We start from the raw sequence: 70,426 nt of genomic DNA on the forward strand, positions 1-70,426 counted from the left end.
CCTAATCACTTGCTTACTTTGAGGAAAGTGTAGACTCCTTGTTCTGTGTCTCCATTCACATCCCCCCTCTGGAATAGCAGGAAGTTTGGAACGAATCCATTTCCTGGTCGGACATGCCTGGAACCCAAGGAAAGATAGATACGCTTATCACTGGTGTACTTCCCAAATGGCAATCTATTCCCTATATAGTGTGTTACTTTTGACCAGGCCCCATGAGGCTCTGGTCAAAAGTAGTGCACTATTTAGGGAATAGGGTGCCATTTGGGACACTGCCATTGCCTAGACATGCTTTTAAGCCACTTAACGGACATTTTGAATGGGTGCCTCACTCACTGAGCTATTGCCCTAGATAGATAGACTATGTGACACGAACACAAACCACAACACTGTTAAGCCTCTTATACAAACTCTGCTTTCGCCAGGGGTTACCAACCCAGGTTATAAAAACCCAAATATCCTGAAGGCAGATGCTGGTGAAACCAGGGTTTCTAGTCTGGTGTACATGGGGTTTAAGCTGGCCAGGAGTAGCGTCTAGGGTGGGCTAGAGGGACCAGATACCATAGGAATGTTGTATACGTTTCTCAGAGTGGGTTATACCTTAGGGATCTGTATATCGCTCCTTAGATGGCTTTTTTTTCCAAACTAAAAGAAGCTGTGTTGATTGACAGATTTGCCTTTATTGCTGTCTTGTTGCCTGCATTCAGGCATGCAGGACAATTGGATTAGTTTCAAGTTTCAGGTTTATTTCCCCTATGTAATAAAACATTGGTAATGTATATCGTATGTAATAAAACATTGGTAAAATATATCGTATACATTACACCACTATGTCTTTTGACCCCCTAAGGTCGATGTCTGCGCCCCAGCATAGATCTAATTAGCATAATACAAATTCCCCCATCACAATATGTCAGTGAAATGACGTATGTTTTTTCATGTTAACGGGTCTCTGAGACAAACAATACTTACTTTAGAGAGGCCAGAATCTCGTGATTGTCTCCTGGCTCCTGCTTTCCAAACTGATTGGAGGGGAACCCGAGAATGGTGAACCCATAATCCTTCATCTCCTTGTGTAGTGCATTCAACTCTGATTAGATCACACACACACACACACACACACACACACACACACACACACACACACACACACACACACACACACACACACACACACACACACACACACACAGATGGATTAAAGGTTGTATAATAACAACATAATAAACCCTTGGGTAAATTGAGGACAAAATCAGATTTCAAAACAACGTACATTAAGTAGGGATAGTTCTTCCTCTTCTCGCCACGAATGGACTAGCCTCTTTCTCTTTGTTGAAGAGTCCTTTACGGGCTTCATTCAATCAGATGCGCTTTAGCCGACAATTACATTGCGGGTTGTTTTGGCATGTCGGAGTTGGAACTGCGTTAGAGCTGTCAAATCCACAAACGGCTCCCGGTGTCACGTCCTGACCAGTATAAGGGGTTATTTGTTATTGTAGTTTGGTCAGGACGTGGCAGGGGGGTGTTTGTTTTATGTGGTTCGGGCTATGTATTTAGGTAGAGGGGTGTTTGGTTTATGTGTTCCGGGGTTTGTTGGTTTATGTTCTATGTTAGTTATTTCTATGTTCTAGTCCTTTTAGTTCTATGTTTAGGGTTTTGATGGACCTTCAATTGGAGGCAGCTTTTCCTCGTTGCCTCTGATTGAAGGTCCTATGTATAGGGGTGTTTTTGTATTGGGATTTGTGGGTAGTTGTTGCCTGTTTAGTGTATGTTCGCCTGACAGGTCTGTTAGTGTCGTTCGTTGCGTTTGTATACGTGCTTTGTTTATTATTTCCTTCTTTTTATATAATAAAGAAGATGTACATACACGTTCCCGCTGCACCTTGGTCCAATTCTTACGACAGCTTTGACACCCGGCATTATACCTAAAGCGAACATTGTCATTGGCTGCACGTATAGTCGCATTCACAGAAATCCCATGCAGCCTTTGTTTACAAGTCAACCCTGGAATGTGAGATGTAATCTACATCTCGATTAGGCTGATAGAAATTCTCATTATTTTGCTTCCTGATTTTTCTATTTGAGCGTTATTATTTCTACATAGCCTACACTTCCTCCTTCTGACTGCAAACTGGGGTGGGTGTGGCTTCCTGACAATGATCACAAGAACAGCTGCTCACTGATTTGACAGCTCCAATGCAGTTCCACCTCCGTCACTGCCGAAACATTAGTTATGTTGGTGTCGGCTAACGCCGGTTAACGCTTGATCTGACTGAATCTAGGCCTGTCAGTCAGTCAAGCCTGTTAGTCTATGTATGGACCTGCTCATTGTAAGAGGGATTTACAGTGAATCAGGTTGTGGGGTTTTGGGGATAAACTAAGTGTGGGTAAGGTTGGGCTGTATCCAGATGTTCATACCGTCTCAACGTTTCTGTACCATACCAGGGTATATCGAATGTGTACATAACCGGCGCTATAAAAAACAACAACAATTTAGGCAACAGGGATCTTGATCCAGGAGGGGGTTGAACGTCTCTGCTGTAACCAAGAAGCTTGATCTTGACATCTAGCCATCCCAGGCTGTGTCACAGCAGGCAGTGCACAATTGGCCCAGGGTCGTCTGTGTTAGGTAAGGGTTTGGCCGGACGGGATTTCCTTCTCCCATCGTGCTCTAGTGATTCCTTGTGGCGGGCCGTGCACCTGCAAGCTGACTTCGGTCATCAGTTGGTCGGTGTTTCCTCCAACACATTAGTGTGGCTGGCTTCCGGGTTAAGCGAGCAGTGTGTCAAGAAGCAAAGCGGCTTGGCAGTGTTGTGTTTCTGAGGACTTGTGGCTCTCGACCTTTGCCTCTCCTCTCCATAGGGTTGTTTCAGCGATGAGACAAGACTGTAACTACCAATTTGATATCACGAAATTGGGGAGAAATAAGGGGTAAAAGTACCAAAAATAATATATTAAAAATATATATATAATAATCATACCAACGGTATATCGCCCAAGCTTAAGCGTGGGGCTAGTGTAACAGTTTTGCTTCCGTCCCTCTCCTCGCCCCCACCTGGGCTTGAACCAGGGACCTTCTGCACACACTTCGACAACAGCCACCCTCGAAGCATCGTTACCCATCGCACCACAAAAGCCGCGGTCCTTAAGGGAAACAACTACTTCAAGGTCTCAGAGCGAGTAACGTCACCGATTGAAACGCTATTAGCGCGCACCCGCTAACTCGCTAGCCATTTCACATCAGTTACACTAGTCTACTGTTAGCTAACTCAACTGTTAGTCTACTGTTAGCTAATTCAACTGTTAGTCTACTGTTATACTGTTAGTCTTAAGCCAGACTGTCTTACCCAGGTACTGGAAGGTGAGTCCTCAGTAAGAGGCTACGTTGACGAAGAGGACGGTCTTCCCCATGTACTCACTGAGGGAGACTGAACGACTCCCATTCAGGGTCTTAGCATTGTAGTTATAGATGGTGCCATCTTTTGATGGGTCACACACCTGAAGATGAACACACACACACACACACACACACACACACACACACACACACACACACACACACACACACACACACACACACAGATGTTTAAACATTTATGAATATTCTCTGCTGTATATTTATGCATGTCCTTATTTGTGGTGCTATCAGCTGTAAGTCTCAGAAAATAGACCAAATGCATGTAGACCCAGTTTTCAATCTTCAACAAAAATCTAAACTAATCAATGACATTCAATAGTGATGTCTACCACTCTAGTCTTGTAGACCAAGAATGTAAGCACAATTATTCTACTTGTTTTACATAATAAATAATGTGTATTTATCTGTCTAGGGCTGTCCCCGCTTAAAATATATCTTGGTCAACCGAGAGTCGTCTGTTCTTTCAACCAATTGATTGGTCTAAATTTGTAAACGTGTATTTTTCCATATATAGACACACCCTATGTGTTTTTAACAAAATCAACTACATGCACTGAGCTTGTCTGATGCTTTAAGCCAGAGGTGTTAATCTCATTCCCAGGAGGGCCTAGTGTCTGCTGGTTTTAGTTTTTTCCTTTCAATTAAGACCTAGATGACTAGGTGAGGGGAGTTCCTTACTAATTAGTCACCTCAATTCATCAATCAACTACAAGGGAAAAGTGAAAACCTGCAGACACTTGGCCCTCTCCTCTAAGGAGTTGGACATTTAAGCACACTGTTTGATTAAATAATTAAGACACACAAATGACTCAAAAAGGGAGCAAGAGATCAAGATAACCAGAACAAAAAATATATATTCCCAACCCTCCTCCTCCCACCTGCCATTATGCTCCCGAAGGGGTCGGCAACCTTTTTCATGTGGAGTGTCAATTTACAATTTATCTTAACATTTCTACCGATCTGCGTTGCAATGAACTTATCAACTATTCTGGGCCCTCAGAGTTTCCCTGCCAGAGCGAGCTCTGGACAGATACAGCTGTAGGCTATTTGCGCAAGGGATAAGAAGAAATCAAGTATTTTAAGATGAAAATACAATGAATAAATTCACAAAACTCATAAAGTGAATGAAATAAACCAAAACTTGTTTCTCAAAAGGTGCAAAGTTATGACAAAAACACAAAACATCCACATCAAATTAAATATTTTTCTTGATCAAATAACCACTTTTTGTGCCGTATTCATTTACCATCCTTACGAACCACTTAATGTAAATGTACAATACAGTATTGTATATAGGCTGGTCATCTAGGTTTGTACCTGTAGACTTTCTATCAGCATGGAGAAAAACACAATACAGTAACTGAGTACATTGAGACATCAAGTGGTTTGTGATGTGATGACGTGGCTCAGTTAGTAGAGCACGGTGCTTGCAATGCTAGAGTTGTGAATTTGATTCCTATGGGGGCCTAGTTTGAAAATGTATGCACTCACTACTTTAAATCTCTCTGAATAAAATAAAATAAAATAAAATCTCTCATCTACTAAAAATAAATAACTAGAACATTTTAGTTTTTACATAGAAATGTGTTGTATTTGCAAAGAAACTAGAAAATATACAGTACCGTTCAAACGTTTGGGGTCACTTAGAAATGTCCTTGTTTTTCAAAGAAAAGCACATTTTTGTCCACTAAAATAACATCCAATTGATCAGAAATACAGTGTGGACATTGTTAATGTTGTAAATGACTATTGTAGCTGGAAACGACAGATTTTTTTATGGAATATCTATATAGGCGTACAGAGGCCCATTATCAGCAACCATCACTCCTGTGTTCCAATGGCACATTGTGTTAGCTAATCCAAGTTTATCATTTTAAAAGGCTAATTGATCATTAGAAAACCCTTTTTCAATTATGTTAGTACAGCTTGAAAACTGTTAAAACTGATTAAAGAAGCAATAAAACTGGCCTTCTTTAGACTAGTTGAGTATCTGGAGCTTCAGCATTTGTGGGTTCGATTAGAGGCGACTCCGGGATGCTGGCCTTCTAGGCAGAGTTGCAAAGAAAAAAACTATATTTCAGACTGGCCAATAAAAATAAAAGATTAACATGGGCAAAAGAACACAGACACTGGACAGAGGAACTCTGCCTAGAAGGCCAGCATCCCGGAGTAGCCTCTCCACTGTTGACGTTGAGACTGGTGTTTTGCGGGTACTATTTAATGAAGCTGCCAGTTGAGGACTTGTGAGGCGTCTGTTTCTCAAACTAGACACTCTAATGTACTTGTCCTCTTGCTCAGTTGTGCACCGGGGCCTCCCACTCCTCTTTCTATTCTGGTTAGAGCCAGTTTGCGCTGTTCTGTGAAGGGAGTAGTACACAGCGTTGTATGAGATCTTCAATTTCTTGGCAATTTCTCTCATGGAATAGCCTTCATTTCTAAGAACAAGAATAGACTGATGAATTTCAGAAGAAAGTTCTTTGTTTCTGGACATTTTGAACCTGTAATCGAACCCACAAATGCTGATGCTCCAGATACTCAACTAGTCTAAAGAAGGACAGTTTTATTGCTTCTTTAATCAGAACAACAGTTTTCAGCTGTGCTAACATAATTGCAAAAGGGTTTTCTAATGATTAATTAGCCTTTTATAATGATAAACTTGGATTAGCTAACACAACGTGCCATTGGAACACAGGAGTGATGGTTGCTGATAATGGACCTCTGTAAACCTATGTAGATAATCCATTAAAAATCTGCCGTTTCCAGCTACAATCGTCATTTAAAACATTAACAATGTCTACACTGTATTTCTGATCAATTTGATGTTATTTTAACGGACAAAAATTTGGCTTTTCTTTCAAAAACATGTACATTTCTAAGTGACCCCAAACTTTTGAACGGTACTGTATATCAAGCAAGTATTTTTATATTCCACAAGTATTATCAGATTTAACTGTTTTGTACTGATAATTATCAGATTCAAGTTACAAATGTTGGTAGTAAAATAACAGGCGCGTTTTGCGTAATGTTTCGCGTGACGCTCCAAGGATCGGTAAATATTTAGTTTTGTCCCCAGATTGATTATTTCTATTTGAACAACAAGCACTGGATTGTGAAATAAACAGAATAATAATTTACTCCACCGAAACGATAAAGAAAATATGTCACATGTAAAAGATTAGCCTGTGTCGCAATTTAGTTATCCCAACCATATTTTCAAAGGAAATGATAGTGTATCAATCGTAATATAACTAGGCAATATAATATATTCATCCATTTACAGCAGGAATTACCTGACTGAATGAGTTGCCTGCAGCCCAGTGCTGTAACAGCCCCAGTAGTAGTAGAGGTAAGACACACAGACTCTTCTGGATGCCCCGCATCGTGACAGTGAGAGGGACCTGTGTATGTCCGCTCCTTTTCCTTCCACTGGGATGTAGTCTATAATCTGTCCAGTATGATTTATCCCTCTCCACGCAATGACAACAAGCTGACGCACACTTCCTTCTCAGCCAATACAAATACAGAGCCCAGTCTCTTAATGTTTTTTTTTTTTCTCACTGGGCTTCGTGTTGTTATCACTTTTATAGTGCTGACGACTGCCTTTTGACAGAGTAGATAGACACCTAGACAGGTCAGTCACCACACACGGACAAATGGCAGAGTAGATATCAAGTCTGTCACCACACACTGACAAATGACTGCCTTTTGACACGAAATTGGGGAGAAAAGAGGGTGAAAGTACACCTTTTTATTTTATTTTTTATAAATAAATCTGATGTCTATCATTATCATTATCATGTTTGGTGTGGCAAAGATAACTGCAAAGTGCACACATGCACTTACAATATGATGCAATTGATTAATTCTACTAAATAAACTACCATGTGTTGGGATAAGTAGGCCTACCAGAATACAAAATGTCACTAATATTTAGCCACAACATGGCAAAACAAAAGAGAAATGATATTTAACTGCTGTTACCATGGTGAGCTGAGCCTCCAGCTGGCTACCCAGCAAACCTAAATTGGTTCAGTGAAAGTTCCCAGAACATTCGTTAGGTTGCTGCAAATGTTCTCATTAAACAAAAACTGTCCAGTTGTGTTGATTATAACAATGTTTCTATTAGGTTGCAACAACAAAAAATTATAATGTTGCGAGAACATTTAAAAAAAAATCTTTAAATTGTGGGAACATTGTACAAGTGATAGGTTCCCAAAAACACTAAAACAATCAAGTGGTGCTGACGTCAGGGTGTAGAAACCATTCCTTAGATGTTACAAGAATGTTGACAGAACAGCCTTTCTGAGTTCTATAAAATGTTCCCAGAACATTTCGATAGGTTGTCGGAACAGTGTGGGTACATTACAAGAGATGTGTTCCCAAAATACAAAATTAGCTTAGTTGTGATGACATTCATACAATGTTTAAGTTACTGTAGGTTGCACAGGACATTCCCTTAATGTTGTAAGGATGAAATGCTGTTTAAACAACGTTCATAGCATATTTGTTTTAGGTTTAACGAAATATACCATTGAGGTTCACGCAATATACATTTTACCTCGTCTTGGAGGTCCTCAGAGCATTTCAATAACATTTAGAAAATGTTATATTTAAGTTTGACCTAATATTACCACAACATTCTCAGTATGCAAATGTGTAGCTCCTTAAAGCAGATTGGAATACATCTCAGTTATGTTTCTCTCCAGATTTAATGGCAATTCACATTTGAGAACTGTATTATAGGTGATATAAAGACATATATTGACAATCTGCACATGTGGGGTTTTGAACCTGTATATAGTTTGGTTCCTAAACCAGGTCTTTAATATTCTGCACCACCAGGGAAGCTCTCTTATATCTTGTCTTTTCAGTATGGTCGCCATGGCAGTATGGTCAATCAGCAAAAATCCATCCTTTCTTTTTAGCCTTCTTAGGCATAACCCAGAGAAATACTGGTACCTGTTATTCACCGTCACTTCACCCACCCTCTTGATATGCTGCGTACTTCTGGGCCCATGTTTACAAGGTATCTAAGACTATGAGTGCTGATCTTGAATCACTTTAGGTCTCGAAAACAATTCTTCTCCGTATGTCAGGTTTTCAGCGGTGACATTCGCCCACGATTGGCTCCCATTGTCAACTGCAATTCCGACGTTGTGTTTAAAACGTTTTTAAACGTCAATAATCATTGAAACAAATGCTGATATCCACCTTATCTTTTCAAAAAATAATCTTTCAAATAAAAAATATATTTTTATTGAACCTTTATTTAACTGTATCAGTTTAGCACAGATCCAGAAGCTGTGTGCCTCCAGTAGAACTACACCTCCTCCCCAGTTAGCTTACACACCGGTGTTCAGAGGTGTTCAGAGCACCGGTGTTCAGGTGTTCAGAGCACCAGTGTTCAGAGGTGTTCAGAGCACCGGTGTTCAGGTGTTCAGAGCACCGGTGTTCAGAGGTGTTCAGAGCACCGGTGTTCAGAGGTGTTCAGAGCACCGATGTTCAGAGCACACTAGATAGATCATTAGCACAGGTAGTCTATGTCTTCCGTAACATGGAGATATGGCCGTGTGGAAACTCTAACCCTAACCCTGTAAAGATGTGCAGTAATTTACCCTTTTGTTTTTTGAAAATAATTTCTCGCTAATATGAAAGATACTTTCCTTGTTTTCCAAAATCGTACCGCAAGTGATGTGTTTTAAGGTTCATAAAGATCTGTTTCAAGGTTCATAAAGATCTGTTTTAAGGTTCATAAAGAGTATCAGGGATCTTAACAAAATTCCCCCGACCAGAAGATACTATCGTCAATAGGCGCTAAAGCAGTTAGCATCTATGAATGGGTTAGGATCACTTTTGCTTTTCGGATTTTTTTTAAAAAATCAGCCAGAGGGGACCATATCAAGCATCTCAAAGTAGGAAATATATCGGGTGCGTTTTTAATAGTTGAAAAGTATATTTCTACACAATGTTGAATTTTTTTTTTTTACAGTTAGTCAAAATTCGGAATTTCTGATTGGATTTATATATCTGGATAAAATAAAGACATCCTCTCTTTTAATAGAGTTTATCTGAGCCTCAATTTCATAATTTTTTTTTATATATGTTTTAAGGATATGTGGGTTTCAACCTGGAATCTGCAGCCAGATCATTAACCCTCTGCGCCAGGGCTGTGGCCTCGTGGGTTATTAATCAATTTCTGAGTTATTCAAATGTTCCTGGCCTCTTCTTTTGCTGTGTACTTGTAACACTGTATTTTATGATTGTCTTTCTTGAAAGTCTTATGAAATTCTGATTTAGAAATTTAGAAATAGTCAAATTGTTTTCTTATTAAGTTTGAAGGTTCTCAATCTATATTTAAGATACACATCAATACAGGTTATTTAAAGGAAGCTCTATCCAACTAAAATCACATTTCATAAGACTTTCAAAACGTGATGAAGAAAGGAGTACAGAGATAAGAGAGTGTAAAGGGATGAGGACCGCTCCAAAGCCAAGTGTACAGAGATAAGAGAGTGTAAAGGGATGAGAGGGAAAGGCACACTGACAGACAGATGAGAGAGAAAGAGAGAACGAGAGAGAGAGAGAGAAGCATTACCACTTCATAGTGCCTCCAGCCAATACTCTTGGGGAGTACGTATAGGCTGAGTGCGACAGACACAGGCTACTCAAACACACCGTTTCATTTATTTAAAGCTGCATCTCGCTCCGTCCTGTAACAATGTTCCACCCCTGTAAGAGAGAACTGCCTTCCCCTTGTCGAGTGAAACCTGAGGAAGGGATGTGGTATGATCATGGCGTACGATGGTTCGTATTTGTGTACTTTAAAATATATATATATACACTACCGGTCGAAGGTTTTACAACAAGGGTTTTTCTTTATTTTTACTATTTTCTACATTGTAGAATAATAGCGAAGACATCTAAACTACGAACTAACACATATGGAATCATATATAGTAGTAAACAAAAAGTGTTAAACAAATCAACATATATTTTATATTTGAGATTCTTCAAATAGCCACCCTTTTGCCTTGATGACAGCTTTGCACACTCTTGGCATTCTCTCAACCAGCTTCATGAGGTAGTCACCTGGAATGCATTTCAATTAACAGGTGTGCCTTCTTAAAAGTTAATTTGTGGAATTTCTTTCCTTCTTAATGCGTTTGAGCCAATCAGTTGTGTTGTGACAAGGTAGGGGGAGTATACTCCTTCGTTCTCTTCTCTCTCCCTCCCCCTTCTTTCACCTCCTCCACCTTCTCTCACCCTCCCACCCTCTCCCCTTTCTCTCACCCTCTCCGCTCACCCTCTCCATCCCTCTCTCCCTCTCCGTCCCTCTCCTTCACTCTCCCTCTTCTCTCTCTCTCCGTCCCTCTCTCTCCTTCCTTATTTCCCTCCCTTCACCTTTCATCTCTCTCCCTTTCCCTCCTCTTTACCCATCCCTCCTTCTCCCTCTCTCTCTCTTCTCTTCCCTCACTTCTCTCTCTCTCCCTGATTCTTTCCCTGCATCCCCCACCTCTCATCTCTCTCTATCCCACCTCTGTCTGAGTGTGTGTGTGTGTGTGTGTATGTGTAGTGTAGTGTAGTGTAGTGTAGTGTAGTGTCATTACGCACCCCCTGGGGTGGACGTTGATCGAAAGAGCGACCACGGAAACAATAGAACAGAGCTGACCCCTACAGGTTCGGTACCAGAGTTCCTTTAAACATAAACCCCGCCTCCACTGTACTACGTCATGTCTGACTACCAGGAAGTAAATCCAGATTACATTTTGTAAACCTCCCTGTCCTGAGAGATATCTTCGAATAAGGTAACAAAGGTTAGTATTTATTTATTTTGTAACTGATCAAAACTAACATTGCCACAATTGATGTATTTACTATTGAGCTAGAGAGTAAAAGAAAGAAGTAACGTTAACTGGCCCGCATAAACGTGAGTTTTCACAAAGCCAGTTGATGTAGTTAGCTGCTGACTGTAGCTGGCTAACTAACGTTATCTCGCTACCCTTATTTTAGCTACGCAGATAATCACACCGTGAGCACTGAAGATTAGGTTAGTTTAGCTAACTAGTCTTCGGGTTATATTTTCCGAGTCAGCTGCTAGTTTGTGAAGTTGTTTTGACATGCAGAGGGTTAAATTGAAGGGGATAAAGTCGCCTAGTTGGAGGGAAATCCCCGATGTAGAAAGTAAACAACACCGACAGTCTGATTAATAATGCTGTAATGCACAATTAGTTGGTATAAACAGCCTCAAACTAATGACTGCAAAATCTTTAAATATTTTACAACAAGCCTGAATGTTGAATAAAAATAGATTTAAACTTAAATCTACCGGTTGACGGTGTTGAAATGGTCGAAATTTGAGACAAACCCTGCGTTGTTAACCTGACTTATAGCGCTGGGTGTTTTTATTTATTTAACCTTCATTTAACTAGCTAAATCAGTTAATAACAAACTCTTATTCACAAGAATTTATCCTACCAAAATGCCTCCTGCGGGGACGGGGGCCTGGGGTTAAAATAAATAGGTCCAATATAAATATAGGACAAAACACACATCACAACAAGAGAGAGCTTGGTTTGTTTCCGTTTCTACGGTTGTTTAGATGAAGTAAAGCTACAGCTCTGTCTAGTGGTCACATCAGGGACAAACCCGAACTATTTTCCCTAACTGGAACCTCGTTCTCCTAACCTGCTACGAAAACAAACCATCTGTGCTGACAAATTATCTGTAAGGTCCCTCAGTCGAGCAGCAAATTTCAAACACAGATTGAACCACAAAAGTATTACCACACTGGTACTGAAGTTGAAATTTCTATTACCTGGCACATGCGCAAAACCACGTAAACGCCCGCTGACTTCATTAGACTGAGCAATAATAAAAACAACCCAGTTAGCATGTACTTCCTTCATGTGCACATGCCTTCAGTCATGAACAAACATGTGTGTATGCGATGCATGCATACTAACTGCAGCCAGCAGGTACAGAGCCTTCAGAAAGTATTCATACCCCTTTGACTTATTCCACATTTTGTTGTGTTACAGCCTGAATTCAAAATCGATTAAATCATATTGTTTTTCTTCTGTCGCCCATCTACACATAATGAAAATGTAAAAACATGTTTTTGGAAATGTATTGAAAATGAAATACAGAAATATCTAATTTACAAGTAAGTATATTAAGTATTCAAACCCCTGAGTCAATACGTGTTAGAATCAACTTTGGCAGTGATTACAGCTGTGAGTCTTTCTGGGTAAATCTCTAAGAGTTTAGCACATCTGGATTGTACAATATTTGGCCATTTATTATTTTCAAAATTCTTCAAGCTCGGTCAAATTGGTTGTTGATTATTGCTAGACAACCATTTAAGTCTTGCCATAGATTTTCAAGCCGATTTAAGTCAAAACTGTAACTCGACTACTCAGGAACATTCATTGACCGCTTGGTAAGAAACTCCAGTGTAGATTTGTCCATGTGTTTTTAGGTTATTGTCCTGCTGAAAGGTGAATTCATCTCCCAGTGTCTGTTGAAAAGCAGACTAAACCAGGTTTTCCTCTAGGATTTTACCTGTGCTTAGCTCCATGTTTATTTTTATCCTGAAAAAGCTCTGCAGTAACATGATAACATAACATGATACCCATAACATGATGCAGCCAGCACAATGCTTGAAAAGCGTGGTACTCAGTAATGTGTTGTATTGGATTTGCCCCAAACACAACACTTTGTATTCAGGACAAAAAGTTAATTGCTTTGCCACATATTTTGCAGTATTACTTTAGTGCTTTGTTGCAAACAGGAAGTATGTTTTGGAATATTTTTATTCTGTACAGGCTTCCTTCTTTTCACTCTGTCAATTAGGTTAGTATTGTGGCGTAACCTCAATGTTGTTGATCCATCCTCAGTTTTCTCCTATGACAGCCATTAAACTCTGTAATAGAGTGGTTTCCTTTCTCACCGGCAACTGAGTTAGGAAGGATGCCTGTATCTTTGTAGTACCTGGGTATATTGATACACCATCCAAAGTGTAATAATTTCACCATGCTCAAAGAAATAGTAAATGTCTGCTTTTTTCTAACCCATCTACCAATGGGTGCCCTTCTTTGTGAGGCATTAGACACCCTCCCTGGTCTTTGTGGTTCAATCTGGGTTTGAAATTCACTGCTGGACTGAGGGACCTTACAGAGATAACTGTATGTGTGTGGGGTACGAAGATGAGGTAGTCATTCAAAAATCATGTTAAACACTATTATTGCACACAGAGTCCACGCAACTTATTATGCGACTTGCTAAGCACATTTATACTCCTGAACTTATTTAGGCTTTCCATAACAAAGGGGTTAAATACTTATTACCTCAAGACATTTCAGCTTTAAAAATGTTAAATTAATTTGTAAACATTTCGAAAAATATAATTCCACGTTGACATTATGGGGTATTGTGCATAGGCCAGTGACAAAAAAAAATCCGGGCTGAAACACAACAGGATGTGGGAAAAGTCAATGTGAATACTTTCTGAAGGCGGTGTATATGAACTGGTCAGCACATGTACCAGGTGAATGAAACCTCAGTACCAGGTGATAGAAACCTCAGTACCAGGTGATAGAAACCTCAGTACCAGGTGATAGAAACCTCAGTACCAGGTGAATGAAACCTCAGTACCAGGTGAATGAAACCTCAGTACCAGGTGAATGAAACCTCAGTACCAGGTGAGTGAAACCTCAGTACCAGGTGAGTGAAACCTCAGTACCAGGTGATAGAAACCTCAGTACCAGGTGAGTGAAACCTCAGTACCAGGTGAGTGAAACCTCAGTACCAGGTGAATGAAACCTCAGTACCAGGTGAATGAAACCTCAGTACCAGGTGATAGAAACCTCAGTACCAGGTGATAGAAACCTCAGTACCAGGTGAATGAAATCTCAGTACCAGGTGATAGAAACCTCAGTACCAGGTGAATGAAACCTCAGTACCAGGTGAATGAAACCTCAGTACCAGGTGAATGAAACCTCAGTACCAGGTGATAGAAACCTCAGTACCAGGTGATAGAAACCTCAGTACCAGGTGATAGAAACCTCAGTACCAGGTGAATGAAACCTCAGTACCAGGTGAATGAAACCTCAGTACCAGGTGATAGAAACCTCAGTACCAGGTGATAGAAACCTCAGTACCAGCGCTTTAAAAGGTCGGATGAACGATATTTCCCTGTGGATATTTTCTCTCACATTTCGACCAGCTGAAAGACAAATCGCACAGAAAACAGGTAGAGAGAGAGAGTTAAAAAGAAATATTATTCAACATTTGGGCTTGTAAGGCACATTTGCACGATTTTGCAGTTATTAAGTTTCAAGCTGTATATAAATTAGATTTAATCAGACTAACTTGGGACTATTACTCAGCTAGCTAGCTATATGTTAACCTCCTCTACCACAGTCTTGTGTCTAGCTACGTATTGTTGTAGTTCAGCTACTTGTTAAGGCACTAACAGATGGGCAGCGAGGGTTTTCATACACTACACTGGGACAAGAAGCACGGTTTGTACAAATATGAGATTAGCGGATGTCTTGAGCAGCGTTGGTTTAAAAACAATGAGCATCGTTCATCTTGTAAACCAATCAAACCATGTTTTTAATGACAACAACCGGGACCGTTTGTCACTACACACGGTAGGCGGATTTCCTCGTGGTTCATTTTGCCATTTACCGCGGCCCGTCTGTAAAGCGCCTTCACTTTTTCTTGTGACAACTTGTTCTGTACACTGAGTTCCATGTATTGCATAACGACCTACTTTATAAATAAAGCTAGCCAAGAAGTCACAGTGTAGTCTACTGTAGGGTTTCTGTCTTTTCACAGCATGTTTTCTTTTGTTGTTGTCTCTCTTCACAGTTGTCTACTACCTCTACCACCTGTGACAGTGTTGAAGCAGAGGACCATGTTATTCAAACAACTCTAACTGAAGATAGTGTTTTAATCGCACTTTTTAAAAAATGGACACACTGAAATCCTCCCGTGTTTATTTAGAACGCTAATAAATGTGATCATATTGATCATTTTGTGATCATATTGATCATTTTGTGATCAATATATCATTTTATATACAAGGGGAAAGAACTCTCTCTTATTGCCAGTCAGTGAGTGACAGTATATACCCCATTCACCTTAATGGAAGTTCCAGTCACATCAATTCTACCCTCTAACTCCACCCTGCCTACACCTTTCCCTCTGCAACCGGCAGTGGCCCCATCAGTCCAGCTTGGATTCACCATCCTCTACACTACTCTCTACGGAAGTCTCTTCCTGGTCGTCTACGTTCAGCTCTGGCTCCTCTTTCTGTACCGACACAAGCGCTGGAGCTACCAGAGTGTGTTTCTGTTCCTCTGTCTTCTCTGGGCGGCTCTTCGCACCACTCTGTTCTCTTTCTACTTCCGTAATGCCCTGGAAGCCAATCGCCTGGCCACAGTGTTTTACTGGCTCCTCTACTGCTTCCCTGTTTGTCTGCAGTTCTTCACCCTCAGTCTCATTAACCTCTACTTCACTCAGGTAAGACACATGTATTGTATCTTAGATCACATGACATGCTCGCAGGACAAGTTTTTTTTTTATTTTCCCTGAGTTATGAAAGCATTAGTCTTGACACTCGTGACAGATTGTTAAATTGAGAAGCTGGCCAGTGCACGCAAGATTTGGTTTGAGGTTCTGAGACTATGAAAGTATTTGTTAAAGACTCATATGTGTTTACTTGAACTATTGTCTGGTTTCTATTCTCCTTTGTGTGTACAGGTATTACTCAAAGTGAGAGAGAAGTACAGCCCTGACGCTGAGCCCGGCAATGGACTGTGAGTTCCACTTCCCTCAAACTACTTGCTGCTGTTTGTGTCCTTTTTTTTGTTGTGTTTTTTTTGAAGTAGCTTTATTTAAATAATTTGCATTGACAAGTCTCTCTCTTGTCAGATGTTGGGCGCGGTGCTTCTACGCCTCCCTGAGCGGTGTGTTCCTGTGTGTTAACGTGGTGTGTGCTGCTCTCGGCTGGAACGGGGGCAGTGGAGGAGAAGGAGCTAAAACATGGAGTCTGGTTCTGATACGAGTGCTGGTCAACGACCTGCTTTTCATCTTTGAGGCTGTCTGTCTAGCTGCATTACTGCTTCTGTTAACCCGACGCTCCCCATCCACCAGCCCTTACCTGCACAGTAAGGTGAGTCCAGACTGTAGCCTTTACCTGCACAGTAAGGTGAGTCCAGACTGTAGCCTTTACCTGCACAGTAAGGTGAGTCCAGACTGTAGCCTTTACCTGCACAGTAAGGTGAGTCCAGACTGTAGATATCCACCAGCCCTTACCTGCACAGTAAGGTGAGTCCTGACTGTAGCCTTTACCTGCACAGTAAGGTGAGTCCAGACTGTAGGTATCCACCAGCCCTTACCTGCACAGTAAGGTGAGTCCAGACTGTATGTATCCACCAGCCCTTACCTGCACAGTAAGGTGAGTCCAGACTGTAGCCTTTACCTGCACAGTAAGGTGAGTCCAGACTGTAGCCTTTACCTGCACAGTAAGGTGAGTCCAGACTGTAGGTATCCACCAGCCCTTACCTGCACAGTAAGGTGAGTCCAGACTGTAGCCTTTACCTGCACAGTAAGGTGAGTCCAGACTGTATGTATCCACCAGCCCTTACCTGCACAGTAAGGTGAGTCCAGACTGTAGCCTTTACCTGCACAGTAAGGTGAGTCCAGACTGTAGGTATCCACCAGCCCTTACCTGCACAGTAAGGTGAGTCCTGACTGTAGGTATCCACCAGCCCTTACCTGCACAGTAAGGTGAGTCCTGACTGTAGGTATCCACCAGCCCTTACCTGCACAGTAAGGTGAGTCCTGACTGTAGCCTTTACCTGCACAGTAAGGTGAGTCCTGACTGTAGGTATCCACCAGCCCTTACCTGCACAGTAAGGTGAGTCCAGACTGTAGCCTTTACCTGCACAGTAAGGTGAGTCCTGACTGTAGGTATCCACCAGCCCTTACCTGCACAGTAAGGTGAGTCCTGACTGTAGGTATCCACCAGCCCTTACCTGCACAGTAAGGTGAGTCCAGACTGTAGCCTTTACCTGCACAGTAAGGTGAGTCCAGACTGTAGCCTTTACCTGCACAGTAAGGTGAGTCCAGACTGTAGCCTTTACCTGCACAGTAAGGTGAGTCCAGACTGTAGCCTTTACCTGTACAGTAAGGTGAGTCCTGACTGTAGCCTTTACCTGCACAGTAAGGTGAGTCCAGACTGTAGGTATCCACCAGCCCTTACCTGCACAGTAAGGTGAGTCCAGACTGTAGCCTTTACCTGCACAGTAAGGTGAGTCCAGACTGTATGTATCCACCAGCCCTTACCTGCACAGTAAGGTGAGTCCAGACTGTAGCCTTTACCTGCACAGTAAGGTGAGTCCAGACTGTAGCCTTTACCTGCACAGTAAGGTGAGTCCAGACTGTAGCCTTTACCTGCACAGTAAGGTGAGTCCAGACTGTATGTATCCACCAGCCCTTACCTGCACAGTAAGGTGAGTCCTGACTGTAGCCTTTACCTGCACAGTAAGGTGAGTCCAGACTGTATGTATCCACCAGCCCTTACCTGCACAGTAAGGTGAGTCCTGACTGTAGCCTTTACCTGCACAGTAAGGTGAGTCCAGACTGTATGTATCCACCAGCCCTTACCTGCACAGTAAGGTGAGTCCTGACTGTAGCCTTTACCTGCACAGTAAGGTGAGTCCAGACTGTAGCCTTTACCTGCACAGTAAGGTGAGTCCAGACTGTAGCCTTTACCTGCACAGTAAGGTGAGTCCAGACTGTAGCCTTTACCTGCACAGTAAGGTGAGTCCAGACTGTAGCCTTTACCTGCACAGTAAGGTGAGTCCAGACTGTAGCCTTTACCTGCACAGTAAGGTGAGTCCAGACTGTAGCCTTTACCTGCACAGTAAGGTGAGTCCAGACTGTAGCCTTTACCTGTACAGTAAGGTGAGTCCAGACTGTAGCCTTTACCTGCACAGTAAGGTGAGTCCAGACTGTAGATATCCACCAGCCCTTACCTGCACAGTAAGGTGAGTCCTGACTGTAGCCTTTACCTGCACAGTAAGGTGAGTCCAGACTGTAGGTATCCACCAGCCCTTACCTGCACAGTAAGGTGAGTCCAGACTGTAGCCTTTACCTGCACAGTAAGGTGAGTCCAGACTGTATGTATCCACCAGCCCTTACCTGCACAGTAAGGTGAGTCCAGACTGTAGCCTTTACCTGCACAGTAAGGTGAGTCCAGACTGTAGCCTTTACCTGCACAGTAAGGTGAGTCCAGACTGTAGCCTTTACCTGCACAGTAAGGTGAGTCCAGACTGTAGGTATCCACCAGCCCTTACCTGCACAGTAAGGTGAGTCCAGACTGTAGCCTTTACCTGCACAGTAAGGTGAGTCCAGACTGTATGTATCCACCAGCCCTTACCTGCACAGTAAGGTGAGTCCAGACTGTAGCCTTTACCTGCACAGTAAGGTGAGTCCAGACTGTATGTATCCACCAGCCCTTACCTGCACAGTAAGGTGAGTCCTGACTGTAGCCTTTACCTGCACAGTAAGGTGAGTCCAGACTGTATGTATCCACCAGCCCTTACCTGCACAGTAAGGTGAGTCCTGACTGTAGCCTTTACCTGCACAGTAAGGTGAGTCCAGACTGTAGCCTTTACCTGCACAGTAAGGTGAGTCCAGACTGTAGCCTTTACCTGCACAGTAAGGTGAGTCCAGACTGTAGGTATCCACCAGCCCTTACCTGCACAGTAAGGTGAGTCCAGACTGTAGCCTTTACCTGCACAGTAAGGTGAGTCCAGACTGTATGTATCCACCAGCCCTTACCTGCACAGTAAGGTGAGTCCAGACTGTAGCCTTTACCTGCACAGTAAGGTGAGTCCAGACTGTATGTATCCACCAGCCCTTACCTGCACAGTAAGGTGAGTCCAGACTGTAGCCCTTACCTGCACAGTAAGGTGAGTCCAGACTGTAGCCTTTACCTGCACAGTAAGGTGAGTCCTGACTGTAGGTATCCACCAGCCCTTACCTGCACAGTAAGGTGAGTCCTGACTGTAGGTATCCACCAGCCCTTACCTGCACAGTAAGGTGAGTCCAGACTGTAGCCTTTACCTGCACAGTAAGGTGAGTCCAGACTGTAGCCTTTACCTGCACAGTAAGGTGAGTCCAGACTGTAGCCTTTACCTGCACAGTAAGGTGAGTCCAGACTGTAGCCTTTACCTGCACAGTAAGGTGAGTCCTGACTGTAGGTATCCACCAGCCCTTACCTGCACAGTAAGGTGAGTCCTGACTGTAGCCTTTACCTGCACAGTAAGGTGAGTCCAGACTGTATGTATCCACCAGCCCTTACCTGCACAGTAAGGTGAGTCCTGACTGTAGCCTTTACCTGCACAGTAAGGTGAGTCCAGACTGTATGTATCCACCAGCCTTTACCTGCACAGTAAGGTGAGTCCAGACTGTAGCCTTTACCTGCACAGTAAGGTGAGTCCAGACTGTAGCCTTTACCTGTACAGTAAGGTGAGTCCTGACTGTAGATAATCAGCTATTCCTTAAAAGGGAATTCAACATGACAATGTTGTATTCTCTAGTCAGGAATATGGTTCTTTCCTAAAATAATTCATGCTTTTATGACATTCATTTTCCACTAACTGTAGCTGACCTAGCTATTCCTAACCTTATCCCCAAGCTAATTGGGAGGAAGTGTCTGGTGAATGAGATTTCCCAGTGTCCTAGATCAAATCCAGTGTTTCGGCTACACTCATTTAACTGTGGCGCTGTGCCACGGCAAAATCTCTGCAAACAAAATGAGTAATGAATTGAAAAATGGGACATCCTCATAGTAGAATATCTAGTTACAGTGATGGAGAAAGTTGTTATTGCTAATGACATACCTGATAGTGTGGACCATGCATGGTCTAATATGTTAAAATAATTTAACCAAAATGTTATTGGGTTTATTTCTGGAGGTGGAAATGTTTATATTTTAGATGGTATCAGCATCATTTTATTTGAAATCATTTTGGAGTTGACTTGAATGAGTCGTTCCAATTGAATCAGCACTACGTGGAGATTGGTATGCATCTTCTTCCCCCAGGGAACAACAGTGTGCCAGACTGCAGTACTAGGAGCAGGTGTAATACTGCTCTTCGCTAGTAGAGCATGCTACAACCTGGCTGTTCTCATACTGACCCAGAATCACAGAGTGGAGTCCTTTGACTTTGACTGGTACAATATCTCTGACCAGGTAAAGAGCTTCATTCATGTACACTGAACAAAAATATCAACGCAACATGCAACCATTTCAAAGATTTTACTGAGTTATATATATATATATATATCTGTAAGGAAATCAGTCAATTGATATGAATTCATAAGGCCCTAATCTATGGATTTCCTGTAACTGGGCAGTGGTGCAGCCCTGGGTGGGCCTGGGAGGGCATAGGCCCACCCACTGGGGAGCCTGGCAACAGCTCTGGTTGACATTCCTGCAGTCAGCATGCCAATTGAACACTCCTTCAAAACTTGAGACATCTGTGGCATTATGTTGTGACAAAACTGCACATTTTAGAGTGGCCTTTTATTGTCCACACACCTGTGTAATGAACAAGCTGTTTAATCAGCTGATTGAAATGCCACAGCTGTCAGGCAAAGGAGAAATGCTCGCTAATACGGACGTAAACAGATTTGTGCACAAAATTTGAGAGAAATAATATTTTTGTGCGTATGGAAAATTATTTCAGCTCATGAAACATGGGACCAACACTTTACATGTTGCGTTTTATATTTTTGTTCACTATAGTTAACATACAAAATGGTTGAATTGATTCAGCGACATTGGCAAGATGTCACTGGGAAAACTGTCTGTTTTTTAAGGGGATCTATTTGAGAAAGTCACAGAATCTCTCTCTAATGTTGATGCATTATCAGTAGCGATGTCGATTCGTCGTCCGTAGCGATGTCGATACGTCGTCGTCGTTGTCCATAGCGACGTCGATGCAAGCTGATTTTTAGATCAGTGACTCTGTGGAGTCCGTCTGCAATGTAGTCTCAACCTCAAACATGCACAATAACACAATGCTCGTCTTTCCTCAGGCTGACCTGCGTAGTGAACTGGGAGACAGAGGTTACTTGGCGTTCGGTGCAATTCTCTTCATATGGGAGCTGCTTCCCACCAGCCTCCTCATCCTCATCTTCAGAGTGCGCCAACCGCCTCAAGAAGATGTTAGTTTCTGTACTCTTTCCTGACCAGCCCTCTAGGGTCTCTCCCTACGTTACGTATCACTTCACCTATGTTTGATTTCCATTTCTGGATTTGTATGTGTAGTCCCAGTCTGAGGTGTTTCTTCCTTCTGTCGCAGGGCAGTAATATGCCCAACAGCAACAGAGTACCGCGGCCCTACTTCTTTGATGACCCAGCAGGGGAAGACGCTGACTCAGGTGTTCCTTGGGTCAACAGCTCACATCCACACCAAAGGTAATAAACTGTCTGTTGAACATTACCAGGGTTGGAGCAAAACCATGTGGAAATTGGAATGTCAGTCTACTTTCTGAATTCAAATGGTATTTATTGACCCTAACCCTGGACATTACCTAATTGTGTAATAATCAATTCACCTGTATGGTTATTTACATCAACAAATGATTACTGTTCACACTGTTGTCTCTTTTCACCAGCTGGTATGGATCCATCAAGGAGACGACACCTCTTGTCTTCGCCAGTAACCCTCTGGACCAGAACCAACACCACTCCTTTTACTCTACGCCACAGAACTAACTGATCCTCTGTCCCAAATGGCACCCTATTCCCTTTATAGTGCACTACTTTTAACCAGGGACCATGGGGCTCTAGTCAAATGCAGTGCACTATATAGGGTAGAGGATGCCATTTTGGACGTACCCTGATCCTGTCTGTCTGCAGTGAAATGCTGAAGCGCTCTCTCTCAGGTTGCTAAAAGGCGCTGCATGGTCGATCCGACATCTACGTTGGTCATGCAGCATTTACAGTGATTTGTACTTCCTGCACTTCGCTGAGCTTGTTGTCAAGGAAGTGAGTTTGTTTATACAGGACCTCCCGCCCTTACCTACCTAAACCAGTCATGTCAATGCGGGGTATCAAGCATAAATTGGCTTTGACCACTTCCAGCTGCAGACAGCAACACTTCATTCCAATTGACTTTTTGCACAAAATAAAACAACCTCGTCACTAAATAGAGCTAAGCACCTTTTTTTAATTCATCTCCAACAGAGCCTCTTTTTTAAATATTTTATTCCTATGATTGGTCACAATGTGTTTGTCCTCTGACCTGTGTATTCATTAGCTTGATTGCGCTATTTCATGTCAACTCATCAGTCAATGTCATGTCAACAGAGGTGGCAAGATGACCAACACTGACACTCAGGCTATATTCATTCCACTATAGAAAGTTTTTCAACTTTTCTGAAAGGACCAAATGTCATTTATTTTGTGAAGGTGTTTCCTACTTGCCGTCTACCTAAAAGGCACTGTATAATCTGCATGACCACTTCCGTAAGTAATGCAGACAAGACTAGTTTGTCATTTTATGCGATTGTACATTGAAGTAAACTAACTTATTTAATCAGATATCACCTGTCGTTTTAGCAGTTATGGACCGAATACCTCTTCCTTCTCACCTGCATCCATTTTATAAGGGAATTTTCTAGGTGCTTTGTAGAATATACTCAGATTGTGTAAATGTGTGATTATACTGAACAAAAAAAAGCACTGTTCTCATGTTTTATGAGCTGAAATAAAAGATCCCAGAAATGTTCCATACGAATGAAACGCTTATTTCTAAATTTGTGAGCATTTTTCTTTTGCCAAGATAATCCAGCATATCAAGCTGATTGCACCTTGTGCTGGGGACAATCAAGGGTCACTGTAAATGTGCAGTTTTGTCGCAATACAATGCCACAGATGTCTCAATTTGAGGGATCATGCAATAAAATTTGATTTAAATTGGCATGCTGACTTGGAATGTCCACCAGAGCTGTCAATTTTTATTTCTCTGCCATAAATTGCCTCTGTCATTTTATGGCTGCGCTCCTGCCCAGGCATGTGAAATCCATAGATTAGGACATTTCTAACTCCATAAGTAATTGTTGAATTTATATTTTGTTCAGTATAATGTGTCTCAACACATTAAACGTGAACAAAAATGAATTTCTTCTAGGTTGGTGCTCCTCCTTTCCTCAGTTTAGGGCTGGATTCACAAGAGGCGGTAGGTTTGCCACCGGCTTAGTAGTTTGTGTTGGTCTGTCTTTCCTAGATAGCAGAGATTAATATTCAGCTCCTGATAGTGAACCCGTCCATGTAGTACATCCCAACAAAGACATGACGTGAGCTCTGACATTTCATTTCAATGGTTTATTCTGCAGTATGTACAGATCATCCTAGTAAAACTTTACAGTATGTACAGGTTAACTCAACCCACTTTCCTATTAAGTTATAATACCCCCGCAGCAAAATCTTGAGAAATCTGAAATTACAAAAACAAAAAGTATAACCTCGTCCATCACTCAGGACACTATGGCTACACCCTATTCCCTAGATAGGTCTCTGGTTGAAAGTAGTGCACTATGCACTACATAGGGAATAGGGGGCCCATTTCAAACATCACTTCCTTTAACTCAAAAGGGTCAGACCCTCCCTGTAACACGGTCTGACAAGCAGGACAGTAAGGGGGATCCATTTTACAGTGACGAAGAAAAAGCAACCTCTCACAGTTGGATTGACTCCAGGGTAGGAGAAGTAGCAGTGACCTGAGATTTAAAACACTGTCCACTTTGTCACGGACCAAGAAGTCAGCTCTCAGGTCAGGTCTGTATTTGAAGAAGTCAGGTCAGGTCTGTATTTGAAGAAGTCAGGTCAGGTCTGTATTTGAAGAAGTCAGGTCAGGTCTGTATTTGAAGAAGTCAGGTCAGGTCTGTATTTGAAGAAGTCAGGTCAGGTCTGTATTTGAAGAAGTCAGGTCAGGTCTGTATTTGAAGAAGTCAGCTCTCAGGTCAGGTCTATTTAAAGAAATCAGGTCTGAGGTCTGGTCTGCATTTGAAGAAGTCCGGTCTCCAGTCTGGTCTGCATTTGAAGAAGTCCGGTCTGTGTGTTTGAATATCACTCCTCAGTATTGGGTGAAGAGTGGTGAAACAAAACACCTGCATATGGATCATAAGATGTCAGGCAGTTGAAAAAGAAAATCTTGCTTTTAATATGTTCCAAAAACGAAAAGGTTGTGGAACAACAGTTGTTCCTTCTTCCTCTCTCTCGGCTGTCTGAGTTTAAACAGCACAAAACACAGAGCCAGGAGGGGAAAAAGAGAAAAATAAAATACATCTCTTATTATTGATTGGTAATCAATAATGTATTGATTGATAAGTCAGTTCCCAGAATGCATCAGTAGGCGTGTATCAGTGGTCAGGAGGAGGGGGTGTGGTCTCGAGTTTGCGGAGACGACGGCGCCTCAGCTCTGAAGGGTTGGGCTCTCCGTCTTCGCCGACTTCCTCTCCATCCTCTTCATCCCGCTTGTCTTCCCTGTCGCCCAGCGTGGTAGAGTCTGGCTGGGAGAAACCTGAGGCCCCATTCACAGCTTCAAGTTCAGCGGCTGGAGAGTAAGAGATGAAAGGAGCGAAACAAAGGTGAGAAAATGTGTCTACAGTGTAAAACATACCGCTTCAAAATCCCACTAACAGCTAGTCCAGATTCATGTTCACTTCACAATATCAGTCAGTCAATAGGAGGACTTACCTGTACTGCTCGGAGAGTCGTTCTCCTGGTTCTCCTGGGTTTCTGCACTAGTGGAGGGAGGAGATGATCCACTGGCCTCGCCAGCAGCGCTGCTGGTTTCTGACTGAGGAGGACTGAGGAGCAAAGGAGTAGTATGATAATCACATGCTTAACAATAATGGAAATGTTGACCCACATAAAAATGAAAACCAGGCATCATTACGTAAGCGTGGCGACGGTAGTGAGGTAGTGGTGGATGTTGAGCATGGCAGCGTCCAGTAGAGTGTGGATGTTGTGGAGACAACGCAGTCTGGCCTCCAGGCCTCTACGGCCCTCCTGCTCCAGCTCGCTCAGCTCAGCCTCTGACATGGTGGACAGGGCCGGGGGAGGAGGGGGCATGGATGACACTGGGACAGAGTACACAGCGTAACAAGGTTATTCAAGATATCCAGCCTTAATACAGATTTGTGAACATCTTAGCCCTCCCTCGGCAACAGCCCTCCCTCGGCAACAGGGTAAATAAGAACAAAACTGTTGCTAAAAATGTTGAAAATGGTGGCCCATCTACAATAGTATTTTCATGATGGAGGCTTCCTTTATAAGTGAAGGAGTAAGTAGGAATGAATCCAGATCTTACCAAACGGTGGAGGTGGTGGCATAGTCAGCCATGGAGCTGAGGGGAACGGTGGGGGTGGGAAGGAGGGGAAGGGGAACCCAGGAATAGGGCCTCCTGGAGCAGGAGCAGCACCGACTGTACTGGCCCCAGTGGACTGACCGGTGCCTGATTCACACAAGGAAAAATGATGACTTTAAAATGTTCACAGAATGTTAGGACAGACACTTTAGGGCTGGTCTTCCAGGCCCAGAGGTAGTCCTGGACCAAAAAGCATGCTCAATTGAGAATCTCTATTGAACGGGCCATTTCGTCATCTAGGTCAGGGAAACCTCTAATTGGCTCGAATGTGGAGATTGGTCTACGTCTACCCTCCCATTCAGAAAAGATAAGACTGACAATTTGACAGATGCCTAAGTACCAGAGAGTAGAAATGAGACTCACCAGCGCCCTGAGTCTGAGCTGCCTCTGTAGCCCCAGGGGCGTCTGTGGCCCCTGGGGCGCCAGGAGCACCAGCAGGGGGGGCCGCTCCAGGGAAGGGGCCCCAGAAAGGAAACAGCCCTGGGGGGAAGTGGGGCATCATTCCAGGGCCAACTAGATGAGACAAGGGGACAGGAGGGAGAAGCATGTCAGTCAGCCACTTGGGAGTCAACCCAGTTTACAGCTAGTAACTTCATGAAACTAAACTCAGAAAAAAAAGAAACTTCCCTTTTTCAGGATCCTGTCTTTCAAAGATAATTCGTAAAAATACAAATAACTTCACAGATCTTCATTGTAAAGGGTTTAAACACTGTTTCCCATGCTTGTTCAATGAACCATAAACAATTAATGAACATGCACCTGTGGAACGGTCGTTAAGACACTAACAGCTTACAGACGGTAGGCAATTAAGGTCACAGTTATGAAAACTTAGGACACTAAAGAGGCCTTTCTACTGACTCTGAAAAACACCAAAAGAAAGATGCCCAGGGTCCCTGCTCATCTGCGTGAACGTTCCTTAGGCAAGCTGCAAGGAGGCATGAGGACTGCAGATGTGGCCAGGGTAATAAATTACAATGTCCGTACTGTGAGACGCCTAAGACTGCGCTACAGGGAGACAGGACGGACAGCCGATTGTCCTCGCAGTGGCAGACCACGTGTAACAACACCTGCACAGGATCGGTACATCCGAACATCACACCTGCGGGACAGGTACAAGATGGCAACAACTGCCCGGGTTACACCAGGAACGCACAATCCCTCCATCAGTGCTCAGACTGTCCGCAATAGGCTGAGAGGGCTTGTAGGCCTGTTGTAAGGCAGGTCCTCACCAGACATCAGCGGCAACAACGCCGCCTATGGGCACAAACCCACCGTCGCTGGACCAGACAGGACTGGTATAAGTGCTCTTCACTGATGAGTCGCGGTTTTGTCTCACCAGGGGTGATGGTTGGATTCACGTTTATCGTCGAAGGAATGAGCGTTACAGCAAGGCCTGTACTCCGGAGTGGAATCGATTTGGAGGTGGAGGGTCCGTCATGGTCTGGGGTGGTGTGTCACAGCATCATCGGACTGAGCTTGTTGTCATTGCAGGCAATCTCAACGCTGTGCGTTACAGGGAAGACATCCTCCTCCCTCATATGGTACCCTTCCTGCAGGCTCATCCTGACATGACGCTCCAGCATGACAATGCCACCAGCCATACTGTTCGTTCTGTGCGTGATTTCCTGCAAGACAGGAATGTCAGTGTTCTGCCATGGCCAGCGAAGAGCCCGGATCTCAATCCCATTGAGCACGTCTGGGACCTGTTGGATCGGAGGGTGAGGGCTAGGGCCATTCCCCTCAGAAATGTCCGGGAACTTGCAGGTGCCTTGGTGGAAGAGTGGGGCAACATCTCACAGCAAGAACTGGCAAATCTGAAGCAGTCCATGAAGAGGAGATGCACTGCAGTACTTAATGCAGCTGGTGGCCACACCAGATACTGACTGTTACTTTTGACCCCCCCTTTGTTCAGGGACACATTATTCCATTTGTTAGTCACATGTCTGTGGAACTTGTTCAGTTTGTCTCAGTTGTTGAATCTTGTTATGTTCATACAAATATCTACACATGTTAAGTTTGCCGAAAATAAAACGCAGTTGACAGTGAGAGGACGTTTCATTTTTTGCTGAGTTTATTACTAGGTTCCTATCAGATATATAGTAACTTCATGAAACTACTACTAGGTTACTATCAGATATCTAAATATTTAACCTGTTCCAGTATAACTATCAGTGCAGATGGAGCCATTGCGATATTTGATGTTAGATAATGGATGTGTTGTTCTGTGTGGTGCTACCCACCATTCCCAGGTGGACCAGGGACAGGGGCGTTGGCGGGTGCTGCTGGGGCAGGGGGCTGGGCAGGGGCTGGGGCGGGAGGCTGGTTGGGGTTCGAGGCCCGGAGGACATCCATACGACATGTAGGACACGTCTGCTGTCTCTGGAACCAGGAGCGAAGGCAACTGGGATACAAAATGAAGGAAAAGGTTAGTTAGCTACACAGAGTTGGTGACATAAACAGCAGAAAACCAACAGGACCAGCCAAAACAATAAAAATGGGACAAAAATGACAAGTCAAATATCAAAAATGTTGTTATCTTATTTTCTACTTTCTGATACCTTTCTGTCTAAAATAAGTGGAGCGTAGATGTATCCATAAAATACCTAGAGTGGAAGATATGGTTGCAAGGAAGTTTCTTGGCTCCAGTCACCATTTCTTCACGACAGATGATACACACGTTGTCTGAAGCCAGCAGATCTTCAGGAGTGGCATCTGGGTAACTGCAGAGATACACAGAGTTCATTAACCATGGACTAGTCCACTGATGTTTAGTCAATGTTTTTCCTCCTAAAATGATGAATATAGTAAGAGGAATGATTTTTTTCCCCCCATTGTGGATACCCAAAATAACAAAACAAAAAACAGATGCATTGCACACTCACAGTGTATTCATGTTGCGGATGGCTCGCCGCGACATTATTGCATCGGTTACTGCTTTCTTGAACTGCCTAAAGAACAGAGGACAGAATCCAGAAATTCAAGTGTTCTAATGGTTACATCTGCCTCTTATAACAATAAAATGATAGAAAACATAATCTGTTGGCCCGGTAACATATGGAGTCTTCAGAGAGCCCTGGATTCCAGGTCTAAGAACTTTAGAATGGTATCTTTATTCTAGGGTTTAGAGTAGCGGTGTTGCTCACCTCATAGCCAGGTACATGGGCCGGATGGCAAACAGGGGGAAGGTGTGAACCTTTATCATGATGGTCATGAACGCCATGTACAGGAGGACCTTGATGAAACCTTGGAGGGAAGAGTGGAGAGATTTGAATGTCTTATATATTTACTGATGTGGATAATATATATGACCAGTTTCCTGGACCCAAAACAAGCCTAGTCCTGGACTAAAACATGCTTAATGGACATGCTTTTCATTCTAAGAAATGTGGCTTAATGTGAATTAACGAAGTGGATCCAAGAAACTGAACATTTAAAGTTGCATCGCAAGTGTAGAGCATCTTTAGCGATAAAGGTATCATACCAGTGAAGAGCATCTTTAGCGATAAAGGTATCATACCAGTGAAGAGCATCTTTAGCGATAAAGGTATCATACCAGTGAAGAGCATCTTTAGCGATAAAGGTATCATACCAGTGAAGAGCATCTTTAGCGATAAAGGTATCATACCAGTGTAGAGCATCTTTAGCGATAAAGGTATCATACCAGTGTAGAGCATCTTTAGCGATAAAGGTATCATACCAGTGTAGAGCATCTTTAGCGATAAAGGTATCATACCAGTGTAGAGCATCTTTAGCGATAAAGGTATCATACCAGTGAAGAGCATCTTTAGCGATAAAGGTATCATACCAGTGAAGAGCATCTTTAGCGATAAAGGTATCATACCAGTGAAGAGCATCTTTAGCGATACAGGCATCATACCAGTGAAGAGCATCTTTAGCGATACAGGCATCATACCAGTGTAAAGAGTATATTTAGTGATACAGGCATCATACCAGTGTAAAGAGTATATTTAGTGATACAGGCATCATACCAGTGTAGAGCTCAGTGTAAAGAGTATATTTAGTGATAAAGGTATCATACCAGTGAAGAGCTCGGTGTAGAGCATGTAGACTGCTTTGTTGTCCCAGGGGTTGTCACTCTGGAGGTGAACAGTGTGGAGGGTGTACTTGATGAAGGTGGTGAGCACCATTGTCATCAGGATGGCATACTAAACAACAACAGTGTTATTATTCTGAGAAGTGTGCTGAAGTATAGCATATAGGAATAAAGTTTCACATGACAGATTCAGAAAATGACAATTTATAGTTTAACAAACCTCAAATCCAAAGACTAATTGGACAGAGGCACCTCGTGTGATGATACTGTGACAGGCATGGTTGACAAACAGGAAGTCCAGGATTCCTAGCAACACCATCAGAGCTGTGTGAGAGAGACACAATGATTTAGATAATCTGTCCATTCCTCCCAGTGATTTTGACTGAACACACTAGTACAGGCCTAGACGTTCTTGCCCAGATATGCCAGTTGCGTTATCAAGCTATGATGTTGATGTGTTGTTTTACTGGTGTGCACCAGGTGCATCAGTCTAATATATTTGCATACAGCTTTATTTTAAGAAACACACTTGGAACTAAAAACAACAGTTTCACATAGCTGTGACTAAATCAGTAACAGTCCAATAAGTAGTAACAATTACAGTACTGATATACACTGTAGGGTCTATTAAAAGAGTATAACCCATACTGTAAACCAGTGAAGGGCCCAATACAAAGATACTGTATATCACTGGGTGGGCCTTTAACACCTTGAAGAGATATAACCCACAGATATACTCACAGAACACCCTGAAGTGGAAGACCCAGGATATATTAGGACTTCTCTCCATCTGAGTGAGAAGGTGGGAAAATATCATCAGAACAGACAGGGACACGTGCTTTCCTTTCACATTCATTGTCACTTTATAGATGGTAAACACGTTTGTTGTAAAGTAACAAAAATGTCTGAACTATGTGAATTATCTATACAAATGTGTTTAACATGTAACAGCCTCTCACAAAGTCAACCCTGTCCTCAGCCAGCCAGTGGAAGCACTTGATGAAGAGCAGCAGGGTGAATAGGGCAACGAAGCGGGGAGAGAAGTCATCCCTGAACACCGTAAAGGCCAGACACGTCTCTGTGACAGCATACCAGGATCGCTCTATCAGATGCTGAAGGAAGAGGAAGTTGAATCTTAGTGATAACCTTTTTACACTATCATACTGACCCAACCTGTACTGGCTTTGACATTTTGTTTTCAGATTCTCCTTTCCAGCATCAGTCTAACAAATATGGTGGATGTGTAACCAAGACAACACAGCTCGGGAGTGTGCAAAGGGTATGATGGTTGCGTCACAGACCTAAGCAACAGCAGCATTACATAGAAGTCCAGTGCCAGTTATTGAGAAATACAGATCTGGTACTCTAATAAACCAAGCAGGAGTAAACAAACACTGAAATAACATTTCAATTGGTTCATACCTCCATCTCTGCAGCTCTCAGCTGTCCGAAGAAGATTTTACGCATGAACTTTCCCAACAGGAACACCAACACAAACGCCTGGATGTACAACACCTGACACAAAGAGGAGAGGAAGCCACGTTACAGACCATATATCTGATAAACATATCAAACAGGGGAATGTAGAGAACTAGTGTGTACTCACTGCCATACTGGGGCTACTCTTGGTGAGGTAGACCACAGTGGGGTAGAACTGGTGTTTGAGAAAGTAGGCATGGGCAATCACAGCGCCAGTCAGAGCCAGACTGGTGGCAGTCACCAGGGCTGCACGCACCATGGTGTAGGCAGTATCTACAGCTGTGTGGTAGGACGACAATCAGAATGTAGAGCAGGTTAGGATATTGTCATTTCATAATCCTGGCTGTTGGATAATCCAATTGCTTCCTTATAGCTCACTAGCTAGCGAACTAACAAGTAACAGTCACTGAATAAATACATGTATGTTGACAGCTGCCTAGGGGCAAGTGTAAACGGAGCAATGTTTCAACTGTACAAAAATATAAAACGCAACATGCTACAATTTCAAAGATGTTACTGAGTTAGTTCATACAAGGAAATAAGTTAATTGAAACAATTTTCAGCTTCCATGAATTGTGTACAGATCCTTGCGACATGGGGCCGTGCATTATCCTGAAACATGAGGTGATGGTGGCAGATGAATGGCACAACATGGGCCGTAAGATCTCGTCACGGTAACTCTGTGCATTTCAAATTGCCATCGATAAAATGCAATTGTGTTTGCTTTCCGTAGCTTATGCCTGGCCATACTACCCCACCGCCACCATGGGGCACTCTGTACACAACGTTGACGTCAGCAAACCGCTCACCCACACGACACCATACACATGGTCTGCGGTTGTGAGGCCGGTTGGATGTACTGCCAAATTCTCTAAAACAATGTTGGAGGCGGCTTATGGTAGAGAAAGTAACATTCAATTCTCTAGCAACAGCTCTGGTGGACATTCCTGCAGTCAGCATGCCAATTGAACACTCCCTCAAAACTTGAGACATCTGTGGCATTTTGTTGTGTGACAAAACGGCACATTTTTAGAGTGGCCTTTTATTGTCCCCAGCAAAATCAAACTTTGTCACATGCACCGGATACAACAAGTGTAGACCTTACAGTGAAATGCTTACTTACAAGCCCTTAACCAACCGTGCAGTTCAAGAGTTAAACAAATATTTACCAAATAAACTAAAGTAAAAAATTATAAGTAACAATAAAATCACAATAAGGAGGCTATATACAGGGGGTACCTGTCCGGAGTCAGTGTGAGGGGTACAGGTTAGTTGAGGTCATTTGTACATGTAGGTCGGGGTGAAGTGACTATACATAGAGAATAAACAGCGAGTAGCAGTAGGATACTCGGGGGTCTGTCTAATGATCATGCTGTTTAATCAGCTTCTTGATATGCCACACCTGTCAGGTGGATGGATTATATTGGCAAAGGAGAAACGCTCACGAACAGGGATGTAAACAAATTTGAGATACACACAAAAAGCTTATTTCTATGAAATGTATGAAACATTTCTGGGATCTTTCATTTTTGCTCATGAAACATGGGACCAACACTTTACATGTTGCGTTCACATTTTTGTTGAGTGTAGATTGACATCTTCACTCAATTGAATCAAGCCTTAATGTCGTTAAAACTACAACTGCATTGTTGAAATGCCATATTTAATCTACCAAGCTAGGTAGATGTATCGGATGACAAGTTAATAACAAGACAGCTTGCTTAGTAGACATTATGCTAGTCCACTATTCAACTCAGCCAATACCTAGCTAGTTAACAATGCAATGTTATAGCTGAGGGGATGTGTTAGCTAATCTGGGCCGGAAGGGACAGCTAGCTTGGCTGCTCTTTCTCTGCATAGCCAGCTATTTTAGTAGTTAGCTGTACAGTAATGTCACTGCAGTGCGAAACTAATATGGATAGCTAGCTAACGTTAGCTACTCACGGATTCGATGTCGTTTTTGTCACGGAATGCACTTTTTGAGCTCGTTCCAACGCTTTGATTGGGGCGTTCACTACGATTACAAGATGTATCAGGTCTCTCAACTATATTACGACCAATTAATTGTCCCTTCTTCAAACATTTCGCTGTCTATTTAACTAACATTTATACCTCAGCCCCAAAGACGCCTGAGTCTCCGATACGTGTTTATCTTTGGCTTGCTCGTCCAAGTGGCCACCTCACTTCCGGGAAAATCCAAACTCGCTAACTAGCAAGAGATTGAAGTGTTTATGCGCTCGATGGAAACCGTTTGTTGGCTGTTAAACGAAGAAAAGCAATTGGATAGATAGCAAGCTAACTGACGTTACATTTCGATAGAAACCGTCACACTCAATTGACAGAATTCGCGTCAGTGTTGTAGCTAGCTACCGTTAGCTAACGGACTGTTCTGAATGGGAGTGTATGGGTTTTCACACCAGCGTACCCCGGTTAATATTTGGCATTGGATTTGTACCCTGGTGACAGTTAAAGGCCACTTTTTAGTAGACATGTGGTAACTCAACGCGGACCAATAGATGAACAGGGATATATATTTGACCAATGGTGGTCTGGCAAGTTGATTTCCTATCACGTACTAGCGCCAATCAAATGATGGCTTTTATTAACCGTAATGACTGTAGTACCGCACCATTAAATGTCAGCATCGCAACTAAAGTACCCACCAATGCTTGTTTTTCAATAGAAGTTGTCGTGTCAACAGACAACTAAGCACAAAAGTGTTAAAAAATATTAAAACAGGTGAACAACATGTAGTCACTGTTACCCATTACCGGTTAACTTTGTGCTAATTTATTTAGTAATTTTATTTATTTCACCTTTATTTAACCAGGTAGGCAGGTTGAGAACAAGTTCTCATTTACAATTGCGACCTGGCCAAGATAAAGCAAAGCAGTTCGACACATACAACAACAGAGTTACACATGGAATAAACAAACATACAGTCAATAATATAGTAGAAAAATAAGTCTATATACAAAGTGAGCAAATGAGGTGAGATAAGGGAGGTAAAAGCAAAAAAGGCCATTGTGGCGAAGTAAATACAATATAGCAAGTAAAACACTGGAATGGTAGATTTGCAGTGGAAGAAAGTACAAAGTAGAAATAATGGGGCGCAAAGGAGCAAAATAAATAAATACAGTAGGGGAAGGGGTAGTTGTTTGGGCTAAATTATAGATGGGCTATGTACAGGTGCAGTGATCTGTGAGCTGCTCTGACAGGTGGTGCTTAAAGCTAGTGAGGGAAATAAGTGTTTCCAGTTTTAGAGATTTTTCTAGTTCGTTCCAGTCATTGGAAGCAGAGAACTGGAAGGAGAGACGGCTGAAGGAGGAATTGGCTTTGGGGGTGACCAGAGAGATATACCTGCTGGAGCGCGTGCTACAGGTGGGTGCTGCTATGGTGATCAGTGAGCTGAGATAAGGGGGAACTTTACCTAGCAGGGTCTTGTAGATGACCTGGAGCCAGTGGGTTTGGCGACGAGTATGAAACGAGAGAGTACAGGTCGCAATGGTGGGTAGTATATGGGGCTTGGGGGCAAAAAAGATGGCACTGTGATAGACTGCATCCAGTTTATTGAGTAGGGTATTGGAGGCTATTTTGTAAATGACATCGCCAAAGTCAAGGATCGGTAGGATGGTCAGTTTTACGAGGGTGTGTTTGGCAGCATGAGTGAAAGATGCTTTGTTGCGAAATAGGAAGCCAATTCTAGATTTAACTTTGGATTGGAGATGTTTGATGTGAGTCTGGAAGGAGAGTTTAGTCTAACCAGACACCTAGGTATTTGTAGTTGTCCACATATTCTAAGTCAGAACCGTCCAGAGTAGTGATGCTGGACAGGCAGGCAGGTGCAGGCAGTGATCGGTTGAAGAGTTTTACTTGTATTTAAGAGCAGTTGGAGACCACAGAAGGAGAGTTGTATGGCATTGAAGCTTGTCTGGAAGGTTGTTAACACAGTGTCCAAAGAAGGGCCAGAAGTATACAGAATGGTGTCGTCTGCGTAGAGGTGGATCAGAGACTCACCAGCGGCAAGAGCGACATCATTGATGTATACAGAGAAAAGAGTCGGCCCAAGAATTTAACCCTGTGGCACCCCCATAGAGACTGCCAGAGGTCCGGACAACAGGCCCTCCGATTTGACACACTGAACTCTATCAGAGAAGTAGTTGGTGAACCAGGCGAGGCAATCATTTGAGAAACCAAGGCTATTGAGTCTGCCGATGAGGATGTGGTGATTGACAGTCGAAAGCCTTGGCCTGGTCAATGAATACAGCTTCACAGTATTGTTTCTTATTGATGGCGGTTAAGATATCGTTTAGGACCTTGAGCGTGGCTGGGGTGCACCCATGACCAGCTCTAATGAAGTTGATTTCGTCATATCAGAATAATGCCACTAACTGTACCCTACACACAAACTTGCCTTACCTCCATTAGATACAAAAAAATATAAAATGGTTCATGAATACAGGAAGTAATTCTGTCTCTTGAACATACACCACGTACAGAGAATCGACAAGCATCATTGACAACTTTATTGACGAGTTCTCCTCTGAGAAGTGTGTTGTTTCTAGCTTGTCACCTGTTCAAAGCATTCAGTAATGAATTCCTCATATAGTTATCAGTTAGACATACTTTATTTGAAATGGCAGTAACTCAAGTTTTTCTAGTGATAAAACTATAAAATGGAAACATTATGAGATCTGAGTCTAATAGTAAACATAATGATATCTATACCTTAGATGTAAAATATCTGGCATTAGAAAACATGGCAAGAAAGAAAAAAAAAAAGTTTGCAAAGTTAAATTACAAGTAGTTTGACTGTGGTAAATTTGTAGTAGTGATATACATTTTATTATTTTCTTTTAAAAACTAAAAAAAAAAAATACAGAAAGAAAATCATTCAAACATTTTATGCAAAATCCTTTAAAAAAAACTAAAAATATAAGTAAGGTACATGCTTTCCAGTCCTACTACTCTCAATAGAATAAGCACATGGTTGGTAGTGGATGACTCAGAGCAGTACTTTATCCATTATTTTGTGCCGCTACTCTGAATATTCTTCTTTAGGATTTACTTTTATCTTCTGCTTGTAGCCTCCATTTTTCTTTCTTTAATTCTTTATTTTAGTTCTGCTGCTCTGGGTTCAACATCCCTTCTGCAGCCAGATACTGTAAACAGTTCAGCCTTTAACTCATTAAAACATTTTAAAAAATATATACATTTAAAAAAAAAATTGTAAAAGAAACTCCCAGCCTGGCTGGTCTGGGAAGTGGGGGCCACCATTAAGACACTGAAGAGATGGGGTTGAGAGTCTGGTCTAGGGGGGGCACCATTAAGACACTGAAGAGATGGGGTTGAGAGTCTGGTCTAGGAGGGGGGGGGGGGGGGCACCATTAAGACACTGAAGAGATGGTGTTGAGAGTCTGGTCTAGGAGGGGGGGGGGGGGGGGGGGGGGCACCATTAAGACACTGAAGAGATGGGGTTGAGAGTCTGGTCTAGGAGGGGGGGGGGCACCATTAAGACATTGAAGAGATGGGGTTGAGAGTCTGGTCTAGGGGGGGGCACCATTAAGACACTGAAGAGATGGTGTTGAGAGTCTGGTCTAGGAGGGGGGGGGGGGGCACCATTAAGACACTGAAGAGATGGGGTTGAGAGGAGAGCCCATCTGTGTCAGCACTTTATCCAGCCACTGCAGAGGGCCGTGAAGGTGCACTTCTATCCAGCAGGGGGTGCTGGTGACATCTTGTCGGTGATACTCAGCTCCCCAGCCCTGTTGAAAGGGAGCGAGAGAGAGAGAAAGCTGGGTCATATTCAGTAAATGGTCAAAAAAAAGGAATGAAATAGCAAACTTGTCCAATCAGAAATGCTTGTTTTCCATTGCACAGTGTTACGCCACAGGGTTATTCTCAACATTGTCGAGTTGCTCTTTCAATGAAATTAAGATCATTTGAAACAGTTATTTCACAAAACATTTTTTAAATCAAATGGACAAGATCATAAAGCAGTGAACTGTATATAGTACTGAAACTAATATAATTGTTGAATCAAAATGTAATTGTATATCACCTTTACAAAGCTCATGCGGATGGTGCACATCTTGGTCAGTTCGTAGACAGCCTCAAAGCCATGGTTCACAGACTGGGCCAGTAGCTGAGCAAATTCCTGGTTGTTAAAGATCTTCAGACTGCAGCCACTAGGGATCTTACACACCGTGGTGGGGTGGAAACCATGATGGTAGTTACAGTTACGGCTCTGAACGAAGATACTGGTGTCACTCAGACACTCTGCATACACCTCACCTCCTACATAGTACAGGTGGACGCCTGAGAGAGAGGGAGAGAGAAAAAAAAAGAAACATGCTTGTGTTTCTAGCTCCAACAGCAGTACAGTAATATCTAATGCTTGTGTTTCTAGCTCCAACAGTAATACCTAATGCTTGTGTTTCTAGCTCCAACAGTAATACCTAATGCTTGTGTTTCTAGCTCCAACAGTGCAGTAATACCTAGCAAATAAATAACACAACCACGATTACAAATCAATAAAAAAAATCCATGTTTCAGTTGAATATCGTGCATGTTTGTCACCATTCCTTCCCCACACTTTCTCTAAACCTCTCATCTAATTTCAATCTTCACAACCTCATCAACTAATCTATTAATCTCAATATGTTGCCCTGTTCACCTTCGCCGACGTGGCACTGCGCGCGTGTGTTTATTCTCACCTTTGCCAATGTGGCGGCGTGTGTTCTCTATGGTTGAGTTACGGTTGACGTTGGAGAGCAACCCCAGGCAGAAGCGGTTCTTGTTGTTGGAGGGGTCGGTGAAGCCGTCCACCAGGACGCTGGTAGAAGAGGCATGGTAGGCCTCACCCACTCTGTTGTTCAACTCATAGTACACAATACTGCACCAGTGGCTTGGTTCCTCATACTCCACTGGCTGCACATCTACAGGGACAAGGTGGAGAGGTTGTTCAACACAATACTGCACCCGTGGCTTGGTTCCTCATACTCCACATCTACAGGGATCCTTCTTTGTTGTAAAGGAAAATGGATGCGTAATCTTGAAAAAAGGTACAATTTAAAATTTGATCAATTCATGAGATGTGGTGCATTTGTAGTGTCCATAGTTCCCTTTCAGTCAGTCAACTTCGGTACAACATACTACGGGGAGTCGCACTCTTTCGACAATCACGGCAGAAGGTCAATGAAATCTGTGCCTCATTGGGAGGCAAGCCTTACACAGGTGATAAACGTGAGGCTTGGATTCATTCTTTCAATTATTCAGCTCTTCACCTCGGTGTGAACGCTACTTAAAACAAACTGGAAAACGAGACCATCCTATGTTGCACCAACTGAACTGTCCCTAGGTGGTATATTCTTATTCTATAAAGGAATAAGTTCCAAGACGTTATGTCTCTATTCAAGGCTCTTATACATGTTCCTACGGCCTCTCCTGGTATACGCTGCTATTGGTCTGGTGTCAAGTTCACCAGTGTCACCATAGGAGTTCTTTTTCCATTTATGATTATGGCGAAGACGGTATGTAGAAAGTTGAGCTCCACTCCATTTTGTGATATAACATGTCATATTCCTTCATAATTATCTCGTCTAACTTTAAAAAAGTGCCTTATGAATGTATACGGATCAAACTATTGTGTATCGTGATGTTAACTACTTGGCGCTGAACATATATTCTGAACGCTTACTCTGCTAGCTAACGTCACCAGGAACGGGCAGGGCAAAGTTGTATTTTCATGTACAGAAGCTGGAGGAACGTACATTCATAAACCGGCTGAATCTAACACCTACGTTCTGGGTTTTATTGCAGCAGGTAGCCTCGTGCTTAGAGTGTTGGACTAGTAACCGGAAGGTTGCATGATCGAATCCCCGAGCTGACAAGGTAAAAAAAAAAATCTGTCGTTCTGCCCCTGAACAAGGCAGTTAACCCACTGTTCCCTGGTAGGCCGTCATTGAAAATAAGAATTTGTTCATAACTGGTCTTGCCAAGTTAAATAAAGGTAAAATACAAAAAAGGCAGCAGTAATCTAAATGATCAGACCCGAAAACATTCGAGAAAAGGTGATAGGGGTGTAATTATGAAGCGAGTGGACGGAGAAATACTGCGTCACTTTATCCAATCAGAGCAGCAGGATCAACGTACAGCCCACCCTTCTCTTTACAGACAGGTAAACTAGCCAGTTGAGTTAATTAGACCACGTAAAACCTTATGACTGACTGACATGAGAAATAGTCATTTTTGTAATTATCAGTGATCCTAATCGTATCCAGAAAATTGCCCATATCCATTACAAGACTCGTTTTGTCCAACTACTCAGCACACCCCCTAATGTAGTAGTCTCCTTTCAGATTTAGAAGAAGTGGCTGCTAAATGCTAATTCCCGTTCGTGTAAGGTGATTAAGCATAGCTAGCACACAGAAATCAGTGGTGTTTTTAAAAATTTTTTTAACTGTAATGCAGTTGATTGGTGATGATGACATGAACATGTATTGGTCTTGACATCCATACAAGCATTATATTCCGATTTCTACTTCAACAGTGTGACATACATGTAAACAATATCCTAAATGTAGGTTAGTTTTGCTGGGGGGGCAGATGAGGAGACACTGGATATTTCCCCCCCCTCACGTTTCCATGGCAATTCCATTGTATTGGTCCAGTTCGATTGAACTCTTTACTGCATCTATAAGGGGTCTGACTTCATCCAGACTATACAGTCTCACGTTTGAAAACTTGTCCATGTTTAACCCTAAAAGTATAAGCCGTTGAGGGGGGGGGGGGGGGGGGGGGCTGTCCCTTTTCCAACTGGGTTACAAACCTGCATATTTTAGAGTGGCCTTTTATTCTCCCCCAGCACAAGTTGCACCTATGTAATGTTGCAGCTGTTTAATCAGCTTCTTGATATGCCACATCTGTCAGGTAGATGGATTAGCTTAGCAAAAGGTGAAATGCACAGGGATGTAAATACATTTAAGAGAAATCAGCTTTTAGTGTGTATGTAACATTACTGGCATCTTATTTTAGCTCATGAAACCAACCTTTTACATGCTGGGTTTATATTGTTGATCAGTATATATCCTCCAACCGAAGTAACGAGAGTGTGACTCCCCCGTAGTATGTTGTACCTCGTTTCCCCTCCTTCAGCGAACAGTAGGATTTCAGTTTGTATTGACTGCTATATGTGATCAGGTCAACGTAGACAATTAGGATAAATCAGTTCCAATGAATGAAGGATGATGTCTGAAAGCAGGAATTCCTGATTGACTAAGGTGGAGGGGGGAAATCATAAAGTGTAAAGTTTAAGGTCAGACTCCTCACCCCCACTAGGCATGTTCCTGGGCCCGCTGCTGCTGGTCTCCATGGACCCCTCCTGTCCCATCTGCTCGTCAGGGGGCATGTAAGCCGGGGGTGGGGTATCAGCTGGAGGAAAAACACCACAATGGACGGATAGTTAGGAGACCAGATGCTGCTGATGACAAATGGCTGGTCACACACACACACAGACAGAGAGGATGGACACATATACACACACGGACAGACAACTCCCAAAAGGAGTTAAAACCCATCCACCACCACAGGATATTTCTCTACCCGGAAACAGGTGTAGGGTTTCACACACATCCGCCACATGGAACACTAATGTACGGACAGTCCCATAAGCGTTGTATTACACAACCACTGATGAGGACAGAAATTGAGAAACGTTTCGAGTGTGGGTGGGGAATGCTGGTAAATGTTTTCTAATGAGAAAACTGGTCTGTAGGAAGACCAGACAGACCAAGCACCAGTGACTCGGTCAATAAAATAGCGGTCAGATGAAGCAGATGCTAAGCTACAGGTCTGCTTTTCTAGCACAGACTGGAATATGTTCTGGGATTCTTCCGATGGAATTGAGTACTACACCACATCAGTCACTGGCTTTATCAATAAGTGCATTGATGATGTCGTCCCCACCGTGACCGTACGTACATACCCCAACCAGAAACCATGGATTACAGGCAGCATTCGCACTGAGCTAAAGGCTAGAGTTGCCGCTTTCAAGGAGCGAGACTAACCCAGAAACGTAAGAAATCCCGCTATGCCCTCCGACGAATCATCAAACAGGCAAAGCGCCAATACAGGACTAAGATCGAATCGTACTACACAGGCGCCGACACTCGTCGGATGTGGCAGAGCTTGCAAACCATTACAGACTGCAAAGGGAAGCACAGTCGAGAGCTGCCCAGTGACACGAGCCTACCAGACGAGCTAAACTACTTCTATGCTTGCTCCATGGCAAATAACACTGAAACATGCATGAGAGCACCAGCTGTTCCGGACGACTGTGTGATCATGCTATCCGCAGCCAATGTAAGTAAGACCTTTAAACAGGTCAACATTCAGAAAGCCGCAGAGCCAGGCGGATTACCAGGACGTGTACTTCGAGTATGCGCTGACCAACTGGCAAGTGTCTTCACTGACATTTTCAACCTCTCCCTGTCCAAGTCTGTATTACCAACATGTTTAAAGCATAGCGTTCTTGGACACAGGGACTAAGGTAACCTGCCAAAATGACTTCCGACCCGCAGCACTCCCGTCTGTAGCCATGAAGTGCTTTGAAAGGCTGGTCATGGCTCACATCAACACTAGACCCACGCCAATTTGCATACTGCCCTAACAGATGCCCTCTCGACTACACTCCACACTGCCTTTTCCCACCTGGACAAAAGGAACACCTATGTGAGAATGCTATTCATTGACTCAGAGTTCAACACCATAGTGCCCTCAAAGCTCATCAATAAGCTAAGGACCAAACATCTCCCTCTGGACATCCGGCAAGCTGATCCTCAACACAGAGGCCCCTCAGGGGTGTGTGCTCAGTCCCCTTCTGTACTCCCTGTTCACTTATGACTGCACGGCCAGGCATGACTCCACCACCATCATTAAGTTTGCCGATGACACAACAGTGGTAGGCCTAATCAACGACGAGACAGCCTATAGGGAGGAGGTCAGAGACCTGGCCGTGTGGTGCCAGGACAACAACCTCTCCCTCAACGTGATCAAGACAAAAAGAGATGATTGTGGACTACAGGAAAAGGAGGATCGAGCATGCCCCCATTCTCATCGACGGGGCTGTAGTGGAGCATGTTGAGAGCTTCAAGTTCCTTGGTGTCCACATCAACAAACTAACATGGTCCAAGCACACCAAAACAGTTGTGAAGAGGGCACGACAAAACCTATTCCCCCTCAGGAGATTGAAAAGATTTGGCATGGGTCCCCAGAGTCTCAAAAGGTTCCACAGCTGCACCATCGAGAGCATCCTGACTGGTTGCATCACTGCCTGGTATGGTAACTGCTCGGCATCTGACCATAAGGCGCTACAGGGGGTAGTGTGAATGGCTCAGTACCTCACTGGGGCCAAGCTTCCTGCCATCCAGGACCTCTATACCAGGCGGTGTCAGAGGAAGGCCGAAAACAATTTGTCAACGATTACAGCCACCCTAACCATACTGTTCTCTCTGCTACCACACGGCAAGCGGTACCGGAGCATCAAGTCTAGGTGCAAGAGGCTTCTAAACAGCTTCTACCCCCAAGCCATAAGACTCCTGAACATGTAATCAAATGTCTACCCAGACTATTTGCATTGCCCCCCACCCACTCTTACACCACTGCTACTCTGTCATCTATGCATAGTCACTTTAACTCTACCTACAAGTACGTATTACCTTGACTAACCGGTGCCTCCGCACATTGACTCTGTACCAGTACCCCCTGTACAGTGGGGGAAAAAAGTATTTGATCCCCTCCTGATTTTGTACGTTTGCCCACTGACAAAGAAACTATCAGTCTATAATTTTAATAGGTTTATTTGAACAGTGAGAGACAGAATAACAAAAAAATGTTATAAAATTATTTGCATTTTAAATGAGGGAAATAAGTATTTGACCCCTCTGCAACATGATTTAGTACTTGGTGGCAAAACCCTTGTTGGCAATCACAGAGGTCAGACATTTATTGTAGTTGGCCACCAGGTTTGCACACATCTCAGGAGGGATTTTGTCCCACTCCTATTTGCAGATCTTCTCCAAGTCATTAAGGTTTCGAGGCTGACGTTTGGCAACTCGAACCTTCAGCTCCCTCCACAGATTTTCTATGGGATTAAGGTCTGGAGACTGGCTAGGCCACTCCAGGACCGTAATGTGCTTCTTCTTGAGCCACTCCTTTGTTGCCTTGGCCGTGTGTTTTGGGTCATTGTCATGCTGGAATACCCATCCACGACCCATTTTCAATGCCTTGGCTGAGGGAAGGAGGTTCTCACCCAAGATTTGACGGTACATGGCCCTGTCCATCGTCCCTTTGATGCGGTGAAGTTGTCCTGTCCCCTTAGCAGAAAAACACCCCCAAAGCATAATGTTTCCACCTCCATGTTTGACGGTGGAGATGGTGTTCTTGGGGTCATAGGCAGCATTCCTCCTCCTCCAAACACGGCGAGTTGAGTTGATGTCAAAGAGCTCCATTTTGGTCTCATCTGACCACAACACTTTCCCCAGTTGTCCTCTGAGTCAATCAGATGTTCATTGGCAGACTTCAGATGGGCCTGTATATGTATTTTTGAGCAGGGGGACCTTGCGGGCGCTGCAGGATTTCAGTCCTTCACAGCGTAGTGTGTTACCAATTGTTTTCTTGGTGACTATGGTCCCAGCTGCCTTGGGATCATTGACAGGATCCTCCCGTGTAGTTCTGGGCTGATTCCTCACCGTTCTCATGATCATTGCTACTCCACGAGGTGAGATCTTGCATGGAGCCCCAGGCCGAGGGATATTGACAGTTATTTTGTGTTTCTTCCATTTGCGAATAATCGCACCAAATGTCGTCACCTTCTCACCAAGCTGCTTGGCGATGGTCTTGTAGCGCATTCCAGCCTTATGTAGGTCTACAATCTTGTCCCTGAAATCCTTGGAGAGCTCTTTGGTCTTGGCCATGGTGGAGAGTTTGGAATCTGATTGATTGATTGCTTCTGTGGACAGGTGTCTTTTTTACAGGTAACAAGCTGCAGTTAGGAGCACCCCCTTTAAGAGTGTGCTCCTAATCTCAGCTCGTTACCTGTATAAAAGACACCTGGGAGCCAGAAATCTTTCTGATTGAGAGGGGGTCAAATACTTATTTCCCTCATTAAAATGCAAATCAATTTATAACATTTTTGACATGCGTTTTTCTGGATATTTTTGTTGTTATTCTGTCTCTCACTGTTCAAATAAACCTACCATTAAAATTATAGACTGATCCTTTCTTTGTCAGTGGGCAAACGTACAAAATCAGCAGGGGATCAAATACTGTTTTCCCCACTGTATATAGCCTCGTTACTGTTATTTTACTGCTGCTCTTTAATTATTTGTTATTTTTAGTAAAAATAACGAGAGACTATATACAGGGGGTACCGGTACAGAGTCAATGTGCGGGACACCGGTTAGTCGAGATAATATGTACATGTAGGTAGCGTTAAAGCGACTATGCATAGATTATAAACAGAGAGTAGCAGCAGTGTAAAAGAGGGGTCTGGGTAGCACATAAAAGTAGTGATTCAACCCTGGGGGTAATTTACCACAATTTAAAAAAAGACAAAAAGCTATTTTCCCTGCTGCCATTACGCCTGACGACAGCGGCCCCATGCATCTTTTCATCAGCAAATCTCACTGGCTGGGGATAGATAGATACACATCAGAATAAGAGCTATGTTGGGCCCAACGATGGGCACACTGACTGACACGCAACCGGTTGCCAGGTTTTGTTACACTCTTTTGATTGTTCTCCTGGCTGTCAGAGGACCCTGGTTTGTATCATGGACTTATCACCACAAACTGTTAGAAATCAAACCAAATTGTCCTCCACTGATTCCTAATCACATTTTCATCAGGAAAACACTTTTTTTTTTTTTACATTCTCACAGAGGTCAAAGGCAGTGTGAGACCAGGTGAAGTGTACATCATAGAGGTCAAAGGCAGTGTGAGACCAGGTGAAGTGTACATCATAGAGGTCAAAGGCAGTGTGAGACCAGGTGAAGTGTACATCAGAGGTCAAAGGCAGTGTGAGACCAGGTGAAGTGTACATCACAGAGGAGGTCAAAGGCAGTGTGAGACCAGGTGAAGTGTACATCATACAGACCAAAGGAAGTGTGAGACCAGGTGAAGTGTACATCATAGAGGTCAAAGGCAGTGTGAGACCAGGTGAAGTGTACAAGTGTGAATATATAACATAAGCTAACAGCATATTATATTGTAATAGCAGCCATGATAACTGACTATGAATAAACATATAGGTGCATGATATATGATAGGAGTGTATACTGACATCTACCTGGAAGCTGGAAGGGGCTGGAGGGCCCAGAGCTGGCAGGAGAGTTGGGGTAGGTGCCCACCCCTCCACTGGAGGCTGGGGAGGGAGGGTAGGGGGAGTTGGGGGAGATTGGGAAGGAGGAGCCGCTGCCCCCGCTGTGCTGCTGGAAGGACTCTGGGAAGGTGGCGTTCAGGGGCATGTGGGGCTCGTTGTGAGTCATGTTCCTGAACTGGACCAGGAGGCTGTGTTGAGGGTTGAACTCACTGTGGCGAGGCACCAACACCGGAGGCAGCACTGGTGGAGAAGAGATTTTTTTTTAAATAAAATATACATTGGGATTGAAGAGACTTTAAAAATAAAACCTTGGGACACTGTACTGTATTTCATCTGAAACCAGTGAAAACATAGGTACTACACATTAACGAAGGAATGTTCTCATCAGCATGACCTGTCGTCATTTGGGACTGTTGTGCATTTCAATTGAAAGGACTTGCATCTAGCCTTCACATTTGAATGAAAGTGCTTTCAATACCAGTTCTCTTCTTGTCTCCCATTACATTCAACAAAAAAAACAAACATTATATGACACAGATCCTATTGATCAGGTCATTTTGAAAGTCCTTGTCCTGTGCTCTGCTCCTCCCTGACTGACAGCTGTGCATTAACCAATTCAAGGGTAGATATCACGTCACTCACGAGAACACATTTATCTCTAAGGAAGCAGCCAGAAATGTCCCATATTCTTTTGATGAAATCACCTTGAGGCATATTTATTGGAAACTAATCTATATAGTATGAATAGTCCGTACTCTCCTTCACTTAAAACGGTAATTTAAAGACAGATTAGCCTTACTGTGTCCTATACATTTCTGGTTGAAAGACATGGACAACAGCCACAAATAAAATCACACGTATAGGCTAAGGTCTTGCAATGCATTAGATTGAGTCAATACTGTAATAGGAATGAACACATGACGTACCGGGGCTCTCTACTCTCTTGTAGTGGTAGGGGTTAATGCAGACCTCCTTCTGCTTGGAGCCGAAGGGGTAGTCACACACCTCCAGAGGTTTGAGCTCATGGTGAGACTGTAGGTCGGGCCACCTCCACACTCTGCAGTAGATTACGTGGGGGAGACCCTTCCTGTGGGACACCTGGAGACGACCGTCCAGAGACCGAGGAATGGTCACACACTTACCTGGCAGGGCAGGAAAGAGAGAGACGGGTTTTAGGGAAGGTGAGAATATATCTGGACCAAGTATTATGATGATCTCTCTCTTAGCCATCTAGAATACTCTATGATCCAGAGAGAGAGACACACACACACACACCTGGCCTGAAATTGACCAAGTATGACGCCGCACACACAGTACACTACAGACAGACAGGATCACTCACTGGGTTGTCCTGGGCTGCTGAGGGCTTTCTCCAGGTCCTCCATGGCTCCCTTCTTCTTCTTCAGTTTCTTGACCAGGGCGTCAACAGCCTTTTCAGCCCATTTCTCCTCCTCGTCGCCCTGCTTCCACCCCAGCAGACGCTTCACAGCTGGACTGGTGAAGGAGAACAGGCTGGACATAGAGGTCATGGTGCTGCTGTCCGGGGTGAGAAGGAGTGGAGGGAGGGAGAGAAATGTACCAGGAAGTTAGGGGATTTGACGAGTCCTCTTCTTGGATCGTGTACAACAGGGAGAGAGGGTGTGTTTGGGGAAGGGGAGTGTAGAGAGGAGGCTTAGCCTTGCACACCAAGGACAGGAAATAGAGGCAGGACGCAGGCAGGACACAGCTGCTGCTGCTCAGGACAGGAAAGCCTGCCGTGAGGTGGGATGTACCCTGGAGCTGGGTCACAACCAACCCCACTGAGGGGAGTGCAGTTCAGGTAACAAGTTCAGCTGAGATCAGGCCTCTGGGACACAACAGCCCAGAGGATTTACAAACGTAGCTAGTCAATAGGCAGGCCTAAATAGGAAAAGGACCTATTATCTCCCTCCTCTTCTCCCTCTCTCGTTCTGTCTCTCTGGTTAGGTCCGTACCATATGGTGAGGTGGTCAGAGCCTGGGTAAAGGTCTAGTGTGGAACCTGGAGGGGAAAAAGAAGAGAAGCTGTGTTAGAAATATATTGCACAACAGAATCCTCAGGTCAGGTGACGTCTAAGGCCGGTACGATACCAGTATCACCAGTAGTCCTTAGTATCGTGGCAAGGAAACAAAACACTTAGCGGATTTGATTTGTTTTGGAAAACAGCCCTAATGTTTGGAAACAAAAGTCATCATGCGGTTTTGTCATTTACCACCCTATAGCAGACAATATTTCACATCCAGCAGCTTTTTAAAAGGACCAGAGGAGGTCGACCGAGATTCTTTAGTCGAGCAGTGGCAAATATTTAAGCAGTAAGGCACGAGGGGGTGTGGTATATGGCCAATTTACCACGGCTAAGGGCTGTTCTTAGACACAACACAATGTGGAGTGCCTGGACACAGCCCTTAGCCGTGGTGTATTGGCCATACCACAAACCCTTGAGGTGCCTTATTGCTATTATAAACTGGTTACCAACGTAATTAGAGCAGTAAAAATAAATGTTTTGTCATAACCCGTGGTATACAGTCTGATACATCACGGCTGTCAGCATTCAGGGCTCGAACCACCCAGTTTATAAATAAAAAGAATTTATGGCAGACGAGATGCCTGTCTGAGCAGACTAGTCCATTGTGGAGGCCTTAGGATGGCACACCAGTATCACATTTACCGTTAATTACTACCACTTCTAATCTACAATGTTTGTTTGGTTTACGGTAATTTCTGTTAATGCATTCAATATATTATTACAGTCTTACATTGTTGGAGTGGACAGGTTGTTCGCAGAGCGCACAACCTAGGCTCCACTTGTGAGGAAAGTTTTGCTTTATTTCATTCCATTTATGACTTGTTAATTTAGTAAATCGTCTTTTGTTTGGAGCGCTCCTGTCAATCTTGAGTAAAGACGTGCACCTGATTAGGCCTACTTCTATGGCTATCGGCTACCTGGCCTGCGTGCAAATGTAGGCCTATAAAAATGTGGCCATTTGGGGATCTGATAGTATTTCTGGATTGGCTTAGCGCACCACCACTAATGAGTTGTGGAGCTTCTCAAAGTAGTGTTTTCTTTACCTCAAACAGCAAGTAAACGAAGTCTGTCTCTACATCCATTGAGAATGACAAGGGTTCCTCAACGTAGCCTATTTGACAAATCTTTCCAGCCCTCTCCCGTCGATGACCACTCAGCATTGAAAGGGGGGGGAAAAAAATGTCACGCTCTGATCTGGTGTAAACGTCATAAAATAGGCCTACCTGATAACTTCTTATCCCTTGAACAAACATCCTACAGCTGTGTGTCTGGAGCAACACTGGTGTTAATAGTTAATACAATGTTTCAAGTTCCTTGAAGACAGGCCATGCGTGGCCAAGGTGATTTATAGGATTTATTTTATAAAACTTTTATTTTTTTTAAATCAGGCTATTTTCTACCTGTGAGCTGCAATGTTTTTATTTGTTGGCTTTATGTAGGCTACTTTTACCTATTGCCAATGGCAACAGAAGTTACATTTAAATAGAATTTTGATTAACCACATGCCATTGATTTTTGAGCTATAAAGACTATTATAAATTAAACTGGTCCACAAAAACGTGCATATGAAAATCGTAACTGACACAGACCAGGGAAAATGGTACGTTAACTTGGCACTCCAAATAGAAAAGGTTGCCGACCACTGGTGTAGCCTATTAACGGCAACTGCAGGAGCATAAAGGCAGAATCTGCAAAGGCCAGCAGCAGCAGAATCTGCAAAGGTCAGCAGCAGCAGAATCTGCAAAGGCCAGCAGCAGCAGAATCTGCAAAGGCCAGCAGCAGCAGAATCTGCAAAGGCCAGCAGCAGCAGAAGGGTCGGGAACAGGTATATTTGCTATATTGATCTCTTGCTCCCTCTTTAATAAATTGCATCTTCATTTTTAAAATCGCGGCGCTTAAAGCATCAGACTTGCTCAGTAGCCTACATATAGTTGATTTTATTCAAACATAGGGTGTGTCTATATATGGAAAAACGTTTAAAAAAATTGGTCGAATCGATTGGTTGAAAGAATAGACTCCTCTCGGTCGACCAAGATTTTGTTTTTTTTGTCTGGGACAGCCATACTGGGTGGACAGAGACAGAAAGAAGACAGAAAATACAGGCATTGCCGCACAGCTGTTGAAAACAGCCCTAGCAGAGAGGATGTGAGGCCACTGAAAGCTCCTTTCTCATCATATCCCTCCCTTTCGGCACACAGCTGTCCAACAGCACCAGGCAGTTTAGAGCTTCATGTTTCATTGTTACAATAGGGGAAAAAAGCAATTGTGGAGCCCTATAGGCATTGAAATATACCCTACACTTCAGTCACCACAGGGAAAAATGGTGAGCTTTGCATGTGTGATGAAGTGAGATGGCAGGGAATACATGGCCAACAAAATGTAGCAGATACTAGCTAGGCTATTCACTGACTCTCTAAAGATCCATGTAGGTGTGTTGTTTCATCCCATGAATATATGGATAACTAGGTTATAGGTAGGTAAGCAAGCTCTCTGGACACAGCCTGTCTAGATAATCTGCTGGTTTCTGTTGCTGTGAGGCTGTAATGCAAAGTGAGCGATGACAGCAATACAATAACATTAACGACAGGAAACGAGGTGCACAGAGTCCAGTGACTGATGACATCACTTCACACCTAAGTCTTTTCCTGCCTGGCTGTCCTGTAGCAGGGGGCAGGAAGCAACAACACAAACAGTGAAGAATCTGAACGTCACCATGGGTACCAGGTTTGGAGAGTGCCTCACTTGAATAACTTTTGAGAGTCACTTGAATAACCATTAGGCAGAACAACAGAATCTTGTTGAGATGAAGCTGAGAATTTCAGGGAAAATGTATAGCAACATTCAACAGACTGAGAAAATAATACAGAAAAACGTTGAGACAATTCTGACATGGCATGCTCTGGCTACACAGGTGAAAGTGAAGGGCGAAACAAAGGATGGTTCAGGTAACTAAGCATGAGATGTCTCCCCATCCCCACCCAAGGTAATACTCAAGAGAATATTGCCTAATTGCCAAATGGCTGATCATTTATCTAACACCAGACACCCACACAATCCCTGAGGTCTGACGACATCATTACTGCAGGATGACAAATCAAAAATGTCTGAATACTGGATTAAACTGGGTGGCAACACCTCAGCTACGGGGGGGTTGAATACATTATCTAGTAACTTTCATCTTGTGTATCTTTTTAAAAACACATTATTCAAAGCTTGTTAAAAGGTACTTGACCCATAAATCACAACCATTATACCACTGAAGCTTGAAATCAACACAACATGTCCCGATTTCCTAGAATACACCTTTTGTCGACGTAGCTAGTTACATTGAACACTGTGACAAAGTAGCTAACTTCCAAGGAAGACAATAACTGTACTTGCTAGCTAAGCATGTCATGTTAACTAGTAAGTATTCAATTTGATTAAATACACATAGCTAACTAGCCATGTGTATTTCGTGTCAGAGATCTATATCGATAATCTCGTACGTAGCTAACGTTAAGTGATTATGGCTAAGAGTGGAAAATATGACATTTTCATCCATTTCGCTAATTTTTTGCTAGCTCGTTGGCTAAACTTAGCCACAAGTAGCTACCGTTAGCTAGCTCAACACGCTACAAGTTAATTAAGTTAACCAACTGGCTATCGAGTTGAACCGAATTGATGGTACAATCAAAAAGTTGTTCGTGTGGTTTTACATGGTTAACGTTAACGAGAACACGTCCTATTTTGACCACAAATATCGTCTTTATCCCCCCCCTTATTGTAGCTAACAAGCTACGTTGTCCTTCACCATTCCAGAGATAACTTTTTTCAATCACTTCTCTAGCTAGCCAGCTACACCCCACCCCCTCTTGGAAAAGTACCCAAGCCTAGCTTTACTGATTAAAACTTGGTAATTGTGTAGTCTACTCATGGAAACATGCTTATCTAGTGGATAAGCTATCATTTCATCGCATACCTTTCAATAACCGAGGCAGGCTGGTCGCTTCCTTAGTACTTTTCTCTATTCAAAGCCGTTTTTTTTTTTCTTCCTGACTTTTTTTCCCCCCTCCAAAGCCTTTCCCTAACTCTCCCGACTCCTCTGTCCAAGTAGACTGGGAGGAGGAGCGCATATCCCTCCGCTAAATGAGAGGTTTTACTCTCTAATGTTCTTCATCATCTGTTTCTTCTTCTTCTATTCTACACTTTGTCCCGAGTCTTCTTCAAATGAGGACTATTCCATGTTAACGGAGTGATGCTGATACATTTTAAAGTGAAACAAATCTGAGTATGTCAAACAAAAGCCAACGATTGCAACCATACAACTCTATTTAAATTATTACTTTTAAACAATTTCCACAGAACATTCTACAAAAACACATTTACTGGAAGAACAGTGCAGTTTGGTAACAGAATTACGGTTTGTGCTGTCATTCTGTTACCAAACGTTGGATCTGCACTACTCTTCAAGTAAATAATAATAATTCTTATTTATTACATTTGTAAAACACTTTTCATTATACAGAATAATCTCAAAGTGCATAAAATAAAATAAATAAAACCAAATAGAAAAAAATACAATAAAAATGTGTTTTTGTAAAATGTTCTGTGAAAATAATTAAAAGCAGTCCTTGTGCATAGAGTTGTATGATTTGTTTAACTTCGCAATGATTTGTCTGTATTGGACATATATTTTAAAATGAAAAAATCTGAGTATCAGCATCACTCTGTTTGGGTGGAATTGCCCATGAGCAGCTTGTGTATATATATTGTAAAGAAAAATGATCATAATCGTACATCAGCAGATGCTGTGATCTGTGGTCCACTGAAGCAGACAATACAGGACTGTCTCACTAGCACAGACTGGAATATGTTCTGGGATTCATTCAATAACATTGAGGAGTTTACCACATCAGTCACCGGCTTCTTCAATAAGTGCGTTGATGACATCATCCCCACAGTGACTGTACGTACATACCTCAACCAGAAGCCAATGAATTACAGGCAACATCCGCACTGAGCTAAACGCTAGAGCTTCCGCTTTCAAGGAGCAGGACACTAATCCAGATGTTCATAAGAAGTCCCACTATGGCCTCCGACGAGCCATCAAACAGGCAAAGCATCAATCCAAGACTAAGATTGAATATGCCGACTCTGAAAATCACGTGTGTTCCCTCTCCAGCCTCTAGGTCACCAGACTGCTCGTTATGGCGCACACCTGTCACCATCGTTACGTACACCTGCGCGTCAGACTCACCTGGGCTCCATCAACTCCTTGATTACCTGCCCCTATATATGTCACTCCCTCTGGTTCCTTCCCCAGGCGTCATTGTTTCTGTTTCAGTTTCCTGTCTGTGCGTTGTTCTTGTTTCGTTTATTATATTATGCACTCCCTGAACTTGCTTCCCGACTCTCAGCGCACTCGTTACAGAATGACGCCTCACCAAAGGGAAGCATCAGGTTTACATTTTTTTTTTAAATAGTGTTGGAGGTGATGCCGGGTCTGGGTGTCCGAACCGGAGCAACCTAGGAGGCCTCAGCCGGTATGTTGGGTTCCCCTGCCTCAGCTGGCTCGACAGGCTGCCGTGCCTCTGCTGGTTCGACAGGCTGCCGTGCCTCCGCTGGCTCGACAGGCTGCCGTGCCTCAGCTGGCTCGACAGGCTGCCGTGCCTCAGCTGGCTCGACAGGCTGCCGTGCCTCGACCGAGGCAACTGGGGAGGTCTCAGCCGGCTCATCAGGCTCTCACGCCTCAGCCGGTTCGTCAGGTTTCTGCGCATCAGCGGAGGCGATCGTCCCTTTGGTTGGCGTCCTGTGGCTGGAGCCGAACATGCTGGGGAGGGGGTACCGTCACGTATGCTCTCTTTCCGGCACTCTAGGTCGCCATGCTCCCACATCTCAGCTGGACTGACAGGTTTCCCGCTCCTCAGCAGAGGTGACCGGTCCGCTCCTGATCCCCGGGATTGTAATTTTGACTCACCTGGACTCCATCCCCTCCTTGATTACCTGCCCTATATGTCACTCCCTTTGGTTCCTTGCCCAGGTGTCATTGTTTCTGTTTCAGTTTCCTGTCTGTGCGTTGTTCGTGTTTATTATATTATGCACTACCTGAACTTGCTTCCCGACTCCCAGCGCACTCGTTACACTGACGTTCCATGGATGTGGCAGTACCCTTCTGAGGGCGCTACAGGATGCTATATCACTGTTTGTGTGAGCATTTATTTATTTGCTTTCTGGAGCCACATTGTCTGACTCCCCCCCCCCCCCCCCCCCCTTCCCTGAGAGATTGATATCTCCTCCTGCTCATGGCTCCAGTCAATTGGACAATAGCCATGTGTCTCACCCAAATTGGTCTACACGGACAAGTTCTGGCCTGGTTTAGATCTTATCTGTCAGAAAGATATCAGTTTGTCTCTGTGGATAGTTTGTCCTCTGAAACAACTGTAAATTTCAGTGTTCCTCAAGGCTATGTTTTAGGACCACTATTGTTTTCACTATATATTTTACCTGTTGGTGATGTCATTCGGAAACATAATGTTAACTTTCACTGCTATGCGGACGACACACAGCTGTACATTTCGATGAAACATGGTGAAGTCCTAAAATTGCCCTCCCTGGAAACCTGTGTTTCAGACAAGGATGTGGATGGCGGCAAATTTTCTACAAATTTTCTAGAGATGCTTGTTCTAGGTCCCAAGGAACAGGTCTTCTGTTGAATCTGACAATTAATCTTGATGGTTCTACAGTCATCTCAAATAAAACTGTGAAGAACCTCGGTGTTACTCTGGACCCTGATCTCTCTTTTGACCAACATATCAAGACTGTGTCAAGGACAGATTTTTTATTTTTTCCATCTACGTAACATTGCAATAATCAAACTTGCTATCCTCTCTGGATTAAAATCAAATTATGATAAGTGTACTTACTATATTACGTATTGGATCACAAAAAAATGCAGATTTTACATTACCGTGTAGTTTACCAATTAAATGGTCTGACAGAGATGTGGATATACTTGGTATACAAATCCCAAAAGAAAGAAATTATCTCGCTCCAATACATTTTTATAGAAAGTTAGCAAAAGTAGATAAGCTCTTGCTACCATGGAAAGTAAAATACCTGTCTATTTGTGGAAAAATCATCCTGATTAACTCTTTAGTTATATCACAGTTTACCTATTTGCTTATGGTTTTGCCTACACCTAGTGACCTGCTTTTTAAATGATATGAACAAAAAATATTCAATTTCATTTGGAATGGCAAGCCAGACAAAATTAAAAGGGCCTATTTATATAATGAATATGAATTCGGAGGGCAGAAATTATTAAAGCATTAGACCTCCCACTAAAGGCATCAGTCATACAAAAGTTATACTTAAATCCAAACTGGTTCTCTAGTAAATTGGTAGGAAGTTCTCATCCTATGTTCCAGAATGGCCTTTTTCCCTTCTTTTAGATTACACCTGCTCACTTTCGGTTGTTTGAAAAGGAAATAAATCTCCAAAATATCGGTATTTTTTTTAAACAAGCCTTAGAAAGTTGGTTGCAATTTCAGTTTAATCCACCTGAAAAGACAGAACAAATAATACAACAAATATTGTGGTTAAACTCAAATATACTAATTGATCAACAAACAAAAAAGAATTTGAAGAAATGTTTAAATAAGGTATAATCTTTGTGAATTATATTATACATAGGACTGGTGGAGTGATGTCACACATGCAGCTAACACAGACATATGGAAATGTCTGCTCTACCCAAAATTACAACCAACTAATTGCAGCATTACCCCAAAAATGGAAGAGGTAAGTAAAAGGGTAAAAAAGTATGTCGGCCCTGTATTAAAGAACATAAATGGTTAAAGAAAAGTGTGATAAATAAAAACATATACCAATTTCATTTAAGGACCAAAAACTGACAGCTGTGCCATATAAATTGCAAAATAGTTGGGAAGAGATTTTCGATGTACCCATTCCATGGCACAAGGTTTATGAATTGATACGCAAAACAACGCCGGATTCAAAACTTCCAATTTTTCAATTTAAATTACTATACAAAATTCTTGCAACTAATAGAATGTTATATATATATGAGGGATACAATCTTCCCAGCTCTGCAGATTTTGCTGTGAGGAGGCAGAGTCATTAGATCATTTATTTTGGTACTGTCCATATGTAGCTCATTTTTGGTCACAGGTCCAGGAATGGATGAAGAATTGCAACATTTACCTGGAACTAATGCTGCAGATAGCAATACTGGGTGATTTGAAAAGCCATAGTCAATCAATCAATAATATAATAATTATTTTTGCAAAAATGTTTTTTTAATTTACAATCTGTGGAAGCTATGAGAATAGAAAGGTTCAGTACTTTTGTCAAGCGTCACAGCACAGTTGAAAAATATATGGCAAATAGAAACCCAAAATGGATGGTGTTGAGAGATAGATGGGAGGGGTTGAATGGAGCTGAAGGGTGGGACTAATAACAAAATAACCAATATAAAACATACAGGGTCTGTATAGGTTCAGAAAGTTTGTGAAATAGCACAGTTACAAATAGAAATCACACTGGATGGACATCAGAAATAGAGGAAGGACTAAAAACAAACAAAAAATAACTATTGTAAAATAGATTGTGCCTGTAAAATGTGTATAAGATGTATATACTGAAGGAGTGTTATTGTTTATTAGTTTACTCCAATTGGGGGAAGGGTGGTGGGGTTTGTGGAATAATAAAGGTATATTCTAAAAAAAAGTATGTATATCTATATAGGTATGTGTATGTATATATGTGTATATATTTTTACGAAAAAAAATATATGGGGGATTGGAAATGATGCAGACAATTACATTGATGGAAGCAACAATCTTTCCGCAATATTAAGCTGATCCACCCCTTAAATAAATAATAAAAAAAATATATATATATATTGTCACGACTCCTGCCGAGGGTGACTCCTCTCCCTGTTCGGGTGGCGCTCGGCGGTCGTCGTCACCGGCCTACTAGCTGCCACCGATCCCTTTTTCCCTTTTCTGTTGGTTTTGTCTTTATTGGTTTCACCTGTGTTCCATTAGTGATTAGTTGGGTATTTAAGCCCGTTTCCCCCACCTGTTCTGTGTGTCGGCTTATTTCTGTTTTTCACTGTGTATTGTGTAAGTGGAACGTGTTTTGGGTCCTTGTATTTTTGATTACACCCTGTTGTTATTTTTGGGTGTATACTCTCTTTGACGTTGCATTTATTAAAGCACGATAGCAAACGCTCTTGGTTCCTGCGCCTGACTCCACACCCACTACATCAAGCGTTACATATATATATATATTTATATATTTAAAAAAAATCAAACTTTCTGTCTAAAAATGATGCAGAAAAATTCATTCATGCTTTTGCCACTTCTAGGTTAGACTACTGCAATGCTCTACTTTCTGGCTACCCGGATAAAGCACTAAATAAACTTCAGTTAGTGCTAAACACGGCTGCTAGAATCTTGACTAGAACCAAAAAATTTGATCATATTACTCCAGTGCTAGCCTCTCTACACTGGCTTCCTGTTAAGGAAAGGGCTGATTTCAAGGTTTTACTGCTAACCTGCAAAGCATTACATGGGCTTGCTCCTACCTATCTTTCCGATTTGGTCCTGCCGTACATACCTACACGTACGCTATGGTCACAAGCCGAAGGCCTCCTAACTGTCCCTAGAATTTCTAAGCAAATAGCTGGAGGCAGGGCTTTCTCCTATAGAGCTCAATTTTTATGGAATGGTCTGCCTATCCATGTGAGAGACGCAGACTCGATCTCAACCTTTAAGTCTTTATTGAAGACCCATCTCTTCACTAGGTCCTATGATTGAGTGTAGTCTGGCCCAGGAGTGTGAAGGTGAACGGAAAGGCACTGGAGCAACGAACCGCACTTGCCGTCTCTGCCTGGCCGGTTCCCCTCTCTCCACTGGGATTCTCTGCATCTAACCTTATTACAGGGGCTGAGTCACTGGCTTACTGGTGCTCTTCAATGCCGTCCCTAGGAGGGGTGCGTCACTTGAGTGGGTTGAGTCACTGACATGGTCTTCCTGTCTGGGTTGGCGCCCCCCCTTGGGTTGTGCCGTGGCGGAGATCTTTGTGGGCTATACTCGGCCTTGTCTCAGGATGGTAAGTTGGTGGTTGAAGATATCCCTCTAGTGGTGTGGGGGCTGTGCTTTGGCAAAGTGGGTGGGGTTATATCCTGCCTGTTTGGCCCTGTCCGGGCCTATCGTCGGACAGGGCCACAGTATCTCCCGACCCCTCCTGTCTCAGCCTCCAGTATTTAAGCTGCAGTAGTTTGTGTCGGGGGGCTAGGGTCAGTCTTATATCTGGAGTATTTCTCCTGTCTTATCCGGTGTCCTGTGTGAATTTAAGTATGCTCTCTCTAATTCTCTTTCTTTCTTTCTTTCTCTCTTTCTTTCTCCCTCTCTCTCGGAGGACCTGAGCCCTAGGACCATGCCTCAGGACTACCTGGCCTGATGACACCTTGCTGTCCCCAGTCCACCTGGTGGTGCTGCTGCTCCAGTTTCAACTGGTCTGCCTGCGGCTATGGAACCCTGACCTGTTCACCGGACATGCTACCTGTCCCAGACCTGCTGTTTTAAACTCTCTAGAGACAGAAGGAGCGGTAGAGATACTCTGAATGATCGGCTATGAAAAGCCAACTGACATTTACTCCTGAGGTGCTGACCTGTTGCACCCTCGACAACCACTGTGGTTATTATCATTTGACCCTGCTGGTCATCTATGAACGTTTGAACATCTTGGCCATGTACTGTTATAATCTCCACCCGGCACAGCCAGAAGAGGACTGGCCACCCCTCATAGCCTGGTTCCTCTCTAGGTTTCTTCCTAGGTTCTGGCCTTTCTAGGTAGTGTTTCCTAGCCACCGTGCTTCTACACCTGCATTGCTTGCTGTTTGAGGTTTTAGGCTGTGTTTCTGTACAGCACTTTGTGACATCAGCTGATGTAAGAAGGGCTTTATAAATACATTTGATTGATTGATGGGCACGCTCTAGCCATGCAGTCTCTCCAGGTCCTGATTGGCTAGCCAGTCTGCCCCACACTCTCCAAGGGAGTAAATATGGGATCCCGAGTGGCGCAGCAGTCTAAGGCACTGCATCTCAGTGCTAGAGGCGTCACTACAGACTCTGGTTAGATTCCAGACCGTATCACAACCGGCCGTGATTGGGAGTCCCATAGGGCGGCGCACAATTGGCCCAGCGTCATTACGGTTTGGCCCGGGGTAGGCCATCATTGTAAATAATAATTTGTTCTTAACTGACTTGCCTAGTTAAATAAAATAATATTGCTGTACCTGAACGGTGTTATTCTAGTCTGTGAGTGTGGGTGGACATACAGTATGTGCATGAGATGTGTGAACACAGATTAAGTTGTTGTTTAGCTTGGCTTTATATATCACTACGTAGCTATTACAATGTTATGTTTTTATTATTAGTTATTAGTATTGGTCATTATTACCATTAGTGTAATGCTTGCTTTTTATGTTGCCCATTTCCTTAGCCTCATTGTATGGTATTAAGTAAGATGTTTACATGAACTCTGCTGTTATAATTGTACTATTATGTAATACCTGGTTATTTACAGTCCTTACTCTGTGTTATTGCAGTTCTGTTCCATTTTATTCACTGTTGTAGCCCATTTGATATGCATACATTCATCCATAACACCTCCTCCTTGAAATGTTCCTTATTGACTGACCTTCATGTCTTAAAGTAATTTTTATTTTATTTATTTCACCTTTATTTAGCCAGGTAGGCAAGTTGAGAACAAGTTCTCATTTGCAACTGCGACCTGGCCAAGATAAAGCGTAGCAATTCGACACATACAACAACACAGAGTTACACATGGAATAAACAAAACATACAGTCAATAATACAGTAGAACAAAAGAAAACAAAAAGTATACATACAGTGAGTGCAAATGAGGTAAGTTAAGACAATAAATAGGCCATGGTGGCGAAGTAATTACAATATAGCAATTAAACACTGGAATGGTAGATGTGCAAGTAGAGATACTGGGGTGCAAAGGAGCAAGACAAATAAATAAATACAGTATGGGGATGAGGTAGGTAGATAGATGGGCTGTTTACAGATGGGCTATGTACAGGTGCAGTGATCTGTGAGCTGCTCTGACAGCTGGTGCTTAAAGCTAGCGAGGGAGATATGAGTCTCCAGCTTCAGAGATTTTTGCAGTTCGTTCCAGTCATTGGCAGCAGAGAACTGGAAGGAAAGGCGGCCAAAGGAGGAATTGGCTTTGGGGGTGACCAGTGAGATATACCTGCTGGAGCGCATGCAACAAGTGGGTGCTGCTATGGTGACCAGTGAGCTGAGATAAGGCGGGGCTTTACCTAGCAGAGACTTGTAGATGACCTGGAGCCAGTGGGTTTGGCGACGAGTATGAAGCGAGGGCCAACCAACAAGAGTGTACAGGTTGCAATGGTGGGTAGTGTATGGGGCTTTGGTGACAAAACGGATGGCACTGTGATAGACTGCATCCAGTTTGTTGAGTAGAGTGTTGGAGGCTATTTTATAGATGACATCACCGAAGTCGAGGATCGGTAGGATGGTCAGTTTTACGAGGGTATGTTTGGTAGCATGAGTGAAGGATGTTTTGTTGCGATATAGGAAGCCGATTCTAGATTTAATTTTGGATTGGAGATGCTTAATGTGAGTCTGGAAGGAGAGTTTACAGTCTAACCAGACACCCAGGTATTTGTAGTTGTCCACGTATTCTAAGTCAGAGCCGTCCAGAGTAGTGATGCTGGACTGGTGAGCAGGTGCGGGAAGTGATCGATTGAATAGCATGCATTTAGTTTTACCTGCGTTTAACTTCTCTAGGGTAGGGGGCAGTATTTTCACGGCCGGATGAAAAACGTACCCAAATTAAACGGCCTACTACTCGGGTCCAGGAACTAGAATATGCATATTATTAGTAGATTTGGATAGAAAACACTCCGAAGTTTCTAAAACTGTTTGAATGGTGTCTGTGAGTATAACAGAACTCATATGGCAGGCAAAAACCTGAGAAAAATCTAACCAGGAAGTGGGAAGTCTAGTGCTTGTAGTCCTTTCAAGTCATTGTCTATCGAACACACAGTGACTTAGGGTTCATTTTGCACTTCCTAAGGCTTCCACTAGATGTCAACAGTCTTTAGAAAGTTGTTTGAGGTGTCTATGATGAACAGAGAGCGAACAGAGGAAGTTGGAAGTTGTTGACTCAGGAAAGCAAATTCGTTCATTGGCGTGCGTTCACGTGAGAGTTAGCTGTGTTCCAAAACATTTTTCAAGACACTGGAATCGTCCGGTTGGAATATTATTGAAGTTCTAAGTTAAAAAGGCCCTAAAGATTGATGCTATACAACGTTTGACATGTTTGAACGAACGTAAACGTTTTGACTTTTCGTCGTGAAATTTTTGGCGCGCTTCCTACACTTGGAGTAGCTTACTGAACGCGGAAACAACAAGGAGTTATTTGGACATAAATTATGGACTTTATTGAACAAAACAACATTTATTGTGGACCTGGGATTCCTGGAAGTGCCTTCTGATTAAGATCATCAAAGGTAAGTGAATATTTCTAATGCTATTTATGATTTTAGATGACTCCAAAATGGCGGGTATCTGTATTGCCTAGTGTATTTTTCTGAGCGCAGTACTCAGATTATTGCAAAGTGTGCTTTGCACACTAGGAGTGTCATCTGATGAAGATCGTCAAAGGTTAGTGCATAATTTTAGCTGAATTTCTGGTATTTGTGACGCCTGTCCTTGCTAGGAAAATGGCTGTGTGGTTTTTCTTGTGTTGGAACTGTCCTAACATAATCTAACTTTATGCTTTCGCCGTAAAGCCTTTTTGAAATCGGACAATGTGGTAACATTAAGGAGACGTGTATCTTTAAAATGGTGTAAAATAGTCATATGTTTGAGAACTTTGAATTATGACATTTTGTGGTTTTGAATTTGGCGCTCTGATTTTTCACTGGCTGTTGAATAGTGTGAACCATGGGTGGGAGTGTCCCACCTGCCCAAGAGAGGTTAAGAGCAGTTGGAGTCCACGGAAGGAGAGTTGTATGGCATTGAAGCTCGTCTGGAGGTTAGTTAACACAGTGCCCAAAGAGGGGCCAGAAGTATATCCTGTTGTCTAGTCACTTTAACCCTACCTACAGTATACAGCTGTTACTGTCTATTATCTATCCTTTACCCCTACCTATATGTACATAAGGTAGCTACATATACATTTTACCCCTGCACATTGACATGGTACTGCTCCCTGTATAAGGCCATGTTATTACCTCGTAACCCTGCACATTGACTTGGTACTGATACTCCCTGTATAAGGCCATGTTATTACCTCGTAACCCTGCACATGGACTTGGTACTGATACTCTGTATAAGGCCATGTTATTACCTCGTAACCCTGCACATTGACATGGTACTGCTCCCTGTATAAGGCCATGTTATTACCTCGTAACCCTGCACATGGACTTGGTACTGATACTCCCTGTATAAGGCCATGTTATTACCTCGTAACCCTGCAGTGTATCAGTGTATATTTTAGTTAGGCTACATTGTAACAATGTATATTTTAGTTAGGCTACATTGTAACAATGTATATTTTAGTTAGGCTACATTGTAACAGTGTATATTTTAGTTAGGCTACATTGTAACAGTGTATGTTTTAGTTAGGCTACATTGTAACAGTGTATATTTTAGTTAGGCTACATTGTAACAATGTATATTTTAGTTAGGCTACATTGTAACAGTGTATATTTTAGTTAGGCTACATTGTAACTGTGTATATTTTAGTTAGGCTACATTGTAACAGTGTATATTTTAGTTAGGCTACATTGTAACAGTGTGTATTTTAGTTAGGTTACATTGTAACAGTGTATGTTTTAGTTAGGCTACATTGTAACAGTGTATATTTTAGTTAGGCTACATTGTAACAGTGTATATTTTAGTTAGGCTACATTGTAACAGTGTATATTTTAGCTAGGTTACATTGTAACAGTGTATATTGTAGCTAGGCTACATTGTAACAGTGTATATTTTAGCTAGGCTACATTGTAACAGTGTATATTTTAGTTAGGCTACATTGTAACAGTGTATATTTTAGTTAGGCTACATTGTAACAGTGTATATTTTAGCTAGGCTACATTGTAACAGTGTATATTTTAGTTAGGCTACATTGTAACAGTGTATATTTTAGCTAGGCTACATTGTAACAGTGTATATTTTAGTTAGGCTACATTGTAACAGTGTATATTTTAGTTAGGCTACATTGTAACAGTGTATATTTTAGTTAGGCTACATTGTAACAGTGTATATTTTAGTTAGGCTACATTGTAACAGTGTATATTTTAGTTAGGCTACATTGTAACTGTGTATATTTTAGTTAGGCTACATTGTAACAGTGTATATTTTAGCTAGGCTACATTGTAACAGTGTTTGGAGATTTGAATTCTAGGGTTGTGCTTCGGCTCTGGGACGTCACACAAGTTGCCTCCATGTTGTCTGGGGTTCACTTCACAAGAGAAAGAGAGGCAACTAATAGAAAGTGTGTACGGCTGTTATATTGCAATCCCTACCAAATGAATTTACTTGTGTTCCCGTGACACACAAGTTTTCCATCTGCTATCTTTTCTATGGCACTTATCTTTTCACCTTAGAAAAAAACGATCAAGTAATTTGTATCCTAGTGAGAATCTCGTGAAGCCGTTTGCAAACCCCCACAACAAACTGAAACAAACACCGTTGAACAAAAAGCAGAGTTGGTGATATGTGCGCCGCTCATCTGTGTTTGTGGCGTTTTGTCTCATTCGACACGTCCAATCGGCGTTTGTTAAGACAGTGGCTACAGCTGCTCCAAAATATACAACTGGAAGGATCAGCCACTAGTGGGCAGTCTTCCTTCACACGTAGCAAGTTCTCTTATGATGAGATAGACCGACAGACAGATAGGAAGGCAGACAGACAGGAAGGCAGACAGACAGACAGACAGGCAGACAGACAGGAAGGCAGGCAGACAGGCAGGCAGGCAGGCAGGCAGGCAGGCAGGCAGGCAGGCAGACAGACAGACAGACAGACAGACAGACAGACAGACAGACAGACAGACAGACAGACAGACAGACAGACAGACAGACAGACAGACAGACAGACAGACAGAGAAATTCCAGCTGTAACCTATGCTGCCCTACCTAGCAAAAAGGGAGTAACTGCTCTTTTTTAAACAGGGAAGTCAGTTAAGAACAAGTTCTTATTTACAATGACAGCATACCAGGGAACAGTGGGTTAACTGCTTTGTTTAGAAGGACAGATTTGTACCTTGTCAGCTCAGAGATTTGATCTAGCAACCTTTCAGTTACTGGCCCAACGCTCTAACCACTAGGCTACCTGCCACCCACACCACTCATAACATGGATCTGAGAAAAATAGCTTTTATTTACCTTAGTTTCACAGTGACTTTATGCAGTTACTGTTAACATGACCCCCATTTTCTCCAAAACACAATACAATAGAGGCAGGATACTTGTCCACATGATTAACCATGTATTTAATGTAGCAAAAATGACATTAACTCATTTCCAACCAAATGAGCAGTTACTGCCTTTTTGCTTGGTAGGGCAGTTTGGAAGAATCATGTACCTACAGTATCCTCAGAATGAAAAAGCCTAACAGTAAGGTAATGCTGTCGGGGAGACCCAAACTCCGACAATGGGTCTAGAAGTCTAACAGGCAGAACAGAACTGCGAGGGACGGCACGTTCTGCAACAGAATGTAACTACACAGCAATGGCAATAACAGACGGAAGACACATGGTGATACTATATTTCAAGGCTTGAGGTACAGAAAACCTTTTTTGGTGTCTGTCTGTTTTGTAGTTTTCATTCCTTCATCTCTCATTTATGTTAATTTCTTTTTTAATATGGTTTAATATGGTCTTCCTGTCTGGGTTGGCGTTCCCCCTTGGGTTGTGCCATGGCGGAGATCTATGTGTGCTATACTCGGCCTTGTCTTCGGACGGTAAGTTGGTGGTTGTAGACATCCCTCTAGTGGTGTGGGGGCTGTGCTTTGGCAAAGTGGGTGGGGTTATATCCTGCCTGTTTGGCCCTGTCCGGGGGTATCATCGGATGGGGCCACAGTGTCTTCTGATCCCTCCTGTCTCAGCCTCCAGTATTTATGCTGCAGTAGTTTATGTGCCGGGGGGCTAGGGTCAGTCTGTTACATCTGGAGTATTCTCTTGTCTTATCCGGTGTCCTGTGTGAATTGAAATATGCTCTCTCTAATTCTCTCTTTCTCTCTTTCTTCTTTTCTCTCGGAGGACCTGAGCCCTAGGACCATGCCTCAGGACTACCTGGCATGATGACTCCTTGCTGTCCCCAGTCCACCTGGCCATGCTGCTGCTCCAGTTTCAACTGTTCTGCCTGCGGCTACTGAACCCTGACCTGTTCACCGGACGTGCTTGTTGCACCCTCGACAACTACTATGATTATTATTATTTGACCATGCTGGTCATTTATGAACATTTTAACATCTTGACCAGGTTCTGTTATAATATCCACCCGGCACAGCCAGAAGAGGACTGGCCACCCCTCATAGCCTGGTTCCTCTCTAGGTTTCTTCCTAGGTTTTTGGCCTTTCTAGGGAGTTTTTCCTAGGGAGTTTTTCCTAGCCACCGTGCTTCTTTCACATGCATTGCTTGCTGTTTGGGGTTTTAGGCTGGGTTTCTGTACAGCACTTTGAGATTTCAGCTGATGTACGAAGGGCTATATAAATACATTTGATTTGATTTGATTTAAAATAGGACTACAGTTTACTCTGTCCTCATTTATTTACTTAGCCTATAGGCTATTATTTTAGCCAATAAGGTCTCCTGAGTGGCACAGCGGTCTAAGGCACAGCATCTCAGTGCCAAGGGGTGTTACCACAGACCCTGGTTTGATTCCAGGCTGTATCACAACCGACCGTGATTGGGAGTCCCATAGTGTGGCGGCCAAGTGTTGTCCGGGGTAGGGCCGTCATTGTAAATAAAAATTTGTTCTTAACTGACTTGCCTAGTTAAATATATATATATACTGCTCAAAAAAATAAAGGGAACACTTAAACAACACATCCTATATCTGAATGAATGAAATAATCTTATTAAATACTTTTTTCTTTACATAGTTGAATGTGCTGACAACAAAATCACACAAAAATAATCAATGGAAATCCAATTTATCAACCCATGGAGGTCTGGATTTGGAGTCACACTCAAAATTAAAGTGGAAAACCACACTACAGACTGATCCAACTTTGATGTAATGTCCTTAAAACAAGTCAAAATGAGGCTCAGTAGTGTGTGTGGCCTCCACGTGCCTGTATGACCTCCCTACAACGCCTGGGCATGCTCCTGATGAGGTGGCGGATGGTCTCCTGAGGGATCTCCTCCCAGACCTGGACTGAAGCATCCGCCAACTCCTGGACAGTCTGTGGTGCAACGTGGTGTTGGTGGATGGAGCGAGACATGATGTCCCAGATGTGCTCAATTGGATTCAGGTCTGGGGAACGGGCGGGCCAGTCCATAGCATCAATGCCTTCCTCTTGCAGGAACTGCTGACACACTCCAACCACATGAGGTCTAGCATTGTCTTACATTAGAAGGAACCCAGGGCCAACCGCACCAGCATATGGTCTCACAAGGGGTCTGAGGATCTCATCTCGGTACCTAATGGCAGTCAGGCTACCTCTGGTGAGCACATGGAGGGCTGTGCGGCCCCCCAAAGAAATGCCACCCCACACCATGACTGACCCACCGCCAAACCGGTCATGCTGGAGGATGTTGCAGGCAGCAGAACGTTCTCCACGGCGTCTCCAGACTCTGTCACGTCTGTCACGTGCTCAGTGTGAACCTGCTTTCATCTGTGTAGAGCACAGGGCGCCAGTGGCGAATTTGCCAATCTTGGTGTTCTCTGGCAAATGCCATACGTCCTGCACGGTGTTGGGCTGTAAGCACAACCCCCACCTGTGGACGTCGGGCCCTCATACCACCCTCATGGAGTCTGTTTCTGACCGTTTGAGCAGACACATGCACATTTGTGGCCTGCTGGAGGTCATTTTGCAGGGCTCTGGCAGTGCTCCTCCTTGCACAAAGGTGGAGGTAGCGGTCCTGCTGCTGGGTTGTTGCCCTCCTACGGCCTCCTCCACGTCTCCTGATGTACTGGCCTGTCTCCTGGTAGCGCCTCCATGCTCTGGACACTACGCTGACAGACACAGCAAACCTTCTTGCCGCAGCTCGCATTGATGTGCCATCCTGGATGAGCTGCACTACCTGAGCCACTTGTGTGGGTTGTAGACTCCGTCTCATGCTACCACTAGAGTGAAAGCACCGCCAGCATTCAAAAGTGACCAAAACATCAGCCAGGAAGCATAGGAACTGAGAAGTGGTCTGTGGTCCCCACCTGCAGAACCACTCCTTTATTGGGGGTGTCTTGCTAATTGCCTATAATTTCCACCTGTTGTCTATTCCATTTGCACAAAAGCATGTGAAATGTATTGTCAATCAGTGTTGCTTCCTAAGTGGACAGTTTGATTTCACAGAAGTGTGATTGACTTGGAGTTACATTGTGTTGTTTAAGTGTTCCCTTTATTTTTTTGAGCAGTGTATATTTTTTTAAGTCCCATGTTCTATGAATCACCCAATACACAGATACTCTCCCTTTGATGGAAGGAAATGAATTGGTTTGGAGATCTTCATTGATTGCTCTTTCACAGTAACGCAAGAGATATAATACCTATTTGATCTGTTCCCCAAATTACCGTCAGCATCTTGGGTGTTCTCATGACATAAGTGGGCCATTGTAGGTCAAGCATGGCCAAGCCTGGTCATGTTAATAGGGTGTATCAGGGGGCAACAGATGGACCACAGATCAACCATGGTACAGGGGGGTTGGAGGCCTTCCATTCTGGGGAGAAACATCTGCCTCTATCAATACAGAGAGAAGGACATCATCTTATGTAACAAGTCTCTGAGGAGCAAAAGTTTAGTTCCCGATCTGTTTGTGCTGTCTTGCCAACTTTTATGATCATCAATATGGTCATCAATGACCTTTAGGAGTTGGAAATACAGCATAAACTGACCTGGGCCCCACAAGAGTGCGTTCTCAGCCCTCTCCTGTACTCCCTGTTCACCCATGACTGCGTGGCCATGCACGCCTCCAACTCAATCATCAAGTTTTCAGACGACACTACAGTGGAAGGCTTGATTACCAACAACGACGAGACGGCCTACAGGGAGGAGGTGAGGGCCCTCGGAGTGTGGTGTCAGGAAAATAACCTCACACTCAACGTCAACAAAACAAAGGAGATGATCGTGTACTTCAGCAGACGGAGCACCCCCCTATCCACATCAACGGGACAGTAGTGGAGAAGGTGGCAAGTTGTTTTAAGGTCCTCGGCGTACACGTTGCGGACAAACTGGCTGTATCACCGCCTGGTATGGCAACTGCCCTGCCCACAACCGTAAGGCTCTCCAGAGGGTAGTGAGGTCTGCACAATGCATCACCGGGGGCAAACTACCTGCCCTCCAGGACACCTACACCACTCGATGTCACAGGAAGGCCAAAAAGATTATCAAGGACAACAACCACCAGAGCCACGGCCTGTTCACCCAGCTATCATCCAGAAGGCGAGGTCAGTACAGGTGCATCAAAGCTGGGACCGAGAGACTGAAAAACAGCTTCTATCTCAAGGCCATCAGACTGTTAAACAGCCATCACTAACACTGAGTGGCTGCTGCCAACATACAGACTCATCTCTAGCCACTTTAATAATGAAAAATTGATGTAATAAATGTATCACTAGCCACTTTAAACAATGCCACTTTATATAATGTTTACATAACCTACATTACTTGTCTCATATGTATATACTGTACTCTATACCATCTACTGCATCTTGCCTACGTCGTTCGGCCATCGCTCATCCATATATTTATATGTACATATTCTTATTCATTCCTTTACACTTGTGTGAAAAAGGTAGTTGTGAAATTGTTAGCTCACTTGTTTGATATTACTGCACGGTTCGAACTAGAAGCACAAGCATTTCGCTACACTCGCATTAACATCTGCTAACCATGTGTATGTGACCAATAACATTTGATTTGATTTGGTACCAGGCTATAAAAACTTTAGGTATAACTGGTGAATGTTAGGTCAAGACACCCTCTTCACTGATGTCGTGAAACATCCTGCTCTGTCAGAGATGAGTAATCATTGTTGTAATTTCAACTTTAATATAGGAAGAACAAAGCTCTTAGGCTAGGCTTAGTAGGCTACCTGTCTTTCCTCTGCTAGTAAGGGTAACAGCTGTCTTCAGGGATGATAATGTTATGGCTAGTTGTCTTGAAGTGTTAAAGCCAGAGGAACAGGACCAGTAGAGGAATACATGAAGTAAAAGCAATACTAAAACCATGGTGTTTTTAATAGTACCACACGTGTTCGATATTACCGGGCAATAACGGGCGCTAGGCCGACTTCCTCATAGTCCAGGAGGGCACAGTTAAGGTAAAGAATAAATTAAACAGAGGTTTGAACTTAAACAATGGTCACTTTGACATAGAAACCCTCTGAACTTGCATGACTTTTGCTTTTAAAATGGTGTGCCAATCTACCGTGTCTTGCTGCACAATATACTATAGGCTACTAGTAGCATGCAATAAACTACATGACATCCAGCAACAATATTAAGTCACTACATGTTTGGTTATACATGTAATAATAAGGATGTAACAGCATTATTACTCTTCCTGATGGTCTTTGCACCATCTGTTGAGCTGTAAGTCTCTTATAAAAAATCTGAACTCTGACATCAGAGAGAGTTCTAGAATCCGGTGGGAATTCCAGAGCTCTAATGAGTGCCGTGACCTTTGCCTTCTCCATAATCTGTCTCATAATATTTAGACTTGTTAAATTGTTTCTTGGCATCCAGACCAGTCAGTGGCCTTCAGTTCCTGACCAGGGCTCCTAGTCAGTGGTCTCTCTGCCCCCTGTAGCTCCAACAGCTTGGTAGTGTCTGCTCCAGAGTGTAAAACACTTTTGAAATGTTTCATTCATCGTTCCGGATCATTTGCCGGGAGACCTGCCAACTGGGAGCTAGCTATTGCATGCATATATCTGTCTCCCTCTCTCTCTCTCCCTTACAACACTCCTATACACGGCCCTTCCCAGGCGCTCAACCAAGAAACTGGAACTCACAGTAAGGGTTCCTATGTTCTAAATTCTTTACAGAGAACAATTCTTCCTTTTCCCCCTCCAGAGAAAATACAGAAACAAACTTCAAAGAGTTGTTAAAACTTAACATTAAAGTCAATGTTAGTAAGTGGTGAGTTGAAGGTAATGGTCTTGGATTCAATTATTATTGTTCTGCCTGCGGCTACGGAACCCTGACCTGTTCACCGGACGTGCTTGTTGCACCCTCGACAATTACTATGATTATTATTATTTGACCATGCTGGTCATTTACGAACATTTTAACATCTTGACCATGTTCTGTTATAATATCCACCCGGCACAGCCAGAAGAGGACTGGCCACCCCTCATAGCC

At 43.2% G+C, this 70,426-nt stretch overlaps 4 protein-coding genes and 3 long non-coding RNA genes across 10 annotated transcripts in view; 2 read left to right on the top strand and 5 right to left on the bottom strand.

Annotated features, from left to right (window-relative positions):
* LOC115167066 (glutathione peroxidase 3-like) overlaps positions 1-6,927 on the bottom strand; it is a 13,153-nt gene extending 6,226 nt beyond the window's left edge. The window contains exons 1-4 of the mRNA XM_029721119.1: positions 6,706-6,927; positions 3,345-3,495; positions 970-1,087; positions 18-117 (exon numbers count right to left, since the gene is read on the bottom strand). Of these exons, the coding sequence (XP_029576979.1) occupies positions 18-117; positions 970-1,087; positions 3,345-3,495; positions 6,706-6,795 (459 nt within the window). The 5' untranslated portion in view covers positions 6,796-6,927. The remainder of the gene's footprint in view (positions 1-17; positions 118-969; positions 1,088-3,344; positions 3,496-6,705) is intronic.
* A 4,202-nt stretch (positions 6,928-11,129) lies between these two features.
* On the top strand, positions 11,130-23,475 carry gpr137 (G protein-coupled receptor 137). Of its 2 annotated transcripts, none has more exons than XM_029721156.1 (8): positions 11,130-11,229; positions 15,290-15,943; positions 16,184-16,239; positions 16,355-16,595; positions 20,538-20,687; positions 21,536-21,664; positions 21,802-21,917; positions 22,118-23,475. In XM_029721156.1, the coding sequence occupies exons 2-8, from the start codon at positions 15,566-15,568 to the stop codon at positions 22,215-22,217; spliced, it is 1,170 nt and encodes a 389-aa protein (XP_029577016.1). In that variant the 5' UTR covers positions 11,130-11,229; positions 15,290-15,565; the 3' UTR covers positions 22,218-23,475. The 2 variants fall into 2 exon arrangements, with proteins under 2 accessions (XP_029577016.1, XP_029577025.1); XM_029721165.1 differs by having other exon boundaries at positions 11,138-11,220.
* On the top strand, positions 16,596-20,248 carry LOC115167091 (uncharacterized). Its single transcript, XR_003870435.1, has 3 exons — positions 16,596-16,667; positions 16,834-19,841; positions 19,889-20,248. It is a non-coding gene; the product is annotated as an uncharacterized LOC115167091 (long non-coding RNA).
* LOC115167095 (uncharacterized) lies at positions 17,325-17,825 on the bottom strand. The gene is made up of 4 exons (XR_003870436.1): positions 17,724-17,825; positions 17,641-17,687; positions 17,461-17,604; positions 17,325-17,366 (listed from the first exon to the last, which is right to left on the bottom strand). It is a non-coding gene; the product is annotated as an uncharacterized LOC115167095 (long non-coding RNA).
* On the bottom strand, positions 18,051-18,660 carry LOC115167099 (uncharacterized). Its single transcript, XR_003870439.1, has 4 exons — positions 18,582-18,660; positions 18,499-18,545; positions 18,128-18,379; positions 18,051-18,091 (listed from the first exon to the last, which is right to left on the bottom strand). It is a non-coding gene; the product is annotated as an uncharacterized LOC115167099 (long non-coding RNA).
* Positions 23,476-23,808: 333 nt separating the features above from the next.
* syvn1 (synovial apoptosis inhibitor 1, synoviolin) lies at positions 23,809-33,843 on the bottom strand. 2 transcript variants are annotated; one of them, XM_029721143.1, is made up of 16 exons: positions 33,521-33,843; positions 31,536-31,687; positions 31,352-31,444; positions 30,889-31,041; positions 30,671-30,719; positions 30,150-30,253; positions 29,915-30,041; positions 29,019-29,118; positions 28,758-28,823; positions 28,479-28,595; positions 28,116-28,276; positions 26,239-26,388; positions 25,819-25,962; positions 25,405-25,588; positions 25,203-25,315; positions 23,809-25,059 (listed from the first exon to the last, which is right to left on the bottom strand). In XM_029721143.1, the coding sequence occupies exons 2-16, from the start codon at positions 31,665-31,667 to the stop codon at positions 24,866-24,868; spliced, it is 1,887 nt and encodes a 628-aa protein (XP_029577003.1). In that variant the 5' UTR covers positions 31,668-31,687; positions 33,521-33,843; the 3' UTR covers positions 23,809-24,865. The 2 variants fall into 2 exon arrangements, with proteins under 2 accessions (XP_029577003.1, XP_029576993.1); XM_029721133.1 differs by having other exon boundaries at positions 33,353-33,843.
* A 3,010-nt stretch (positions 33,844-36,853) lies between these two features.
* LOC115167106 (mothers against decapentaplegic homolog 5) lies at positions 36,854-52,058 on the bottom strand. 2 transcript variants are annotated; one of them, XM_029721210.1, is made up of 9 exons: positions 51,793-52,058; positions 47,130-47,806; positions 46,714-46,929; positions 45,755-46,027; positions 40,739-40,840; positions 38,125-38,346; positions 37,470-37,726; positions 37,018-37,173; positions 36,854-36,957 (listed from the first exon to the last, which is right to left on the bottom strand). In XM_029721210.1, exons 2-8 carry the CDS (start codon positions 47,314-47,316, stop codon positions 37,030-37,032), a joined length of 1,401 nt encoding a protein of 466 aa, XP_029577070.1. In that variant the 5' UTR covers positions 47,317-47,806; positions 51,793-52,058; the 3' UTR covers positions 36,854-36,957; positions 37,018-37,029. The 2 variants fall into 2 exon arrangements, with proteins under 2 accessions (XP_029577070.1, XP_029577061.1); XM_029721201.1 differs by having other exon boundaries at positions 36,854-36,964; positions 37,025-37,173; positions 45,749-46,027.
* Positions 52,059-70,426: the final 18,368 nt, after the last annotated feature.

The sequence above is a fragment of the Salmo trutta genome, chromosome 3 (assembly GCF_901001165.1).
Source record: "Salmo trutta chromosome 3, fSalTru1.1, whole genome shotgun sequence".
Lineage (NCBI taxonomy): Eukaryota > Metazoa > Chordata > Actinopteri > Salmoniformes > Salmonidae > Salmo > Salmo trutta.

What these genes read in the sequence shown, in the direction of transcription:
- gpr137 (XM_029721156.1), top strand. Translation starts at nt 15,566, where the DNA reads ATGGAAGTTCCAGTCACATCAATTCTACCCTCTAACTCCACCCTGCCT. An exon ending in GCTGAGCCCGGCAATGGACT is followed by an intron (nt 16,240 to 16,354) that starts GTGAGTTCCACT and finishes CTCTCTTGTCAG; the next exon opens with ATGTTGGGCGCGGTGCTTCT. An exon ending in GGTACAATATCTCTGACCAG is followed by an intron (nt 20,688 to 21,535) that starts GTAAAGAGCTTC and finishes GTCTTTCCTCAG; the next exon opens with GCTGACCTGCGTAGTGAACT.
- syvn1 (XM_029721143.1), bottom strand. Translation starts at nt 31,667, where the DNA reads ATGGTGCGTGCAGCCCTGGTGACTGCCACCAGTCTGGCTCTGACTGGC. An exon ending in AATTAGTCTTTGGATTTGAG is followed by an intron (nt 30,042 to 30,149) that starts GTTTGTTAAACT and finishes GTTGTTGTTTAG; the next exon opens with TATGCCATCCTGATGACAAT. An exon ending in GCCACCACCTCCACCGTTTG is followed by an intron (nt 25,589 to 25,818) that starts GTAAGATCTGGA and finishes ACTCTGTCCCAG; the next exon opens with TGTCATCCATGCCCCCTCCT.
- LOC115167106 (XM_029721201.1), bottom strand. Translation starts at nt 47,316, where the DNA reads ATGACCTCTATGTCCAGCCTGTTCTCCTTCACCAGTCCAGCTGTGAAG. An exon ending in CTTCCAGCTTCCAGGTAGAT is followed by an intron (nt 40,841 to 45,748) that starts GTCAGTATACAC and finishes TTTTTCCTCCAG; the next exon opens with CTGATACCCCACCCCCGGCT. An exon ending in CAGGAACATGCCTAGTGGGG is followed by an intron (nt 38,347 to 40,738) that starts GTGAGGAGTCTG and finishes TTGTCCCTGTAG; the next exon opens with ATGTGCAGCCAGTGGAGTAT.